The 72,089-nt window shown below is 37.9% G+C and overlaps 1 protein-coding gene and 1 long non-coding RNA gene across 3 annotated transcripts; one reads left to right on the plus strand and one right to left on the minus strand.

Annotated features, from left to right (window-relative positions):
* Positions 1-31,604: 31,604 nt before the first annotated feature.
* Positions 31,605-35,436, plus strand: sox9a (SRY-box transcription factor 9a). Its single transcript, XM_084135711.1, has 3 exons — positions 31,605-32,239; positions 32,378-32,628; positions 33,361-35,436. The coding sequence occupies exons 1-3, from the start codon at positions 31,803-31,805 to the stop codon at positions 34,059-34,061; spliced, it is 1,389 nt and encodes a 462-aa protein (XP_083991837.1). The 5' UTR covers positions 31,605-31,802; the 3' UTR covers positions 34,062-35,436.
* A 1,026-nt stretch (positions 35,437-36,462) lies between these two features.
* LOC311096732 lies at positions 36,463-55,530 on the minus strand. 2 transcript variants are annotated; one of them, XR_014609076.1, is made up of 5 exons: positions 54,617-55,530; positions 53,971-54,527; positions 48,750-48,885; positions 46,663-46,755; positions 36,463-37,731 (listed from the first exon to the last, which is right to left on the minus strand). It is a non-coding gene; the product is annotated as an uncharacterized lncRNA (long non-coding RNA). The 2 variants fall into 2 exon arrangements; XR_014609077.1 differs by having other exon boundaries at positions 54,601-55,530.
* Positions 55,531-72,089: the final 16,559 nt, after the last annotated feature.

The following is a 72,089-nucleotide window of genomic DNA, read 5'->3' on the forward strand; positions in this document are numbered from 1 at the left end:
TTATTGGCCAATATATCGGTTATCGGCTTTCAAACATAAAGAATGATCAGTTATCGTATCGGCCAAAATATTCATATCGGTGCATCCCTAATATTTACATAATATGGGAGTAAAAGGGAAAATTCACCTAAAATTTACATTTCTGTCATCATTAACTCATCCTCATGTCATTCATAAATGGTTTGATTTTTTCTTCTGTGAAATATAAAAGGTATTTTTAGAAATGTTTTTTTTTTTTTGTCCATACAGTAAAAGTCAATGGGGTCTAAAACAATTACAATAAAAAATGCTTTCGATTGGATTATACTTTTAAAATTTGTATTTATTCCTGTGATGCAACGCTGATTTTTTGTCAGAAATCATTCTAATATGCTGATTTGCTGCTCAAGAAACATTTCTATATATTTACTGTATATACTCACACATTATGCACGAGTTAATTACAGATAATTAAAGCTTTGTGGTCACTGATTAGCATGACAAACTCGTAGCTTGAGCCTGAGGAAAAGCTCTGAATGATGGGCCGAAAGTAGAGGAAACATCAACGGTTCAGACCAAATATCAAAGAAATCAATGACGTGCAACAACAAGAAGCAGTGAATGAGCCTTATCTTGCAATGGCCATGCACTGTCGAGTGGGCCTGAAGAGGCAGAATGATGGATCAGGATTCAGAGGAAAGGCCTAACAGGACAGGCCTGTCAGGGCTTTGATTGATCAGAGAGTTGAGTCTTTGTCCGCCCTCAGCACTTCCTACAGTCAAAGCCTGGACATTCTGCTCTAATAACCACTGAGAGAGCCGTCAGGACCCTTGATTTACAGCAGGGAGCCGTTGCATGCTCTACACCGCTGCATGCACACTCTTTAAGTCTTTCTGCATCCATGCACTGTATCCAATCACAGGTAAATGGATCGATAACGATGGTAAACATACACTCTGATCACAAAAAATGCACCTTGTCTGAAACACTTGAGCACAAAGAAGACCTTTGAGCATTGGAGAGGGCGACAAGGAAGACGTTGACCCATAACAGGCGTGCAGCCGTGCCGATGCCAGGTCTTCACCGCAAACTTGAGTTCTGCGGCTGGAGATGCAGCTTTGAAACCACACAGCCTGGCCTTGAGACTGGAAAATCAATAACCAACACTAAAGACGAGAGCGCTGAGCATTCCCATGCTTTCACTGAGCTTCCACCATTGAGGAATAATAGGCAGCCATCCCTGAAACGCACTTGGACGCTTCACCTGCTGTCCTGAGCCAAGGGAAAAAAGGATTAGAAACCAGCAAGAGCATCCAAATGAAGAAAAGGATAAAGAGATGAGGGAGATTCAGAAGAGAAACGCTCAAATGAAGGCTTTACCCAGCTGAGCTGTTCAAGGGCTATTATCAGTTTCATGTACGACTGATGATGACTTTAACACATGTCGTGGCCTGGCTTATACTGTAAATACTTAATATAATGTAATAAAATATAATATATACAAATAAGCAATATATATATATATATATTTTTTTTTTTTTTTTTTTTTTTGCTTGCATATGACCACTAAAGACTAGTGCATTTGCCAAAACGTGACATTTTATGTTCGATAAAAGAAAGGATGACGCAAGGATGAGTAAAAGATGACAGATTTTTTCATTTCCGGTGGATTATATATATATTTTTTAATAATATAACATAACATAAATGTATTTTAGTTTTAGTCATGTGTATGTATATATATATATATACACACATAACTAAAACCTCTTTTCATTCATAAACTGTTTGCTTTTTTCTTCTGTTCTGTGAAATATAAAAGGTATTTTTAGACACTGTTTTTTTTTTTTTTTTTTTTTTTTTTGTCCATACAGTAAAAGTCAATGGGATCAAAAACAATTTCAATAAAAAATGGTTTCGATTGGTTTATACTTTTTAAATTTTAATTTATTCCAGTGATGCAAAGCTGATTTTTTTCACACAGTGTCAGAAATCATTCTAATATGCTGATTTGCTGCTCAAGAAACATTTCTATATATTTACTGTATATACTCACACATTATGCATAGAGTTAATTAAAGATAATTAAAGCTTTGTGGTCACTGATTAGCATGACAAACTAGTAGCTTGAGCCTGAGGAAAAGCTCTGAATGATGGGCCGAAAGTAGAGGAAACATGGACCATCAAAGGTTGGTTGATGGTCATTTATATATATATATATATTTTTTTTTTTTTTTTGATTTATTGCATATGACCACTAACGACCACTGCATTCTTCAAAACTTTTGTGTTCCATAGAAGAAAGATTGCAACAACATGAGGGAGAGTAAATGATGAATTTTTTTGGTTGAACCATCCTAATAAAGTTTCTAGCCAACTGGCGAGTATTTATTTACTCGGATTTGGCGCTTGACGATTGTTAATTTTGGACCGTGGTTCTGGATAATGCTCAGACTGAGAAGGTGGAAAATTTGTTTCCTCTTACCTGTAGCATTCAATATCAATCATTATTTGATTTATTTCTTTGGGTTAATGTCACATTTTGCACAGCATGCCTCTGCAAGCCTTCGAATACTGCATATGCTGTATTCACATTAATAAAACGAATGCTTAACGTTTCTATAACATAATGATTTGTGTTAAGTTCGCCAGCATGAGGTGAGCAACATACTTCACAGACACAGCAGCGCACTGACGCCAAGCCTATCCAAGTTTTCCTCACAATCTCCACACTGTTTTGGACATTAACAAAAATAAACTTCGCAGCAACCCAATATTCATCCAACACGAGCTCTGGCTAACTTCGTGGCCGTGGTTTGCCCACTTTGGCCTGTTATTAAACAGCTGGAGAAGACTAGAGTCTTTCACTTCTCACCTACCTCTATTACCTTAACCCCTCGAAAAAAGGACAATTACACATCATTTAAGACTTAAGCAATTAGAGGCCATTTCTGGAAATAACCCCGTTGGACTTTAAGTTGTCTTCTCCCACACTGAGCTGAGGCGCGGGGACTGGTGGTTCCTGGTGCTGGTGTCAGTCCAGATTAGTGTGTGAGCTCAGGGCAGAGCACACTAGTGTGTTTCTGTGCAGTCCAAGTGCAGGGTTAATCAGGGTCAGGGCATGTGTTCTGCAGATCGCCCGAGAGGAGATTAGGGTAAAAGAGAAACGAGCGGCGCTCCAATTACGCCTGGATAAACATCGGCACTGCTGCCACATGCGCGCACACGTTCTGGAGGAAGAAAAAAAAGAATGGAAAAAAAAAGAAAGCAGGGTTTCCCAAATGGGGGATCGTGAGTTGATGAAAAGCTAATATCTAACAAAATCGAATATACACTCTTACAGTTTTTCTCGATTGCTTAATCACTATAACCAGGCTTTTGAACTAAAATTTCAAAACCATAACGCCATTTATCAAAAAGCACACCCATTTCACTAAACTATAAACACTATTCCCTGTTTTGACACATGAGTCAGATTTGTTGAACTGTCACTGCAAAACTCTACACACAAATCCCTTCATTTCTCATTGCCTAGACCATGTTGTCATTTAGAAAGCACTAGCATTCAAAATTGTTCACTCAAGTCAGCACAGCTTCAGCTCAGTTAGCACACAATTACCCAAGTGGAAACACTAAGAGTCAAAATTTAACACACATCAATCAGAACCTTCAATAGATATATAAAAGGGCCCAAATCAGTTTATTGCGTTTTGGAACAATGGATCCAGAAAGACATGAAGGAAGAGGGATAAGAATGAGGAGGAAGGGCAAGGACAAGAAGACAAGCAGTCTCAGATGAAATTCAAGCCACTCTAGTTGCCCATGTCTTTATCAATGGTGTGACTATGAGGGAGGCTGGGCTACGAGTAAGGCCAAATTTGAGTCGCTTTACCGTCGCCTCGAGAACCTTCAGGAAGGAGTGGTGGCAAACAGAATTCTATCACTGAATAAGAGACAAATATTTCCAATAGTCTTTGATGAGGTTTATTTTCTTGCAAGAAAAGGCCAGTAGTCGTACAGTCACACAGAGTGGCTGCAGTGTGTGACAGTGAGGGGAGGGTATCCTTTCTTCTTTATAGTCTTGACTCCCAGAATGTTATCTTTCTAGGCCAATGATGGTATTTCAACCATATGTGGAACATTCTTAGACTTGTTCATCATATTGTATCCTTGAGTGGAGGCCCTCCTGTCACGACCAACACTCTTTACCATTCCAATACAATTCGAATTCCATATTAGAATATGGTTTGTGTGTGCTCTTTTACTGTCATATGTTGGTCACACACATCTTACTGTAAGTAAATATAAAAAAAAAATAGAGGTGAGAGTAAAAAAAAAAGAGTAAAAAAAAAGAGAGTAAAACAGGAAAAAAAATATATATATTTTTGTGTGTGTGTGTGTTTTCTGTGTATGAATAAAAATTTGCCAATGTATCCACTGGTTGTGTCTTTTGTGTTCATCATGTGAAAAGGTTTGTGATGGGGGGAACCACAAGCAACATAACATTTTGGAAATGTTGTTTTGAATTTATTGCACCAGTGTGTTAGACTATGTTGTAGTGTGTGTGATTTTGAGGGCTTGTGTGTCCTGTCTGAGGGCAAAGTTTGTTTTTTCATCAAGAGTGAATGGTTTTGAGTCTAGAGCTTCATTTTGACCTGCAAATAGGATGTTTGGGGAATTGGGTGAGACGTTATGGATTTGTGTTTATAGTTTTGAGAATACGAGGCATAGTTTCAAGAAATGTGTTTAAGCAATCGAGAAAAACTGTAAAAATCAATATCGGAATATATATGGTTTCATGGAGAACATTTTAAGACATTGAAATAAACAAATAAGGGTTCTATGAACTTTTGCTAAAGATCTGTCAAGGTTCTCTTAAAGTTTTGAGCAAATGGTCTTCCAATAATGATAACTCTTTCCCTGCCAGTGTTTTTTTTTTTTTTTAAGTTGCCAGCCAGCACCAGCTTCTTCTTTTTTCTTTTTTTTTCTTTTCTTTTTTTAAATCATTTTCACAAAACTTTCATGGCACCCAGAATAGTTTGTTGTATAAATATCTGAACATGCAATATATCAAAAGAAAAACAGACCCTCTGCTTTTAAACAACAACAACTGCAAAACAGTTTATTCTAGCTTCATATCCTTTTTTATCAACACTTGACTTGTTTCATAAACAAGCAACATTTTAAAGAAAAAGCTGAGAAAATCGTGTTTTTGTCAAAGGCTTCATATTAAGAATGATGATCAAAACAGAGTAGATTGAGTCCATCAACACCATTCATGGGTCTACATTTCATTGTTAGGCAGTTTTGATGTATTTGCTATTCAATGATTTATGATCATGTTATTACATGTGCGTAAGCAATGCTTCAGTCACTTGTTTCTGTTTCTTCTTCATCTGTGTTTTGATCAGGAGATTCGGTACCATTTCAGAAGATGCGTAATAGCGCCCCCTACCGTATAACAGTGAAAACACATATCGCGAGAAATTCCGTCAATGCTGGGGAAAGTTAATAGAACATTCGTTATTTGTTTTTTAATATACATCATTCATGGAAGTTTTTTTTTTTTTTTTTTTGTGACATTTTAGTTGGATGTTCATCTAACTTTTTTTAATTAATTTTTTTAAATGTTTCTAATTTCAAAATGTTCAGAGAACATTAAAAAGTAACATTCCAAAAGTTCTTCCAAAGTCTGGACAGAGAATATTCAGAATTAAAGTTTTCATAACTTATTATGATCATTAGCAAAATATTCTTAAATCATATTTTTTTGTTAGCTGAGGTTAATCGAAATTAAACTTAAATTGAGATATTTAAGATATTTAGATATTGAGATATTTACAATTATCAAATGAATAGTTGTGATATTAGAGCATATATAGTCTGCTGTGCTGTGTTTCAGAGTGAAGAGCGGCACTGTGTTCATTTACACGCATCCAGCTTATGATACTGCGTTTTTCTAACAACCTTCACCTCTGCAAACGCATTCAGGAATGCCATGTACGCTAGATTCACTATTTATATTCACATTTGCATAACTGTGGGCAGAACTTTAGAGCATTTTATCAATATTCCGACAAAAAAGCATGATGAATTGACAATTGTTAAGGGTTTGAACATTTGAAAAGGAAAATTTTAAGACCTATGTGTGTGTATATATGTAATTTTAAGATAAAAACACTAAAATTAAAACACTTACTAAAGGAAGATTAGATATTGTGGGCCCTATTTTAATGATCTAAGCATATGGTCTAAAGCGCATGGTGCAAGTTCACTTAGTGCGTGTCGGAATCCACTTTTGCTAGTTTAACGACGGGAAAAATGGTCGGCGCTCCCGGCGCATGGTCTAAAAGGCTTGTCCCTATTCTCTTAATGAGTAATGGGTGTGTTTTGGGATTTACGTGCGTTAAACCAATCAGAGCCTCATCTCCCATTCCCTTTTTAGTTGCGCTCGCGCCATGGCGCCATTCGCTATTCACATGACGGAATTTGATAGTGGAAAGACCGAAGCCGTGTACGCGAGGATAAAGCTGTGTGTGCGTGTGCGTGTGTGTGTGTGTGTGTGTGTGTGTGTGTGTGAGATAAAAGTGTGCAAGCAGATCATCTACGGGACAAGCCGGATTCCACCATATCTTTATGTACACAATAATAATCTTTTACATTGTAATCCTATAATTTTAAATATTTGGCATGTTTGTGTGCTGCTGTGCGTCCCTGTGTGTGTAATAAGCAGAGTGTACGCGTGTTGTGGACCCGCCTATAGGCGCACATTACTAACACACTCTTTAAATAACAAAAAAAACATTGCGCCATTGACTTTAGTCCAGGTTTCAGTTGGTCAATGGCTCAGTCTATTTCTGTTCCTCACAATAGCAACGCGCCAAAAATGCGCCAGAACACACTCGTCCCTGTATGTTTACTTGCATGTCATGTGACTGTTAACTGACATCAGACAACCGTGAGCATGTGAAATTGACATTCCATTATTTAAACACTAAGGGGGAATTTCAAGTACTGTAAATATTTGTGTGTTTTTTTAAGGGAGAAAATAAGTTTGGGAATCCCTGACCTAAACAGTCAGAAAAGAACCATATTCTGGTCACTGAGTGCTGGACATGAAGTTGGCCTACCGTATCAGGAGGATTTGTGCGATCTTTATTGTTTTGCAGAGTCATGACTGTAAAAGCTGGAGATTACGGTTTGAACAGTCGGTTTGGATATGAGAGAAACATTTACTTTACAGCATGAGTAATACATTATGAATCATTTTAGGGATTAACCGAGGAAATCCTAAAGATTTGTGACAAAGCTCACATCTCAGCTTTAGAGCAATGATAGAGTTTTCATGCAGTGACATGAACCAGAGAGCACCACGTTTATGGGCCGCAAATCTTCAGTGAGGTCACTGTAAAACCAACACAGAATGACAACGAGGTGCTCAGTCTTCAACAAAAACGACACGTCTTCAAAGCGGGTCGCCCACGCTACCTGAAACGCCACACTCTCCTCCGCTTCTGCACGTCAGCGGGAGAAAAGAACCAGATGAGCCCACCGTCCCACAGCCCTGTGTGTTTCTGAAGGTTTGCATGAGCGCTGGAGGGCAATCACTGCAGGCGCCCACTGTCACCGAACACTACAGGGGCAATCCGTCACTGGACCACACCACAACGCAACACACACCTGGATTATACTGAGCATTATGTCGGGTGAAAAAAAGAAGTATACAATTTAGCATCATTTTAAAAAGAGTATCCTACTTATTTTTGAAATAATATACTTTAAATAATATACTGAATGCAATGGTTTTGGACACTTAATTGCATTTTATTTACAATTAAATTAAAGTATATTATTAAGAGTGCTTTTTTTGACCCACTTAAAGGGGTGGTTGATCAAGATTTCACATTTCTAACTTTAGTTAGTGTGTAATGTTGCTGTTTGAGCATAAACAACATCTGCAAAGTTACAACACTCAAAGTTCAAAGCAAAGGGAGATATTTGCTTTTAAAGAAATTGCTTTTTAAGGACTACAACAAACGGCTGGTAGAGACTACACCACATTCCTCCCGGGTTAGTGACATCACCAACCCTAGAATTTACATAAACCCCGCCCCCGGAACACGATTTATAGATTATCATGACAGAATATGCTAATCAATGACTAGAAGATAACTACACATCAGCTTCATAAATTCATCAATAACCATTCAGAAATGTCCCGTTGCTTCTACATTCTAAATTTTCAGTGCATGTGTGTGTGAGTGCAAGCTCTTGAAGCTCCGCCCCCTGTGCCGGGAGCAGCAGCTCATTTGCATTTAAAGGGTCCTACACAAAAATGGTGCGTTTTTGCTCACCCTCAAAAAGTGACAACTTTAACATGCTATATAAAAATATCTGTGGGGTATTTTGAGCTAAAACTTCACATACACACTCTGGGGACATCAGAGACTTATTTTACATCTTGTGAAAAGGGCATTATACCACCCCTTTAAGTAGGATCTTTATACATGCTAACATACACTCGGAGTGGGGTTTTGATTCTATTGAGCATTTCTTTACTCTATTTCTTGTGGGGAAAAAAAGTACACTTTAGCATACTTCTAAAAATGATTACAGAAATAAGTGCAAAATGAATGTAATGTTTTCAAACACTTACATGTTATTTACAATTAAATGAAAATATATTATAGTTTAAATTTGACCCACCTAAGTAATAATCTTTATATGAAATTTCATAATTACTTTATTGTCTTTGATGGATAAAGTGTACTGTTAAATGTACTGACAAGCATTTATGCTTTAATCAATGTCATTTCTAATTAAACTTTTATGTCATGTATTTAAATATATTTGTAATTACACATTCGTAATGATGACGTTGCAATTTAGTACATTTAAAAGATATATTAGCTCTAGTTAAAATTATAATCAAGTACTTTACATGTGCTTTAGTATGTTAGTCAACAAATCAAAAGTGTGCTTCTTTAAAGCTTGATAAAAGTTTATTAAAATATAATGATTTAAAGTAAAACTTTAATTTGATGTTTCATAGTGTACTTTTAAAAGTGTGTTAAAAAATATGTAACATGTCCCTGTTACATGTTACTATAGTAATAACTATAAATCATGCATATTTACATGGAACTAACCCTCAAACAAACATAATCTTAAGCCTAAACCTTTATAAGTGCATGTAGTTAATTAATGTTACTCAGTACTTAAATGTATAATTACACTGTAACAAGGACACTTTTTTTCAATAACATCTGCATAAACAACTTTAAAATAAGTATACTTTTAAGTTTTGAAGAACACGACAAGTGCCTATTCAATGCACATTTCTCTTTACACAAGGGTACTTTCATACATGTTTAAGCATCAGCACTTTTCCTTGGATGCTAAGATGTAAATGAAGTGTTTACGCAACAAAAGGTTTTTTAAAAAGTACAGATGGCTACAGGATCTAAATCACATGAATCAACACATGCATTAGGCATGTATTAGTCCGTCACCGATCATAACCAGACTAAATATAGCCTGTGAATCATATTAACCTCTCTCACCTCGCATCCCTGAGAGATTTACCACCAAACCAGTGATTACAGTTTACAACACGGTACCTCACTGTAGTAAAGGGGATTGTGGCGTGAGGTGTTGGGCATTACTTTGTGGCTGAGGACAGTATGTGGTTTTACCACAGGAAGTGAGTTGGTGTGGAAGTATTCGAGAGATGACACAGAGATTCATGTTTAGCTCGGCTGCATGAAGGCATGTCATTAAAAACCAAACACAACAGTATAGGTCATTCTGTGACACAGGAACGGCCTTTTCTAGTTCAATAAGGTGGATCTTAAAGCAGCTTTCTGCGAGGTTTTAAACATTCAATGAAATAAGTAATTTGTGCAATAAATTGCATTGTTGACCTAAATATTAAGGAAAAGTTTTATGAGTTCTGTTCCTGAAAGAATAACAATGTCATTTATTTTCATTTAAAAAGTGTTACTTTACCTACAGAAAAAGAAAAAAAAAGATTGAAACAGGGTTGCTGCACAACCTGGGTAAAAAAATAATAATAATAATTAAAAAAAATAAAAATAATAAATAACATTTAATTAAAAAAATATTTAAAAAAATAATAAAAAAATAATAAATGAAAATAAATAAATAGATACATTTAAAAAGCATTACTGGATTTATGTTTTGTATATATGAGCATTGCAAAAGTTGGCATACGGGATTTTTAACACTGACGGACACTAATATCACTCGTTTTGTATATTGACCTAATTAGTAAAAGGTAACATTGGCACATTTTATAGAACGTATGGATATTGTTACATTCTCTTTATTTTACTTAACTGTATTACTGTAAAAGTGAAAAACGCATACTCTTGCTCATTTTAATTATTTATGTGACAACATTTGGAAAGCCGCAAAGTAATTCAACTCTGGTTCTAGTTTGCAACTTTTGCATTACTTTTGAATATGTTAGGCTGCACATTAAAGTTTGATGACTCAGGAGCACATATGGCTGCGAGACTGTTTGTTTATTCCACCATATGATCAGGAAAACGACAGCAGATGTGAGCGCAGAGCAGCAGGTTGTTTGGTGGAGCCCTTCGACTGCAGTGGGAGACACATCTTTTATTCAGAGACGATGTTCGATACGCCATTGACAAACTCAAACAGGTGAGAATGCTTCTAGAAGCGCTTGAGAAAGTTGGCTTTCCTGGAAGCAAGCGGTGTGTGAAGAGAGAAGAGATCCGTGTGTGTGTGTGTGTGTGTGTGTTAGCTCGGCTTAGAGGCATTGTTATATGTACGCCGTCCAGTAACACATGCCAAGAGTTTGGCTCCTAAATCCAAGCCCAAATCCTTCTGGGCTTCCCCTCCTCTTTCTGTACTCCTCTACCCTCCTCCATCATCGGTAGGCGTGTCGACATCACCGTTAACCCCACATCAGTGGCCTGTGGTTGGGTAATGATAGAGTGGGTTGGCTTCTCGAGCCAGACAGCTGCAGTGGAACCGTCCTGGTTTCTATTACACCAGCTGCTCTTCACCAGCCAAGCAGAACCGGGTCTGCCTGTTCCCTCCGCAACACACAAAACATATTTAACAAATGTTGTGAAAGCATCCTAATGAAGAAGAATCATGTTTGAATTTTATTATTATTTATTTATTCACAGACTGGAGGTTAATATGGAAATACGCCCCTGGCGTGAATAAGGAACAATTAGGAAGTGTTCCAGGATGTGTGTTAGTTTTGGAAAAGCGGGATAGGTAGCCGTGCCCGAAGCTAAACGCTATGAGCGATATATTCTCAATTTTACACTTGCGTATTATCCGAATTATATTAATATGTTAGGTAAGTTTGGCGAACGGAGAGATGGGGTAGTTTGGCGAGAGGAGGGTGCAACAAACTTTTCAGGCCAAAATAGGGACTGTAATACACTGAACAATGTGGAAACAATTACCTCTTGGCAAGGGTGAATTTGGCTAAGCTCTGCAAAACCAACCTACCAGACGGTGTGTGTGTGTGTGTGTGTGTGTGTGTGTGTGTGTGTCACTGCAAAGAATATGCAAAAGGTTGGCACATGAGAAAAGTATCTTTAAATAATAATATATATTTTTTAAAAATCCATTCTGATTGTCTGTAATTAAGCATTTAAATAGATAAATTAAAAAATGTAACTTATAAAAAATATCTGTTCTTTAGCATGAAAGTACACACCTTTATTTCTTGCAATTTTGCCAACTTTTCTTTCAATTGTGACTTTTATGGAGGCTTGTTTCCGCCACTGAATAATAAAAAAATGTAATTGCAACTTTTTTTCTCTCAATTCTGACTTTTTTTCTTAAAATTGCAAGACATAAACTCGCAATTCTGAGAAATTCCACTTTATAACGCAAAATTACGAGTTTATATCTTTATAACTCACAACTGTGAGTTTATATAATGCAATTGCGAGAAAAAAAGTCTGTTGCGGAAACAAGCTTTCATACGACTTTATCTCACAATGTGACTTTACATCTAGAAATTTTGACTTTTTCTCATAATTGCAACTTTATTTCTTGTAATTGTGACTTTAGTTATTGCAGTTGTGACTTTCTCATTATTGTACCTTTATTTATCATAAATCTGACTTTATCATAATGGCCTCTTTTTTCCTCACAATTCCGACTTTATTTCTCATAATTTCCACTTTATCATCACTGTGGCATCTCACCATGTGACTTTATATCTCGTAATTGTGATTTTGTTTTCTTATAATTAAAACTTTACATCTTACAAATACAACTGTATTTCTACCAGAGATAGGCTATTCAAAAGTCTTTCATCACGAGTCCAAGTCGAGTCAGCTATAATAATAATAGTCCGCTATGTGAGTTAATAGGGGCTTTCACACCGAAGGAACCTTTTCATAGTTCCTAGAACTATTGGAGGAAGTTCCCGGATGTCAGCGTGTTCGCACCGCAGGAACTATGAACTATTTTAGTTCTAGGAACTCCTTTTGGAGGAACTAATTTAGCTCGTACTTCAGAGTCGGGTCTAAACCAGCGCTATAGGAACTATCCGTGACGTCAGTGTTCGCTGATTGGCTGAACGCACGCGAAACACCAGCACCCGCCATTTTAAAAAAAGCTGTGTAAACACACAGATTATAGCCTATATATTTACTCCAGAAACTAACTCTACGAACATGGAAAACAGTGATAGATGAGCCTCTTAAGCTTTACGCTGAGGAGAAAATCCAACGCAACTTTGACAACACAGACATATAATCAAATTCTATGACAAGAGTCCGATCTACCATGACACGTAAGGAAATATGTGACGCAGATATTATAAAACCATACAAATAAAACACTAATTCTTTTTTTAGGAAATCAGTTTTTAAGGATAAAAGACTTCAGTTGTTTTTAAAATATCCTTTTTGCTGAGTCGAGTCAAGCCTGAAGTCTATTAAAATGCGACTCGAGTCTGAGTCACTAACGCGACTGCCCATCTCGTGCAACTTTGTCTGATAATACCGAATTTATCACAATTGCGACTTTGCAATTACCAATTGTGACTTTAAATCTCACAATGTGGTGTTATTGTAATTGTGACTTTTTTTCCCCTCCCAAAAGTGATTTTAAATGTACATGTGTGTTATATGTGTGTGTGTGCCTCTTTTCTCAGCATGTCAACAGACACAGTTTTCAGTCTCATGTTGTTTTTCAGCATTCAATTGAGAAACAATCCATGAAACTGTCAAATTTTATATATTTTTCTTTCTTCTTCTTCTTTTTTTTTTTTATTCCCACAGATAATTGATACTGTGGATTTTCGTGTTTTGGCACACAAACAGTTCTCGTGAAATCTCCGATTGTATGTGCGTCCCACTTCACTAACGAAATATCACAGAGTTTATCAAGCACGGTTTTACCGTATCAACTGAACAATTCCGGCTGAAATCCATCTTCTCTTGATTCTACCATTACTGCGCGCCTGTGTGAAAGTCTCTGCCGTTCATCTACCAGGTCAGCCGGATAAAGTTTATCTGCCAGGTTTACCTGTCTGACCCATTCTCATGAAAACGTCACAAACTTGGCGACCGCAAGTTGTGGAATTTCAGTTTTATGATGTTATTGTCTCAGGATGAAGCTGATTGGCTTTAACATGGTAAGCATATACTCTTTTGGACATCTCTCTCTCTCTCTCTCTCTCTCTCTCTCTCTCTCTCTCTCTCTCTCTCTCTCTCTCCATACACACACTCATCCATATGGATGTGATTTTGCTAATCCTGCAGACTCAGAGAGCTGACAGCTGTGTGATGGGGGAATGATGGGATAGGTTTTGCTCCAGGACTGTGAATCTGGAAGACATGAACATATGTAAAGTACAGAGAACACGTGACCCTGGAGCTCACAGGTCATGCCACTGAGGTAATTGCGAGGTTTCTAGTCTCGGTTTGGTTTCATTTGTTTCGGCATCTTTTGCTCCAGTAATTAAGAGTGTGAAAAGTTGAGTTAAAAAGATGCAACAGAAGTGCTAAGAAAATAATCTGAGCCTTGGCAACTTGGCATCTCCTAAATGCACTGGAGTGCCAGAACACTCATCTGACACATCTGATCGTCTGTTCCAATCCATATGTCGTGAACCAAATGAGCACCAGCCTTCCTCTGCGAGAAGTTAAACATCAGAATACATGTGCGAAAGTTCCAAAAATAAACCACAAATTACAGCTGCCCCGGGGAAACTTATTTAAACCTCATAAAAATAAAGTTCACTAATGCATAAAGGTTGCATAAGTATCCCTTTCAGCATTTAGTTTTCTTTCTTTTTCTTTTAGCTTTAAAAAAAAAAACAATGTGGCAACTTTACGAGAGGTTGGAAAGCCATGTACTGTGTACCTGCAGTCTGCAGCAAAGCATGCTGGGAGATTATTTTTGGCTGGTGTCGGATGGAAGATGTCACAAAGATAAAATATTTACAAACAATCTCTCTTAGCGAGAGAGATTTAAACACATGTGCATGTTGCATATTTACAGCAGCAAAAACTACAAATTATTACTTTATATAATGTTAAATAGGACAGTTAATGTACATCAAAAAATATTTAATTCTTGTATTTTTAAATATGCATTACTGTTCAAATGATAGGGGTCAGTAAAAAACCCTAATCAAAAAAAAGTTGCAAAAGATTTATATTTCAAATAAATGCTGTTCTTTTTAACTTTCTATTATTATTAGATCACGTGACACTGAAGACTGGAGTAGTGATGCTGAAAATTCAGCTTTGATCACAGGAATAAATTGCATTTTAAAATATATTCAAGATGAAAACAGTTATTTTACATTGTAATAATATTTCACAATATTACTGTATTATTGATCAAATAAATGCAGCCTTGGTGAGCAGAAGAGACTTAGTTACATAAAAGTCAGTTACATTAAAAAAGTAGATTGGTTTAGTGTAATATTGAAAAGTTAGACTGATTAACCCTAGAGGGTTATTCTAGGTCATTCATAAGACACTGTCTTAACATAATATATAGTCTTATTAATTTAATTTAATTTATTATTTATTCACTTTTGTATATTACATTATGTAATTTGTCTCTTCAGGGTGTAGTAGACAATAAGTGTCCAAACATGGAATAAATAACTTGGCGTAATGTTGTATTTCAGCACTTCGTGACACACTTGCATCATTTTTAAATCCTCCAATTTCACACTCACTTAAATGCCACAAGCGTCCACAGCTCCGAATGACGCATTAGATGTTTACCGCCTGTGAATGCAGGTACCAGAACTGCAAGAATTAGACTCGCTGTATACAGACTTATTTTAACCAATATGTTTTAACACATGCATAAACAAAGTAAGTGTTTCAGGAACTGAAACATTCTGAAATCATGAAAAGCACAGCAAGGACGTTTTTCTCTATGCTTGTGCCAAAGTTTCATCCAGAAATTGCATATATGGTGCACTGCCTTAGTCCAAAAAGAGCAATGGAGATTGGCTGTAAATGCCAGTGTGTAGGTGGTCCTACAGTAGGCACAGCTTTAAAAAGTAGCAGAGCTTCTATATACTTTCACGGTCACTCCACCCACATGTTTACAAACATTCTGCAAAAGCCTCGGGTGTGTTCATGGTTTCTGCAACTGGTTCCTTCAAAGCCACAGCCAGCAGAAATCCATCATTGTAGCTGGTTTACTCACATTCAGTCCTGTAAAGAGTTCAGACAAGTGTGTTTCCACATAGGAGCAAAAACAGTCATTTGGCTTTAAAGGTGGTTATAGGCAACATGACTATGATCTATCTATCTATCTGTCTATCCATCCATCCATCCAACTCTATTACATCATTATTAGAGCATTTCAATATTTATCAAAAAGTGTAAAACATCACTCAGAAGCTGCTTCAATGGGAGTCTGCAGATACTTGTACTGGTGATTATAATGGTGCAAAGATCAGTTTTAATTCAGACAACAGACTCTTGGACATTTTTCCTCGTCTTCTTTTGAAATTTGGATGCACATAAATGTCATCATTTGAAAATAAATGGCTTAGTATTCAATTTCTGTATTTAGTATGCAGCTCTGTGCTTGATCAATTATTTCCATTAAGTAATCTCACTGTTTATTCGTAGTCCAACAAGCAGCTTTTATAAGCAACATTGCAGATAGATAAGTAAATAAAACTCATAAAGCAGACATTTTGCAGCTGATAAGTCCCATGCACCAGCTCACATGACCCTTACCCATGAAGAGCTTGTTACCGCCATTCTTAGAGAGAAATACATCGGACAAAATGGGCGACAGAACATTCGTAAGTGACTCAGCAATGATGAAAGCTGCGATTTATCAGTTTTTCCTTCAGGAAACCAGAGCCGTCTTAGAAAAGCTGTCAAAATACTGGGTTCTGGTTACAGAGTTCTTCCAGGACACCTCCAACTTCTCACTTTATGAGTCAGAACCACAGCCATGTGCTCTTATGTTGGAGATCGTGCCCGCAGACCCTGAGAGGACATTTTCAAAGTATTTTCTTGCCCACCAATTTGAAAAACGGCATCCATGCAATGAAGTGAATCAGCAATGAGAATCACAACATTACAAATTGATTTGAAGAAACAACAACAACAAAAGTATTTGAAAATCGAACAAAAGTACAAGACTGTGAACTTAACAGCTTTAGAAAGGGAAAGAACTACAATCACATGAGGCAGTGTGAACCTAATAATCAAATTAGGATGGATGGATGGATGGATGGATGGATGGATGGATAGAACGAGGGATGGATGATGGATGGATGGATAGAACGATGGATGGATGGATGAATGGATGGATGGATGGATGGATGGATGGATGGATGGATGGATGATAGATGGAACGATGGAAGGATGGCCGATAGATAGAATGATGGATGGATGGATGATGGATGGATGATAGATGGAACGATGGATGGATGGATGGATGGATGGATGGATGATAGATGGAACGATGGAAGGATGGCCGATAGATAGAATGATGGATGGATGGATGATGGATGGATGATAGATGGAACGATGGATGGATGGATGGCCGATAGATAGAACGATGGATGGATGGATGGATGGATGGATGGATGGATGGATGGATGGATGGATGATGATAGATGGAACGATGGATGGATGGTCGATAGATAGAACAATGGATGGATGGATGGATGGTCAATAGATAGATGAATGGATGGTCGATAGATAGATGGATGGATGGATGGATGGATGGATGGATGGTCGATAGATAGAACGATGGATGGATGGATTTTTTAAAGAAATATTATGTATTTTGAGAAGTAGGGAGGCAGACTCGATTTCATAATTTGTGGTGCTTCATGGGAGTGGGCGGAGCTGAAGAGCTCCTCTGATGCATTTTGTCTTCTGCGCCTCTCTGATTGGTGGAATTTACTGTACAGCATCATGGGTAATGTAGTTTTCACCCCAAATTCCACTGTTAAACACAAATATATATATATATATATATATATATATATATATATATATATATATATATATATATTTTTTTTTTTTTTTTTTTTTTTAATAAATAGGTTGAAATAATGTGAACGGATGCAATCAACACAAGCACACACCATCGATCCAGACCCTCGTAGCTCATAGGTCTGTCTTTGGTAAGTTATCCTTAAACATCAATTTCCTTTGTAGGAAAAAAAGTTCAGCTATTCCAGCCAAACATGGAAGCTGTGTGTAGCATTGGATCAGTGGCATTAGGGTGCAATGTGGAGATGGTTAACATGGTTGATCACAGTTCTGGAAATGAAAAAGTCTGAACTGGCAACCGCACCCACTCCCTGCTCTGGTAATGGGTCGGTATGATTCACTGTGGGAGGAGTGGAGGCCAACCTGGCACAGTATAAATACATGTGAATCAGAGGGGTTGCCTTAATTTCAGCCTAATCATCGCCGTCTTAATCATCATGTAACAACAACATGTTGTGGAACGACTGAGACTGTGAAAGAGTGCGTCTCACCATCCATACTTGTGTTTCCCCGCTAATTAAACAGTTCTTCCCAAAGGAAATCTGACTAAAGTAATGAGGCCTCTTTTTCTCCGTTTAAGGTTTCCCCAGTCTGTGAAAGACACCTAATTTTGACAATTACAACTACCCTGAAAAAAATAAAGACAGCAAAAACCGAAGTGCAAAAATGTGAATGAAATTGAGCTTATTCAGTAATTTAAACCAGACATCCGTGCATTCGGCGTTTCGGCCCCCAGACCCAGAAAAGCAAGCTTTCTGCAGGATATAGGGGAATAACGGCCAGTATTAACCTTTCTACCACTGAATATTAATCAGCATTTAATAAAAGGAAAACAACCCACTTGCCACTCCAAATATTATCAGTGCGACATTACCTTTATTTTCATTTTGCGAGACGTTTTGCAAAAAAATTCAAGATAAACACTTACGCCTCAGCATTCAATAGTCCGAAAAGCAGGGGGAGTTAGGCTAGGAAAATAAAATCATGAAATAAAACAAACATGGCACTTGCCGAGGAGAGCGTATTGGACGCGGCGCTTTCCTCTGGCTCAGTCTGCTTTCAGAGCGATGCATTGTAGCTTTTGGATTGACGAGGGCAACCACGTTTCCATGTTCATGAGCTGGCGCTAGCCAGGAAGACTCCCATTAGAAACGAGTGCGTGTGGTTTCTCCTGAACACGCCTGGGACAGAAACACAAATTCCCTCATTTCTCACTGCAGATGAAAATGTCACTGTAAAATGGGAGCAATATGGTCAGTCATAAACCTACCAAAGAAACAACGTTTTATGGAAGACAGAACAAACACACTTTAATTGAGCTCTTAATGTTAAAATAAAATAAAAATAAAAAAAACACAAGATTAAATTATGCAGCTCAAAGTTTCCTCCTTGAAATAATCATAATAAATGTTAGACATAATAAAAACATTATATATTAAAAATGTGCATATCCTACACATAATGGGGTCTAAAAGTCTGAGATTTTTTTCTGATTTATTGCTAATTATATTATCATCAGCATAGTTTTGGTAACACTTAATTGTACAGTGTTACACATGCTACATGTAGTTACTGTAGTAACAACTATAAATTATGCATATTTGCATGCAACTAATCCTAAACCAAACCCCAATCCTAACCCTAACCCTTAAACCTTTTCTTACACAGTACTTAAATGTATAATTACACTGTAACACGGACACCTTAAAATAAAGTGTAGCCTAACAAGTTTTTTTGTCTTGCATTTTTAAAAATCCTAAAATCCCAGTTTTCCAGACTCTTGCATCCCACTGCACACAGATAATTATATGCAAACATTTATAAGCTTAAATAAAACATGAGGTAGTAAAACTTCCAGTCGAACTCTATACCTGGATCCTGCGTGGCGTGCGAGTGTGAAATATGCTAGGACTGGGAAAGAGACTGTTTTGAAAGAGCGATAGCATCGGTTGGCACTCAGTGAGAAGCCCACAGAAGCCCTCCATCTGAACACAAAGACGAGGCCAACACACCTCAAACAGAGAAGGAGGGACGAACACGAGTGAGATACACACAGAGACGGGAGAGGAACATGCTAACACGCTACATCCTCCACTGGCACTGATTTCCCATCAGCTGTAGTAATAAATACTATTCAAGTTCAAGTTTAGATCAACATATTTGAGATGTTCTTGTGCTGAAATCCTCATTTGCATCATTGAGCATCAAGACATAATACAGTCCCTAAAGAAAGCTAGTATTGCTAATGCTAATATCCGTTAGCATTATCATTTATCTCAGCTTCAAATCTTAAGTGCTTTTGAGAAACTTACAGATTATATTACAGATTATACACACTTTCAAAACGTGCACCCACATAAAACATGTAATAATGTCAAATAAAATTATACTTTAATGTATGTTTTAAATCATTATGTTTTAAATAATCTTTTGTCATGCTTTAATGAAGTGCACTTATGTTGATGTGTTGACTAAGATAAAGCACATGTAAAGTACTTGAATATAATTTTAACAGTAGTGTGTTATTCGACATTACAGTACATCTACAGTAAATATACTTTAAATATACTAAATTCCACCTTCACCATTGCAAATGTGTAATTATAAATATACTTAAATGGCATACAGGTTTCAATAGAAACAACATCAAAGTGTTGTAAACTTTAAACATTTCAACAGATTTATGAAATTACATAAAAAATATGTACTTGTCAAAAACACTAACAGTAATTGCTTTTTCATGTAAATATAAACTAATACATTTTCATTCAATTGCAATTAACATGCAATTAAATGTAAATTCTCTCTCTCTCTCTCTCTCTCTCTCTCTCTCTCTCTCTCTCTCTCTTTATATATATATTATAAACTGTAATCAAAAACAGTCATAATCATGAGAATATACGGATACTTTTCGGAATCACTCTGGACAGTTTAAGTTTACAGGAACCTCAACAAAACATGTCCTCTGTGTGTTTATTTGCTTGTTTGTGCTTCAGCGAGTGGTGAGTGTTTGCTGAGTGTGACCGTCAAAGGTCTACGGCGTTTCACCGTCTTTCCCGTCACTAGACTCGCAGTGCTAGTCAACACATGCTAACCCTGCAGTCCTGTGTGAGGACGCCTTGTTCAGTTCAGTATTGTGGAAAGGAAAGGAAATCTAAGTCCGCTAAACCCCATATTAGGTCGGCAGACGTCAGTGACCCTCTGCTAATATTTACCATGAACATTAACTGAGTGTACAGTCAGAAAGGGGTTTATTAAAAAGTGTTAATTCCAAGCAAACATCAATTATTAGGAATAAAGGAGTCCGTGTCGAGGGCTTTGATGTGAGCTGGTTGTGATATACACTTCTGGGCAATGAGACATGGAGCTGGGGGATTCTGGGAAGGTCAGCGAGTTATTTTACATTTATGTTAGAGAGCAGGCCGATCAGGCGAAAGCGGGCGATGTTTTGGGTTGGAAACAGCATCAGTTCTGTTCGGGAATAGAGTGACATTCATCTGTGTTTATTTGCCCTGTCAGGTGATACCGGAGCACTTGCTAAAAGGTTTTGTTTTTAAAAGCTCAGACTCTGGATTTTTTTATTAGAAATTCAAACTTAGTTGCATGACAAGTCTAATATGCGGTACAATGCAGCGCCAAGGGCCGGGGATTAGGGCGGAGAGACATTATACACACGCACACACACACACACACACACACAAATGCTACGCATGCACATATGCATGCACGCATCAGGGCTCTTCCAAACAGACAAAAACATCGGTCCTGAATAAGAATGAGCAATCCTGCATAAACAGACATGATGCAAACAATGGCCTTCAGTCAGCCGTCACAGCCACTAATAGAGCAGACCAAACATTTCAGCTCTCATGAGCACAAGATAGGGTGGAAGCTCGTTTCTGCCATGGAATAAAACCATTTAAAAGATTATTGCGACTTTTTATCTCACAATTGCGAGTTTATCTCACAATTCTGACTTTGCATCTCTCAATTCTGACTTTATATCACGCAATTCTGACTTTATATCTCGCAATTCTGACTTTGCATCTCTCAATTCTGACTTTATATCACGCAATTCTGACTTTATATCTCACAATTCTGACTTTGCATCTCGCAATTCTGACTTTGCATCTCGCAATTCTGACTTTATAACTTGCAATTCTGACTTTGCATCTCGCAATTCTGACTTTGCATCTCGCAATTCTGACTTTATATCACACAATTCTGACTTGATATCTCACAATTCTGACTTTGCATCTCGCAATTCTGACTTTATAACTTGCAATTCTGACTTTGCATCTCGCAATTCTGACTTTGCATCTCGCAATTCTGACTTTATATCACACAATTCTAACTTTGCATATCGCAATTCTGACTTTGCATCTCGCAATTCTGACTTTGCATCTCGCAATTCTGACTTTATATCTCGCAATTCTGACTTTATATCTCTCAATTCTGACTTTGCATCTCTCAATTCTGACTTTGCATCTCTCAATTCTGACTTTGCATCTCTCAATTCTGACTTTATATCACGCAATTCTGACTTTATATCTCACAATTCTGACTTTGCATCTCGCAATTCTGACTTTGCATCTCACAATTCTGACTTTATATCACGCAATTCTGACTTTATATCTCACAATTCTGACTTTGCATCTCACAATTCTGACTTTGCATCTCGCAATTCTGACTTTGCATCTCGCAATTCTGACTTTATATCACAATTCTGACTTTGCATCTCTCAATTCTGACTTTATATCACGCAATTCTGACTTTATATCTCACAATTCTGACTTTGCATCTTGCAATTCTGACTTTGCATCTCTCAATTCTGACTTTGCATCTCTCAATTCTGACTTTATATCTCGCAATTCTGACTTTATATCTCGCAATTCTGACTTTGCATCTCTCAATTCTGACTTTATATCACGCAATTCTGACTTTATATCTCACAATTCTGACTTTGCATCTCGCAATTCTGACTTTGCATCTCGCAATTCTGACTTTATATCACGCAATTCTGACTTTATATCACGCAATTCTGACTTTATATCACGCAATTCTGACTTTATATCTCGCAATTCTGACTTTGCATCTCGCAATTCTGACTTTATATCACGCAATTCTGACTTTATATCTCTCAATTCTGACTTTATATCACGCAATTCTGACTTTATATCTCTCAATTCTGACTTTATATCACACAATTCTGACTTTGCATCTCGCAATTCTGACTTTGCATCTCGCAATTCTGACTTTGCATCTCTCAATTCTGACTTTATATCACGCAATTCTGACTTTATATCACACAATTCTAACTTTGCATCTCGCAATTCTGACTTTGCATCTCTCAATTCTGACTTTATATCACGCAATTCTGACTTTATATATCACAATTCTGACTTTGCATCTCGCAATTCTGACTTTGCATCTCGCAATTCTGACTTTATAACTCACAGTTCTGACTTTTTTCTCGCAATTGTGAGTCTATATCACACAATTCTGAAAATATAAAGAGTCAGAATTGCAAGATAAAAAGTCGCAATTACCTTTTTTGTGGCGGAAACAAGCTTTCATAAGATTTCAAACAAATTACGCTTGTACTGTCAATATGTATAGAAATAATTTTATATGTGCTTTTTTTGTGTCTTAAATTGCAAATATGAAAAATGAATAAAATGTTTTTTGATTAAAAAACAAACATACAAAGTCTATTTCGCAAACATTATTATGCTCAAAAATATAAACCAAAGAAGAAAAAAAAAGAAAAAAAAAGATTTTGTTTTTAAATTCAGGCTATTTGACATTACTTTTACAAGATAAATTACATGTTTTCAAGGTAGTTAATATATTTATGTTCTTGGAAATTCATGCTTTAAATGTCTTTGGTCATTTTAGATCAAAACAAACTTCCGGTCTGGTTTAAAAAAAAAAAAGATATATACTGTAAATACTGTATATATCAACATGCTTGAAGGCAACATTACACTGTTTTCCATTTCACTTTTATATATTTCACTTTCTCCATATCAACTCCTGATGTTGTGGAATTCTGTGAACCACAGCTCCAACAAATGCGCCGTTTCCAAAGTATCATAAACTTGTTAGAAGGAAGCCCTGAGAAAGTGCATGAGTGGGGAAAGTGAGAGGGAGGAATAGAGATATCCGGGTATTCAGAGCTCTAATCTGAAACACATAAAGATAGTGTTACACCCCACAGTATTTCACAGTAGCATTGTTGTTTTTTCCGATTCTCACTTCAAACCTCTCCTGCGTTTTTTTTTTCTCTCCCTCTCCCTTCAATTTGAGTCACACTCGTGCATCCTGATGGAAGAGATTTCAGGAAATAAAGCTGGACAATTTCCTCCGAGTGTAATCTTAGAATCCACCGGCAGCGAGGAGAGTCCACAGGGTTGCTGCAATCTTGTGAAACACTCGTGTAGATACTGATATTATTATGCATGCATGTCTACGTGTGCATTTGTGGCGTCTAAAGAGGCACTTTCGGTTTCTAGAAGGTTCCTGTCTTGCTGTGCCAGTTCAATCTCCCAGGCCTGAACCGGACACGTGTGCATGTGTGTGTAAGTGAATGCGACACTGCTTCATCCTACATTACCACTGACCTCTTCTTACGTTCCTCTTTAAACGCTTTAAACTTTGCGCTCCTTCCACCCAAAAACATCTTCAATAACACAGACGAGGACGTAACCTTAGCGTACAGGCGTCTCTGTTTCCTTATAATTACTACGTTAAATAAGAAAGGTGAAAGAAATACGCTCTTATTTTGTAAGCTCCTCTGAGGTCCAGTTGTGGTGGAGTTTGAACATTACTGATTTGAAGACGGTTAGTTATGGCCTGAGAAGGAGATTTTTAGCCAGTGTGTGTTTATCTATGCAGGCATCATTTTTCAAGCACATTTCTTGCCGTTTGTGCGTATAGTTACCTGTGTGTCTGAGGTGGAAAGAGCTGGGGGCAGGAATCACAGCGAGTTGGGCAGAGCTATTGGATCTCATCACTCCTTCATTACGCTGGCATGCCCAGGAAAAAAGAATAGGCCCTTTCATTTAGCATGGCCTGCAGGGAAGAGAGGGAGGGTCAACGAGAGAGAGAGAGAGAGAGAGAGAGAGAGAGATCAGACTGAAAGGAGCTGGGCACATGGCTGGCTGTCCATACAGAAATACACATTCTGATTCTTGTGATTCCCAATGCAAAAAAATAAAGAAAGAAAAGGCAGATGGAATCTTGAAAATAGAATTTACACTATAATTCAAAACGTCATGGAATTGCATACATTTCGGATGAATATATCAAAAGTTCAATTAATCAAATCGCAATATGGAAGTGTTTGTGAATATTAAACTCGTAAAAGACTACTATTGAAATATAAAGTCTGGCTCAGTGTGAACGAGTCTCCTGCACACACACACTCAAGCACGACAATAACACTAATATTAATAATAATTATTATGAAATTCATTTAAACATAATTTCAGGAATAATCACACAATCTAGAAATGTTTTCATTTATACACTAAACCTCTGTTGTGCGGCACTTTATTTAATGCAATTACATTTTAAAAGATTGATTCAATTTAGTTGATGAAATATTAATTTGATTACCTGCATTTTAATGATACATTTGTATTCATAACCATAAATCACAGAATCCAGAAAACATTAAAACAGACAACACAGATAAATAAAACAGATTTCAAAGGCTCCCTTTTATTGTTAACGTTGTAATTATAATATAAATCTGTAAACGTTTAATAAAAATAAATCCATTAGACCTATTGTTTTAATCAAATTTAAATTAAGCCATTAAAAACAGAATAGAGAAAAAACTAAAATGAAAAAAAAGGAATTTGAGGAAAAAAATAAAATGGAATTTGGAAAAACAGTGGATTTCATACGACTTTATTCTGATTCACAAGCTTTTGATTTTGATTCTAATGATTTCATTCTCACTCAGATAATGCTATAAATGATGCAAGAACAGCATGAATTCACCCATGGGGTGTTTGCAGATGAAATGTGCTGCAAGAATCATTTGCATAAAGGAAAACAATGCAATTAATGCCAAAATCAATATTTTTATTTACTTTTTACATGTATAAATTTTAAAACACATTTAACAAATGAACATAACATACAGTTAAGTACAAACATAAATCCCTTCCCCTCCACAATAGCCCTGGCAGTCGGTTAAAAAAAATACACCCTTAAACATACAGCGCTTTATATCATACACTCCTATTAAGCATTATGTATATATACTATAACTTCACACATCTATATCCTTTTCAATATCTCATTCTTTAACAAATTCCAAAACATCTCACAAATTTCATAAAATTCAGAAGACTTCCCCTTTATTACATACGTAAGCTTCCTATAAGGGCCAAACTTGATATCAAACTTGTGCAAATTCTCATTTTAAATGTTTTCCACTTAATTCTGCATTTCTCCCACCAAAATATGCACATAAAATCAATTTAGTCTGAGCCTGATCATTAAAACGCACGCAGTCTGTACCTCAGATACAGTAAACATCACTGGGACCGGACATGGTTAAGAATTAACCTGTTTAACCCATGATCAGCTATATTTAGTCTGCGGTTTGGTGAGCATGTCTGAATGAATGTCAGCGAGAGCAGCGATGACATCAGACATCAGAAGCGGATGAACCGGTCAGATCAGGTCAACAGGAGGAGCGGATTCAGTCTGGCAATCAGAAACATGCAGAAGATACAGTATACTGTAGGTATGACACTTCTCAAGACATGTATACCCATAGAAATTGTAAAGTGACATGAATTTAAGTCTGAATTTAAAAACACACGTAACACTTTACAATAAGGTCTCAGATATTAACGTTTGTTATAGTTAACAAGCTATGTATTTTTACAGCATTTATTAATAAAAATACAATTGTTCACTGTCTTTTCATGTAGTGCATTGACTAATGTTAACAGACACATTAAAAATTTATTAGTGAATGTATAATATGAACCAAGATTAAGTATAAATATATTGGCATCATTATTGATGATACATTATCTTTTAGCTCTAACGTAACTCAATTAAAGATTTTTTTTTTTTTTTTTTTTTTTTTTTTAAATAAAGCTTGGGTTTTATGTTAGAAACAAGTTTTTTTTTTCATTTAATGTAAGAAAGGAATTAGTTCCAGCCCCCTTTATACCTGTACTTGATGTAGTTTATCAGTTTAATATTTATTTCAGATTGTAAACCTTCAACTCATCATTGTACTTTGTATAACAGAGTAGATTGGCCTTCTCTGTTCATTAGAAGGAAAATGCATATTTAACTACTTATTGAACTGGGAAAAAAGGGGCTTTTATGTATGCAGACAGGAATTTACTCCAATCAAAACTGAAATTACAAACTCTGGTGTCTATGGAACATTTAAAATCTATTATCAATGATGTGCGGTTGTTTTTAAGTATTTTACTTTTTATTGTTATTCTGTTTTGTTAACCTGTGATTGCAACTGATAGATTTGTAATCTCAGAGAGATTATCCTGGTTAAATAAAGGTAAAATAAATAAAATAAATGCTGTAGATGTACTGTTCATTGTTAGTTCAGTTTTTTTTTACTGTAGTTAACAAATGAAACCTTATTGTAAAGTGTTACCAATGCATGCATGCCATTGCATTATAAAAATATACATTATATGTTGGCATTAATGAAATTTCCTCAGTGCTGTTTTTTATTAATCACTTTTGCAATGCCTTTTAATCAACTTGTGTCACAGTGATTTTAGTGATGCAAACAAAAGTGTCAAAATACTGAACGTGATGTATTATAACAATATCAATATATTACGCCAACAGTTCAATAATGCAAAGGTTCCTGTCAGTCCTCCAGATGTCTGAATTGAAATCCGTCTATATTTGCCCGCTCCTCTGTCTGTGAGGCACAATTCAATTAAAAATGTGCTGTGCTATGACTGGAGCGGGATCCAGACCGACTAGCGTTTCGCTGCATCAGAGGATTGTGGAGCTGTGAAAATGGTGGGCACGGCTAGCGTCTGCGTTTCCACTGGCTCGGCCCTCCTGCTGACAAACACATTTCTGAAGCCTCAACCCCCGAGAAGCCCAAAAGAGTCCTTAAAGGTGCGGATCTGTCATTAGCACATTTAGCTTGGCGCAAAGGCACATTGTTATTTTTAAGAGCCAGCTGTATCTTTGGAGCGTGTGTGGATTCCCGTGGCTTTGCTCCGGTTTGGGCCCGGTGTGTGTCCGCTTCCCCTGCCTTCACATGTTTAATCAGCGCATGAAAGTGATCTCATTATTTACTTACAGTAATATGTTGTGGTTGCTGTGGAATCCGGCTCATTTTAAATGCATGGATATACTGCAGTAGGAGGGAAACGTTCACAAACATCTGGATCAGACTAAACCCATTCCGACTTTACTTACGGCAGGGTGACGCATGTTAACAAACAGTCTCTGATCCGCTGAAACTAGTTAGTCTGTCGTAAATCACAGATAACGACGGAGTGCCTGGAAGAACCTCTGACCTCGACACAACCCTCACACACAGATCACACACACATTTCTGTGTCAGAGTAAAACCAAAGAAAAAGGTGCAGCTGCAACTTTTGTTTATTTTGCGTTATATATCTCACAATGTGACTATGTATCACAACTACAACTATTTCTTGCCATGTGACTTTACTGGATATCCCACAATTGTGACTTTCAATTTCTCTCAATTTGACGACTTATCTCTTTTTTTTTTTTTTTTTAATTGCAAGTATTTCATGTAATGAGAAATTATATCCCAGAATACCTTATATTTGATGTCTATTGTGTCTATTTCTTTCAATTAATATATCATAGTGCTTTATAAGACTATTTCTCGCAATGTGACTTTGCACCATATCTCACAATTTGTACTATTTCTTGAATTTTTTTATTGTACAAAGTGTATTTATATCTCACAATTACAATTTTATTTCTGTCAACAATGACAATGTTACAGAGGCCCTGAAAGGACATGGTAAAGAAGAAAAAAATATGAAAATTTATTTGGCAATGCTTTTGTGTTCTGTCGCAAATGTTTGCGTTCCCCTGAGAAACTTTGAAACTTTTCACTTTTTCACAAAGAACACAAAAGGTTTTGCAAACGAAACGTCGTTTTGCAAACGAATGCAAAGTTACTCGGTGGAACGTAAAGCATTTGCGAGAGAACACAAAAGCATTGACTTATTATTTTTCCTTAAATGTGATATTTTTGAAGAACATTCTGGCTGTACTTTTCAACATAATGCACTTGAATGAGGACTAGGACAGTCAAGCTACAAAATGACAATAAAGTGTTATTAAACTGGTCCAAATGCTCTTCTTCCAAGTTTGATACTGGAAATTTTGGTTTGTTTCTCCAACACAATCTCATAGCAAATCATAACTATTTTACATTTTGGCAAATTGCCAGCCAATTCGTATGAATCCATGTATGATCTGCTTACGTCCCAGTGACGGTTAGTTTAGGGTTGGACTTTAATGAGGAGGCCTATTGTTTGCTAAAAATCGTACATTTTTATAGGATTTTAGAGAATTTGACAGAAGAAGTGAAAGACAGAAGAGAATGGATTCAAAATGCTGCTCCAAACTCATGTCTTTATTTCTTCCATGCAACACAAAATGTCTCATTTATTTCTCGCATTGTGACTTTATATAAGTTTTCCATGTAGGCTCCAATGCACAGCCATGTTTGCCCGAGGCTTTCAGAAGTTTCTTCTAGTCTTTTGGTCTATTGCAGTGGGGTCAAGATGGCAGCGACTGGAAGGTCTTTTTGGATTTCTACATTCTTGAAGAAATACTAGATAAAGTCACGTTTACCAAACTAGTGCGTGACTCCACATACAGCATAAGGAAGTTTAATTAGCTTTGCAACGTTTTTGTGCCAAAAACAAAACTTCTGAGTAGCACGGAGAGAACGAGAATGCTCCTTAAACACCTCCGAGACAAAGTAAGAAATGGCAAACATGATTTGCCAGTTTACCTACAATGTTTGCACAAAGTCTTCACACCATCACTCCAGGAAAAGATGAGAAGTTTCCCAAGGCCTTTTGTAGGATCCTTAGCCCTGTTCATGGTCATTGCTTTAATGTTACAGAGGCGTTACAATGTAATACAGGCTGACTGATACAACAGTTGAAACATATAACACCAACAAAATAAGACAAAACAGATCAAATTAACATATAGGGGCAAGTTCATAAAACATGCACAGCTTTTGCCATCTGTTGCTAAAACATTTCAGTTTTTGACAGGATGTGGTGTAGGTGTATCTCATGAGAAATCACGGTCTCAACGCTATTTGTGACTCAGATGTGAGTTCTGCTTAACAGGTTGTAGAAGTTAATCACAATGCAAGTTGCACTCCAATAACGTTTTATTACTTGAACACCTTTAGTGAAACTTGTAAAGGAGAAGTTAGCGTTATTGTGCAAACGTGGTAGCACTTATCTAATTGGCTGTAACGTTATCGTAACAGGAGTTTAATGCGATTCAAGCTCACAAGCAGTATGCAAAGTTGAAAAGCTGTCATTCACTCCGGCATTGGCTCATGTGCGCATTACAATAAATAAACCGAGCCTCTCCTTCCTATTAGGAGAAGAGGGAACGTGCTATTGACGAAGGTCCTAAAAGTTCTGTTATGTTTATGCTTGAAGTGAATAATTTAAATAAGCACATCCAGTGAAAATAAACGCTGTGTGTCGGAGCGAGGAGGAATCAAAACGCTCACAGTTCGCTTTCTGAGCCTTAATTAAACTGCGGGGCAGATAGGATTTCTGACTGGTTGTGCATCGCAAGAGCTTGACATAATGCAAACAAACAGCTTTAACATCCACAGGTCTGCCTTTTTTCCCTTTGAAAAAAAGGGAATTTGCGTCAATTGCTTTTAAAACCCGTTATTGTTATATTTTATATATACCTAAAGTTTGCACAAAAACGGATGCTGAACCTCTTTAAGAAGTTGCCTTCAACCAATAGGGAGAGTAAATCCATAAGTTTTAACCAATTAGAAATGAGTTTCCAGGGTGAAATCACCACCATATATGTATAAATAATTGATAAGAAAATAAAAAAATACAGTATAAAGCACATTTACTTCATTTGTCAAAATGTGTTTCATGAATTTCTATATTTATTTATTGTTTTAAGATGAAATGAGCTCTAAAGTAAATTTGATTATCAAAATAAATTCATGCATAAAATGCAAATGAATTACACTAACGTCAGATATAGTTTGCAAAGCATTATGTACTTGACAGTAATAAGGGATAGTCTGTAGATTTCAATAGTATTTTATTTTGTAGGTTTCTTATAAAAGTGTGAAACGTTGTTCTTAAAAAAAAAATAATAAAATAAAAGACGTCTAAACAAAATGTGTTACAAAGCTCCTCGGTCTCCCCTGTATAAATGCTGTGTGACAGTAAATACTGTATTTAATCAATAATTCACTGCCAGTATTTGCATTATTACACAGAGTCTGAACAGCACTAATGGACTGTGGTGAACCGAGCACAGAACTCTGTCTCCCCCTATCGGTCAGTTTCAGAGAGTCACTGCACGACTTGATGAATAGTTGCAACAATATTTGCAACTTCTCTAAACCCGTTGAAAAGAAGGAATTAGAGCGAGTGGAAAGCTTTATCTTTGCTGAGTCACTGACTGAGTAACACACTTCCTTGTGCCAAGCTTTCCTAAATCAGTCACTAAATAAAGGAATAAAAGCCAGTGGTTTGAATATTAAGCTCGTAGGATTGTTTGCATTCGATTGAAATCTTTCGTGGTATATGTACTAGTTTTTAGGGCTCAGTGAATAAAACGTTTCAGGAGCGTTGGCACGCGCGCTTCCACAATTATAGCCTACAGCAGTTTTCAACATGCACTTATTATGAAAACAGCACTTTTTGAAACTAACTTAAAGCAGATTTCTCAAATGAAAATGCTAAATTGTGAGTGATAATTATTGAGACTGAGAGAGGGGTGGGCAAGAGGAGGCATCGTTTTCCTTTTCGTCACAGCGCGTGCTGTTTAAAAGCCCGTGCGCGCTCAGCTGACAAACCAAAGTTCGTCCCTCTCTTGGAAATACTACACGGGAGCGCACAGGGAGCGCTTTGCTTTTGCAGAAACACTCTAGTGCTTGCCACCTGAAAGCGAGCACACATTGGATTTGCAGGAATTCAAAGTTGGAAAGTATTTTTTGGAGGCGAAACTTGCAACCCGAATTCTCTGAGATCGTCCATCTACAGTGTTCGCATGAATCTACTAGACCCCTACCTGAAAATGACAGATGAGCAAGAGAAGTGTTTGTCTGACGCCCCCAGTCCGAGCATGTCCGAGGACTCCGCGGGCTCCCCGTGCCCGTCCGCCTCGGGGTCCGACACGGAGAACACGCGCCCCGCGGAGAACAGCCTCATGGCTCCGGACGGGACGCTCGGAGACTTCAAGAAGGACGAAGACGACAAGTTCCCGGTGTGCATCCGAGAGGCGGTGTCTCAGGTGCTGAAGGGCTACGACTGGACGCTCGTGCCCATGCCGGTGAGAGTGAACGGCTCGAGCAAAAACAAGCCGCACGTGAAGAGACCGATGAACGCGTTTATGGTGTGGGCGCAGGCGGCGCGCAGGAAGCTCGCGGATCAGTACCCGCACCTCCACAACGCAGAGCTCAGCAAAACTCTGGGAAAACTCTGGAGGTAAATAAATCAACCATGCATTGCTCGTTTAAAATAAAATGCAATTGGGTAGGCTACTCGCTTAACGGCATTATATTTGCATGCAACATTATTTTTTGTGGATGTATCGGTGTGTTCATATTGTTCTGCTCTGGGTAGATTACTGAACGAGGGTGAAAAGCGTCCCTTCGTGGAAGAGGCTGAGCGCCTCAGGGTTCAGCACAAGAAAGATCACCCCGACTACAAGTACCAGCCTCGGCGGAGGAAGTCTGTGAAGAACGGGCAGAGCGAGTCCGAGGACGGCAGCGAGCAGACGCACATCTCGCCCAACGCGATCTTTAAAGCGCTCCAGCAAGCAGACTCGCCCGCGTCCAGCATGGGAGAAGTGCACTCGCCCAGCGAACACTCAGGTGGGCATATTCAACTTTACGTGATCAAATCGATTCCTGGCGGAGTGTTTTTTTTATTTATTTTTATGTGTGCTGTTGCGTCATCTGTAGTGCTGGGTAGTAACTTGTAATCTATATTACGTAATCTGATTCCAATAATGGAATACTTGTAAGTAGATTTTAAAATACTCATAATCAGACTAGTTACTTTTTATTGATTACGTGATTACATATTATTCACCAAATGTTCAAAAAGTCAAATTCATTGATTCTCCCTGTTAACAAAAAAAAGGTTGCTCCCTTAAATTTACAATCAACTTCATTTCAACTTAAATTACATTAAACTGACTTAAAAATGAGTTAAACGTGAAAAAAAGTTGAAAATTGCTTAACTTATTTAGATGAGTTAAAGCAATGTAAAAACATAACTTGTTGATATTTTACAGTGTAATGTAAATTACTATGCCTTTGTAAGACTTTGTCTTTCATATTCACACCCTTTTGTATTAATGTAATGCTGGGATTCCCAAAATGTGTAATGGAATGAGTTTTCATTCTTGTATTTTTATATCAATGTGGTATGAGATTATCTTACACCGAAAGTAGTTTGATTACGTTACCTGAAACGTGTAACTTAATCCAGCATTTTTGCATGCAGTTTGTATTCAGTAAGTAATCTTGCCCAGCCCTGGTCATCTGTGCAGTGCTTAACCTTCTTCTCTCCCCTCCTCCTCCTCCTCCGTTTCCAAACAGGCCAGTCCCAAGGGCCGCCCACTCCTCCCACCACCCCGAAAACTGACGCTCAGCCAGGCAAAGCGGATCTGAAGCGGGAAACCCGTCCGCTTCAGGAGAGCACGGGACGTCCGCTGAACATCGACTTCCGCGACGTGGACATCGGCGAGCTCAGCAGCGACGTCATCGAAACGTTCGACGTCAACGAGTTCGACCAGTACCTGCCGCCGAACGGGCACGGCTACGCGGGCGGCTACGGGACCTGGATGGGGAAGAACGCCAGCGCTCAAAGCGGCACGCTCCTCACCCCGCTCGGCGCCGGAGAGCCGGACCAGCCGAGAACGACACACATCAAGACCGAACAGCTCAGTCCCAGCCACTACAACGAACAGCAACAGGGTTCGCCACAACACGTCAGCTACGGCTCCTTCAACGTCCAGCATCTACAACACTACAGCACTTCATTCCCGTCAATCACCCGCGCGCAGTACGACTACTCCGACCACCAGGGCGGCGCCACCTCCTACTACACCCACGCCGGCGGGCAGAGCTCCGGCTTGTACTCCACCTTCAGCTACATGAGCTCCAGCCAGAGGCCCATGTACACACCCATCGCTGACTCTACAGGGGTTCCCAACATCCCCCAGTCCAACCACAGTCCTCCTCAGCACTGGGACCAGCAGCAGCAGCAGCCGGTCTACACACAGCTGTCGAGACCCTGAGGACGAGCAGAGACTCATTCCGCATCATTCCACTCTCTTTAGACACACACTTGAATTTTACACACACACACACACACACACACACATACACGTAATGAAATGTAGGAAAGAAAGCTGGACTTTGACAAAAACGGCTCCCAACGTGCCTTTTTTAATCGCCTGAAATCGTGATTAGAATATATATATTTTTAGCCTTGATTGCAAGAAAAGAAACATTTTTGAGAAATGATTCCTCTGTGAGGACTTATTGATTATTGATACTTTAATATGTACTGTGTATGTTTTCTTAACATGTCCTTTTTGTATTTCCGCCGATCCGGCCTTTTTTGTGTTTCTTGTAGAAAAGTCTCTATTTTTACTAAACCACTCTTGGTAGTACGGCTTTGGTTTCCTCCCATCTTGTTTTTTTTTTTTTTTTTTTCTCTTCTTCTTCCCACTAATAACAACACCCTTTATTGTCCTCATGCAGTGCATTTTATATTTTATAGTTTGAGTTCGTACCCTTTATTTATGTTCCTGTAAAATACCGTCCCCATCCAGCCGTTTTTTAAAGTTGTTCCCAGCTCACGTCTCGATCCCCCAACATCAGTGCCTGTCAAACGCTGGAAGCGAATTAGCGGGAATATCGACGTGGCAGCGGCAGCTGAGAATTTACTGAGTGTGTAACAGCATGTGTCGCAGCTCCAGGAAGTGACCTTTGACCTCTGCTTGTCATTAGCTGCCAGGGTCATCTTACAGCCCCCCCCCCTCCCTTCGGATCCCATCTTAACCCTTTTAATTTATTTATTAGTATTAATTTTATTTCAAAGAAATTATTTGCATTTTATTCTTTAATACTTTATACAAAAAAATGATGTTATTTTGCGCCTCTGAATATGGTGACATATAATCCAACGGGCCATTTAGACAGAGGGCTGGTACTTAATATGGTACGATTCTGTATTCATCATGTTTATTTATCGTATGTAGATTTTTCTATTTTAAATGTTTATTTGTCCTTATTTCTAACCAGTTGTGTAATGCACAAAATACTGTTGCAGTTTCTAAAACAAGGCTGATTAAACTGGAAGAGTAGTCTTTCGTTCGGAAAGTTTTACGACGCTCTAATTTGTTTTTAAGTAGTTCATTAGTTAGTTCATTAGTTAGTTAGTTAGTTGGCATCTCTGTTTGCTTCTCGATTTTTCCCTTTCCACTTTTGTGCTTTGCTCGACGTCAGCGATCTCAGTTCTGATGTTGATATCTTTTCTTTTTTTTTTTTACACGAGACTGAACAAGTTGTTTTTGTCTTTAAAAAGTTTAACATTTTACTGCCTTTGAAGAAGCTCATCTTTTGTATTATATTTGCAATAAAAGTGAGAATAAAACATAAAATAGACACCTGTGACTGTTTATTGTGCCCGATTTCAACAGTGAAAAGCATGAATGTGTATGGTTTCAGTTTATCCGGAATGCCAAACTTTAGTCTTGTTACGTAAGCATCGAGTCCCTCGTACAGATGAAGCAGCAGGAGGCCGTACAGTCAGCACATTATAACACCAGTTTGTTGGCGTAAAAAGGAAAGAAAAACAGCTTTTAGTTTTCCTGTGTGCTTCCCTATGTTTGTTCCTCTAAACAGTCGGCAAAGGGAAATATTGACAAGTCTGTCATGCCAAAGACATAATGTTCTACTGAATTATTGTGATTTTCAGCACTTTTCTTTGTGATTGAGTCATCTGTACCAGTTTACAAAACCAGAAACAACAAACATCTGCTGGTTTTAAACACTGTGTAGAATCATCACACTCATGTACAGATGGTAAAGTAACAGGGATTGGGATTCTGAACATACTTTCATGGCTAGGGTCTTTTCATTATACAGCTTTATACATTATACCAAATATGGGACAGTATTAATAAACATCTCATTCGTATGTGAAGGAGAGACGACAGAAGCGGCAGCCCACTACAGTGGAGGGTCGGAGGTCCATCGGTCGCAGCTGTTTCAATACGGCACAGTTATTTATGTTGCCGTATGCACAGAAATTATTATGCCTACAAAACTAACATTTACCCAGGAAATGAGATGGGACATTTCTGTTCAAAATATACACAAAGTATCTACTTAAATCTCCCTAGATTGGGACCTATCTATCTATCTATCTATCTATCTATCTATCTATCTATCTATCTATCTATCTATCTATCTATCTATCTATCTATCTATCTATCTATCTATCCATCTATCTATCCATCCATCCATCCATCCATCCATCCATCCATCCATCCATCCATCCATCCATCCATCCATCCATCCATCCATCCATCCATCCATCCAACCAACCAACCAACCAACCAACCAACCAACCAACAGTTCAAAAGTTTGGGAAAATTAACACTTTTATTTAAATTAATCAAGTGTTACTTTGTTACAAATATGTCTTTTCAAATATATGCCGTATAATTTAACCCTATAAACCTTTTTGTTGTAAAACTCAAAGAATCCTGAAAAAAATAATAATAATGTACCACGGTTTCCACAAAAATATGAATCAGCACAGCTGTTTTTAACATGGAAAATAATCAGAAATGTTTCTTGAGAAATCATCATATTAGAATGATTTCTGAAGGATCATGTGACACTGAAGACTGGAGTAATGATGCTGAAAATTCAGCTTTGATCACAGGAATAAATTACAGTTTAACATATATTGCAACATAAAACAGTTATTTTAAATTATAATAATATTTCACACTATTACGTTATTTTTGATCAAATAAATGCAGCCTTGGTGAGCAGAGGGACTTCAAAATCATTTATTTTTTTAAACATACTGACTCCAAACTTTTAAATGGTTGTGTCTGTGCATTCTGTGTAATTTCAACACAGTTTGTAATTGCCATTCAAAATTCATATTTTCTTCACAGCTCGGCACGCTGGTAAAGACTGGATTCTTCACATTAATGTGCAGAAAAGTCAGCGCTCACCTCAGAGACCCAGACTGGGGCAGAGGAAATGGTGGAATGACTGAAAGCAAGTGACAGAGAGTCAAATACAGATAAAGAATGTGAGAGGGATTGAAGGAAAAGAGCTATGACTTCAGCGAGCTCTGCGTCTGCAGAAGCCATTAGGATGGTCACTCTCATAACGCTGAAACAGATGAGATGTCTCGCGAGCTGCGGATTCTGCCGTCGACTGGGAAAGAACTATGCAGCTCCAGTGATGAAAACCAGTTGTGATCGCCATCATTGTCACCTCTTGATGCTCCGAACGAGCCATTCCTGTATCCTAAATGTGCTAATGTCCCCTTCATTTCAATCAAAATGTCTTATTATTGATTACCGCAATAAAGTTGAGACTGAGGAATTTAACATAATAAATGTAGCCGTCCGTGAGTTTTTTATTGTGCAATAAAAGCAGCAATATATTTTACTGACGTTCTGGAAGAAAACGTCAACTTCAAGAGTTCTTAATGAAACATCAAAACACAAGTTTGAGGTGTACTTGAGGTTTGTCCAGACCGGATTGTCCCGAAGCAGCGCACACCCTCACGAACCCTCAGGACAGCTGAGCGGAAACAGAGACAGCGATGGAGCGGCCCATTCTGTGGGCAGTTTTCCCAGGAGAAGCCCATTAATATTCCGGAGAGACGGCGTGCAGGGAATCTCTCTCCTCCGAGCCCAATGGGTGGTCCTTTCAAATGCAAAATAAGAACACAAAATAAGGATGAAAAAGAGGAATCTGGCAACTTCCCACTTCACTCTAACAAAGAAACCATGAAAAAAAATTCAAGCATAAAATAAATGCACGCAGACACGACCAAAGCAGGTGGACTTTACGAAAATACAGAATTTGATTAACTTAATAAGATGATGTTTGATTCACTGCATCATTGCAAAAACACCCACTGAATTACAATGTAGGGAGAGTCAGGGGAACTGGAACACTTTATCGTTCTGGTCAATCTGTTCTGAAAATATTCAGCCTCAAGATTTGAAAATGTGCCTGAACAGTCTTCAATGTCAGGAGTCATAATCAATGTCATTTCAAGGAGTCAGATACTTAAAAACTACGTATGCAACTTGTGAAGAAGGGACAACTGTTTCAAATTATGTATTGCAGTGATAAATAATACTTCTAAATAATAAAGCGACAAATAAATAAAAAATGAAAAAACTAAAAATGATGAAAAATGACATGTTTTACTCAAACTTGATCTTAAAAATAAGGTTTACACACATTTGTTACAGTATCTTATAATGTTAGGCAATACAAAAATACTGTCACGCTTTAGTTTAGGGTCCAGTTCTCACTATTTACTAACTATTAACTACGAATTTTGCCTCAAACAATTACTGCTTATTAATAGTTAGTAAGATAGTTGTTAAGTTTAGGTATTGGGTGATTAAGGGATGTAGAATATGGTCATGAAGAATAAGGCATTAATATGTGCTTTATAAGTACTAACAGCCAATATTCTAGTTATATACATGATAATAAGCGACTAGTGAGAATTGGACCAAGTGTTACCAAAAATACAATTGTTCATTGTTAGTTCATTAAATAAGAGGAATAATGCATTAGTAAATGTTGAATTTAAGATTAATAAATACTTTACTAATGTTAACTACTGTAACCTTACTGTAATGTGTTACCAAAATATCTGTGTTTGATTACTGTCCGTATTTCGGGAGGAGGTTGAGGATTGAATTGTACTTGCATTAACCCTGTTATGAGTGATTCATTTAGCGTTGCAGTCATCCCTGCTCTCCCATAAACAAGCAACTATTCTATTGACGAGAAAAGTAATTATTTTGTGGCCTCATTTTTCGTTACCATAAAAAGCCAGTCTACTGGGTTGCATCTGCATTGAACTCATTAAAAACATCAGGAGCAAGAATTTGCCTATTCAAATTTCATCCCCTGGGGCGAACTTGTTTGCTTATGCTGCGCTAAACAGAATACAGTACGAAGCTTGGTTAAAATGCATGATCTCTCTCCGTCTCTGCTGTATAACTGTATCTGGACTTTTCCACCTCGACTCCGGCAACATGCAGTCCTGCTATACCCCTGTGTGTCCCGAAGGATCTCACCCCTGCGCCTCCACATAGCATCATTGTCCCCCAGGAGCTCCACAAAAGGGACCATTTGACCTCCGAACACACCCCCATTTCCTCTCTTTTGAAAGTGTCCTGGCCCACAGAAAGTCTCATTGCGACTCAAAGGAAACTGTACATCAATAAAAGATGGCCAGCCAAACCTCATAGAAAAAAAGCGAAGAAAAGCACTTGCATTTCACCCCAGCTGAAATTGACGGAGTGGGCCACTTGCTGCCTAGCAACAGACGCCTACAGCACAGGAAGCCACGAGTTCACAGTTCAGTTTGGTGTGGCCGGACTCTGTTGGACCTCTGGGGTTCAATAGATACCCGAGGATATTATTGCAACAACTTTTAATGACACTTTGAAATATGTCATGCATTAAAGCCACAATATGTACGATTCGTGCATTAAAATATCCATAAATCACACGAACAGTGTTATATATTTTGTTGACGTGTGTACTTGCATTATCCCAGATGTTTCCAGCAATGTTTTAAATCGAGAGAAATCAGCTATTTTAACCAGTGTAACAGCCCGTGTCATTAACAACGTCAGTTTTAAAACCAAAGACTCAGTGTACACTGAGTTTCGGTTCATTTTTGTGTTTGTTTTCATTATTTTACAAAAGCCCAACGTTATTGTGAGTTTACAAAAATAAAAGTAGACCCTTTTCCGTTTGACACATCTGCATGACCAAAAATGACGGAGTATTTCAAGTTAAATGCAAGTATGTCATGCAGTAAGAGCACTCTCCACACAAACACTTGAACATGCGCCTAATAATAGCGCACATTTATCCAGTTTAACATCAGAGCGAGCGGATTTGTAATGTTGCTGCTACTTACATGTTTCAAGTGATAAGCCATATTTGAGGTCGCGGAACGATAGACGAATGTTTGGATTAGACCGTTAATGATCTGTCCATTACAGCCTGAGTGCTTGCGCCATTTTTTGGATATTATTCTGCAACTAAACGACTAATAAAATGTTGGTCGACCAATCCTCTTCTAGTCGACTAACGTGAGTCGACTATTAGGGGGCAGCTCTAATTGTATTGCATGTGCAATTGTAGTGCATTACAAATCTCAAACATTATGTACTTGTGGATAATATAATACCAATAAAATAAAAAGCCACTTAAGTGTATTTAGAGTACACTTTCATGACTATGTTTTTGAACACACTCTGCAGAAGTAGCAGTGCTTCGCCTTCTGAGAATATAGTTCCCAGTGTGTGTACGGTTAGAAGATGGCCGTGTCTCATGTGACCTTGTTATTTGCACATGCTGTGACTATACACATCACATCATGTAAATAGGAAAATGTTGGCGTTATTTTGTCACTTATTGGGAGCAGTATGCTAGCTGGAGCCGTTTACCTCCAGTCTTTGTGCTAAGCTAGGCTAGCGGTGGGTGCGTCAGACAGAGTTACGGCACACACGGAGATGAGAAGGGTGTGTAAGGACTGATCTAACTCTACGGTGAATAAGATAAAGTCCCCCCAAAAAAGTTGTTTGTCATAATGTCAAATTAAAACTTTTGGTTACACTTTATTTTAGGGTGATGTAGTTACATTGTACTTAAGTACTGAGTATTATTCATTAACATGCACTTACTATAGAGTTAGGGTTTGGTTTAGGCTTAATTACTTGTAAATGATGCACAATTTACTGTTATTATTATAGGTCATGTAGTAAAGTGTAACTATGTCACCTTAAAATAAAGTGCTACCAACGTTTTGGTATTACAACCCTCTCAGATTGATATTTATTTAGGTTTCAGTTTTAAGTAAATGTTATATATCGTATTTAAACGAGAATCTGCTGATTCCGGTGACCAAGTTTGGCATTTAACACACATTAGCCTGATGCAAAACCCCAATGGTTTCTTGTAACCAATCGTGACGTGGCAAATGTGTATATATTCAAATGAGATTCGACAGCTACAATGGATATTTTATGTTCCATGGAAAAAGTAACAGCACCTTTAGAACTGAATTTTCATTTCTGAGTGAATTAATCCTTTAAACTGTGGCAAAAGCGGGTTTTTAATGGTGTTGTACACTGCATTCACTTCCCCTCCCCTCCCATTCCCCAAAGCACCTTATCAAAGGCTCATTATGCAAAGGAATCCTGAAAAGGAAGTGGTTTCAAGGTTAGAGGACACTTCTTTTTATCTATCTGCCATTTAACTGCTGCAGTCCACAGGAATAATGCAAATGAATGAAATGTGTTATCTCAAAATGAAACCAAATAGTCGAAGGCAAAACCATGTCATGTGTTATTACTTCACCTGATGTCGGCCAGCTTTTCCAGTGCATTAACACACACACAAACTACCCTTCATACTAGCCAATGATATTTCGATGGGTTCAAATGATTCAAGAGTAACCCAGCTGTGAGGCTTGGTGGAAAAACCACATGGTCTGCGCAGAGCAGATGATATGTGGAGGAAGACATCACACATGTGACACGGACAACATCTCATATCTCAACACAAATAAAGCCCAGCCATCCACCATATCTTCCCGTTCCACTCCTCCAGAGGAGCGAGCATCTTTCCCCGGCTACACACGTATCCCGTTACGGTAGAACGCCTATGATCAGTTCACTAAGTATGATTACATTTAAACGCAGGCTCTCCCAGCGTCGGCTCATGTGGTAGAAATAACATCTTTAACCAGGGTAAATACACACCGCACACAGTCCGCACCTCCTCTGTAACCCAGCCCGATTCAGAGGCTGGAAGGAGTTTACATTGAGAGGCCAGTTTCAAACAACTGATCTGTGAGTCTGGGTTCAGGTTTAGGGTTCAGCGACTTCGCTGGAAGTTCGGATAGAAAAAAGCGTTTTCTGCACACGTCTGCAGTTTCAGAAAATATGCCGTGTCTAAATGTAGCGATGATGACCTGAGCTGTCCGGAGAGATAAAGGAGCGAGAGAGCTTTAGCAGGCTCATGGAAAGGTGTGGACGCTGAATATGGGAGGAAAGTTGTTTGGACTAGGGGCTTTTACCATGACGAGTGTGGGATTTTTATGGTCTTATGGGGCAGAAGCAAAGCTTCCATCTGATACACACGCCTGGATTACTGAAAATGTGTGGCAGCACCCATAGCTAAAATAAAGAACTTCCACACAGAAATGATTCATAATCATTTATTATATTTTTAAACTTGGTCTAATATTTAGTGATATTATCTAATATTTAGTTCATAAGTCACATGCATACAGTTCACTCATGTAAAGGATGCTATAGCAAATCTTGAATGCGCGATTGTTTGCAAAATGCAAACTATATTATCAACCAGCAATATATTAAAAGTTGGGTATATATATCCAACTCTATCCGCATACAGTATAATCATGTAATACTACATATAGCGACAACATTATATATATATATATATATATATATATACATACATATATATACATATACACGTTTTCGCTAAATTTGTTTAGGCTTGGCACTTATAATAAACTTTGTTTATAATGAATTCCACTATAATTCATGATTGTTTTCTATTTTTTTAGATTTTTTAGATCTATGAGATGTTTTATATCTTTCATTCCTGCTTTGCTCTGAATACCAATACATTTACTGAACTAAAATGCATGTTTGTCAATGTTTTGTTTTATTCACCAGTATTTTGCATTATTTCTGAATGTAATAATAAGAATGTGACTGAAGCAACAATGTATTTTTTCTTTTTTCCTCTCAACAACATAATTTTGACCCGGTGCGACCTCGGAGCGAAAATACGGTACATACTCTTCGTCTAAGACGTATTTTGTTTTGTGTTTGTACTGTGGATTGTGCCATAGACACTCCCTCCGCTTCCTCCTCGGAGAAAACGCCTCCTGACGGAACAACATGAGCAAAGATGTCTGACAGAAACAAATGTTGCTTCTGAAGAACTTCACAGTTGTGGAGTCACACAACCAGGAAGACATCTGACAATCAGGAAGAAACACACACACACACACGCACACGCACAGGAAAACACGTGTATGCAAACATAAATCATCCGCATGAGGTTATCTCACCCTGACCTCCATATGCAGAAAACCAGTTGCTTGCACAGCTGGTGAGCCCACTGACTCACTGCAGCCCCGACAGATGCAAACGTTACCCATAATCCCCTATCATCAGAGCAAACGCTCTTTGTAGTCGCCCCAGTCTTGATGTCTTGCACAAAACACTGCAAAATATAATGTGAGCTGTTTTCTTCTGACAGACAGAGACATACGGACACAGACCTCATAGAAGTGTGACCTACTTAGTAAATACGCTACAAAAATTATTGTCCTTATCAATATTTTTGCCTTGTTTTCTAATACAAATATATAATCATTCTTAAATCAAGATTCATTTAGTTGGGAAGCAAAATCCCTTAAGATACAAAGTGTTGTTTAACTGAGTTTATGCTTAAAACAAGACAACATATCTGCCAATGGGGCAACGAAAAATTTAAACTTTAGTTTAAAACTACAAGTTTATTTTTCTTACCACATTGGCTGATAATTTGTCTTGTTTTAAGCATAAACTCACTTAATTTTAATTAAAAACAAAATCAGGAAACAACACTTTATATCTTAAGGGATTTTGCTTCCCAAGTAAATGTATCTTGATTTAAGAACGTTAGATGTTTGTACTGGAAAACAAGACAAAATAGTATGTGCATTCACACATTTTACACTGCAAAAAAAAAAAAAAATCAAAAAACATAGTATTTTTGTCTTGTTTTCCAGTACAAACATCTAACATTCTTAAATCAAGATACATTTACTTGGGAAGCAAAATCACTTAAGATATAAAGTCTCGTTTCCTGAATTATTTTTATTTTTTATCAAAATTAAGTGAGTTTATGCTTAAAACAAGACAAAAATACTATTTTTTTGCAGTGTAAACTGTGTGAATGGACAAACACACACTCACACAACTCTCCAACCCCACAAGTTGCTGGGCTTTATGTCTTGACGGTGCATATATCACTAGAGATTAGCAGAGGCATGCATTGCATAGCCAACAGATGCAGCAATTCGTCACTTTTTATCTCTTCCTAACACACACACACACACACACACACACACACACACACACAATTCCGAACACTTTCACCACCTGATGCACTGCATGAACTCTATGTGCTTGAGGAAGAGTGTGTGTTTGTGCATGCGTGTGTGTATATGTTGAAGGGGGTGGAGCAATAATAACTTATTTTTTTTCTTTTTTTTGATTTCATAAACCACAACTTGGTAGCCTCACAGAGATCAAGAGACCACCACGACTCACACTATTGCCCCCCCGGATGATGAGCTGACACTGATTATAGCCTGTAACATCTCTGAGACTTACAGTTAACCAGACGGTGGGTTTCACACACATGCACTTCACCTGAGGATCTTTGGCCACTCTTTCACAAAAGATGAAGCAACACTCCCCATTAACCCTATACAAGCCTACTGTATCATATTTGAAAGGCCTCCAAATGATCAACATGATCAAAACTTTGCTGATAAACCTGTTGCACACAATCTACTACAAGTCATTATGACGTCTGATTGATAGTTTAGACTTTTTTAGCCAGTAAAAGTCATTTTAGTATAATTGTTAAAACGTCCACCTTCAGCTTGTGGTTGCTGTGAAATATTTACTGATTTTAATAAAGTAAACATAAGAATAAGTTATATTGTTAGTATTAGTAATAGTAATAGTAATAGTAATAGTAAATAGTAATTTTTTTGAAAAATCATGTTCAAATATGAGTATCAAATATTATCCATCTCTTAATCATCATTGTATTATATTGCATTTATATGTTTTAAAACTACAGAGCTTTGATCTTAAAACTAAGCATTTAAATATCATCTTACTAAGGCATTTTATTGGTAGATATAGAGTGACGACTGATATTTATATGCATTTTATGCAAGTACTGCTATTCTGTTATAAAGATCTCATTGATTTACATTACAAGCTATCAGAATGTCATCTTACTTTTTGGCCATATAAATATCAGCATCTGCACCAAATTGCATATTTCTCAGTTTGGGCCTCTGAATAAAATTTTTCTTCCCCAATTTTTTCCTCCTCAAGTATAAGCTGCATATTCTCACTACTACATGAGCCAAAAAAAAAAAGATGTACACTCTAAAAAATGCTGGGTTGTTTTAACCCAATTTTGGGTCAAATGTTAACAAACTCAGCCGTTTGGTTAAATTTTTAAATTGCATTTTTATTCCAACGTTTGGGTTTGTCCATATTTGACCCAAAATTGGGTTAAAACAACCCAGAAAGAACACAGAGTGATACAAAACATAAAAAAAAACATGCAAAATATATATAAATAACTGTAAAAGAAACATGGAGAAAAGCATATACGCATCACATTCGGTTATAAAGAAGAACTTTCTCTGAGTGTCTTCAGTGCGGCCCTAAAAACATGGGCTTAAAATATCACACAACAGCTGAACAAAGAAAGACAAGACACCAGGTGAGCACATCATCCAGGCCTGTTTTTGACATTTAGCACTGGGTTTCTGTGGTCCACTGACAATGAGAAGGACAGCAGGAAAGAAAGCTATGGATAAGTCAGTATCTTCACACACATCTTCACTACAATCTAAAAAATAACGTTTTGGCTCAACAAAACAATTAATGCAATCATGCATCAGTCTTTTTGAGGTATGGCAACTTCTAATGAAATTATATTCAATCAACAAACTACACTGAGTTAGAGCAACCCATTAAGATTATACTTTATTTTGATGGTCCACCTTAGACATTCTGCTAACTAACTAACTTTACAACTACTGTACATGTCAGCTAACTCTCATTAGAGTGTTAGTAGACTGTTAGGTTGGGGTTAGGTGTTAAGGTTCGGGTTAGTAGAATAAGTTGACATACTTGCAAAGTCGTGTATACTCTAATGACTGCTAGTTGACATGTAGTTGCAAAGTTACTTATAGTCAGTAGAATGTCTAAAGTGGACCATTGAAAAAGTGTTACCATAACTAATTTAGCAACTAAATTTAAATAAGTTGATTACTCAAAAATAATAGTAATTCCAACTAATATGTGTGGATAACATAAATGAGTGGTGGCATTGGAACCAATTAATCTTGTTTAGGCTACTTCAGTTAGCATAGAGCATGTTGATTGTATCTTATTAAGGATGTAAACTCAATGAACAAGATATTACTTATCACTGGCAATAGCACAGTCATTGCTCATACGGTAGTGTAAACCTTTATTTAGCCACCCACATCCTAACCAATCAAAATCTGGAGCACATGTTAAATCTGTCCTGAAACGTGTATTCATTATCAAAACTGTTGCTGCGCTCTATTGGTTTGCATCAATCTGCATGAACTTTCTCCAATTTCCATCCCGCTTTTCACCCTCGTTCTCACCCAGACCAACGGACTCCCATTTCTGACCTCAGTCTTGCTTTCTTATGTTTGTAATTTCACCTCTTTACAAGCGCAACAAGACCAAAACAACATTTGGTCTCCAGATTTACCTCCCTCACGATTTTCTCATCCAAGCCTCTCCAACCCGTGGCTAGCCGACGTCAGAGCGCCTCCTTGATTATCTCGTCCACGCTTGAACACCACTGGAAAAAAGAGCAACCGAGGAACGGTTGAGAAATTGGAGAGAAGACGATTACTCAACCGACAAGTAGTTGCGCATGGAAAGGGATATCCTTTCACAGGTCAGTGCTTTAAAGCTGGCAAAATCTGCTATGTTATTAAATCTCATTTAGGAACAGACACCACAATCAGAAAGCATCTGATAGTAATAAAGAAGCAGTGGAAAAAAGTTCAGCGTGTTTGAGACTGAGATAATAAGAACATCTTGTGCTTCATGAAGAGAAAATTGACCCGCTCCGTGCAGAAAAAGCATTCTAATCAACGACTGTAACTTGATCATTTTGATCGCTACAATAATAATTGAAGTACTCATTCTCTGATTGACTCCATAGAGTCGTTCATTTTAAAGGTCATTAGCTTTGTCATATTTTGCTCCTGTGTGAAATGTGCTGAAGTTGTGTTTATTTTGGAATAATTCGCACACTCTCGTTACGCAGTCCTGTTTTTAATCCCAGCGGTCTATCAAATAATATTTTCATTTTTAATGCGGAAAGGAAGGTGTTTCGAGGACAACCAGAATGATTAATACGCAAAACAGGAGCAAATTACCTATCACACTCTATGGTTGATGTCACACACTTGCAACTATAGGAAAAACACATGAGTGATTTTAATGTTGCCAATGAAATTACTGCCGAAATGTTTCTTTTTTTCTTTTTTTTAAGGATAAAGACAAGACAAATAGTCAATTGTGATGATAATTAAACAATAATCAAAACTTAATATTACAACTCGCATTTACACATTCGCATGATGCTTGTTGAATAAAATTAGATGCAATTTTTAAAGTAAAATAAAGAATATCATATTTGAAATATTGACTAAAACTAAAAGACAAGTTATGAAGACATATGCTCAAAATAAGTTAAGCAATTTTCAACTTTTAAGTTATACAAGATTCAACTTATTTTAATTTATGTCAGTTTAATGTAATTTAAGTTGAAATTACTTAAGGCGAGACACTACAGGTGAATAGGGTAAAAAATTTAACTAGCAGATATCACCATGAAACTTTCCCAGTTGATTACCTACATTAAGATGAGAAAAAAATGTATCACAAGTTTTTTGTAATTTAGGTAAATTAGGTAATATCTAATTAAATATGCGCTAATTTGCATTTAAAAAAAACAAAATCTGAGTATTGGATAAAGCCAGGTTAAAAATTATTTTTTCATTGTGTTCACATATTAGATGGGGAAAAAATTACAGAGGGATTTATGGATATCTACTTTTGTTATCCTGTAAATCAGAATATACTGTCAATAGCCTTAAAAAAATGATTTTCGCCAATTTTTTGGAATAAAATGTTATATAAATCAGGCTAGAAATAATATTTTTACAAATCCCTCTGTAAATGTCTTCATAATATAACTAGGTACAAGACTGGAAAGTTTGGTGTGTATATCGGTGCTACTGAAGTGGAGATTTCGAACTTGGAGTATGAGAGAAAAGTCATTTTGAGAAAACGGGCTTTAAAGATTTATATCAGCCAATGAGATTGCGCATTCAGCCCTTTTACTTTCACGATTGGTTGCTGATAAAAAGGAAATGACCATATTTGGATCTGACAGCATTGTACAGGAGAGAGAGAGCTTTCCAGCGGTGCATGTGATGACATGGAGCAGACAGCGATCGCGGAGCAGCATGTTGATTAAGAACGCCAACTTTTGTTGAATTTATGAGAAATCTACAGACGCAAACAGACAAAGTGTAGTAAAATAAAGACCTAAATGTGTATTTCAGACTTTTTTTCACCACAAGTCTGAAAGAAGACATGTTATTGAAGACAAATATCCAAAAATCTCAAAATTGACCAGTAAAAAAACCCAGATGTTTTTGCCTGCCGTGTCTCGTCTTAAACATCCAAGTTGATTGTACTTAAAAATTTAAGGCAGCAACTTTTTTTTTTACAGTATACAAATAATAATGCACTGTTAACTATAGCGGTCTATGATACCTGTAGAAAGATATCCATTAGCATTCCCATTCATCTCAATGGCAGTTGCTCGGCTGGTGCAGAAACCTCCAGATGTGAAATCTGCCATCTTCACTCATATTTTCAGCCAATCGCCTGATTGTCATGTGACCAATCCCTATGGAGCAGCAGAAAACGAATGTCATCATTGATTAGCCGCTGACATCACAATAATGTGTAAATTCCAAACTAATTTCACTAGTACCTATCCTGAGCTCTGGCATCATAGCAAGCAGTAAGGGAAAATATGATTACTGTAAGAGCCCCCGAAAAAGATTAGACCACTGGTAAACCAACTAATAAAACATTAGTAATGTATACTGTATATTGTGTGGGAAAAACCTCTGAATGGCATCAAAGGAGAAAGTTTTTTTAGTAACACATGGTGTAGTTCTGACATCTTCCAGCAGGGTAGATGCCTAGATGGGGTAGATGATTTATTTTTTTCTTCTGCTGAACACAAAAGAAGATATTTTGAAGAATGTCGGTAACCAAACGGTTGATGGACCCCATTGACTTCCATACTATGGAAGGTCCACGAACTGCCATATTCTTCAAAACATCTTCTTGTGTTCAGCAGAAGAATTCGTTCAGGTTTGGAACAACTTGAGTAAATGATGACTGATTTTTTTTTTTTTTTTTGGGTGAACTATCCCTTTAAGTACACAAACCCATCACACAGGCGTGCACATACCCAAACACATGCATATGCATGTGAATCCGTAGCACCCCCAAAGGAGTCTTTCCCTCAGGACGCCTGATGATGTAATTCTCATTAGTCATAATGATTGACAGGTAAGAGGGAGTTTGAGATGAGTGACAATCACTCGTTTACTCAGGTTCAGTTTCGCCTCACGTGTACATGCCCCCCTTCCCAAACCTTCAAACAGGACATCGCCCATCTGGGTAGGGGGTGGATGCCAGTCCCAATTCATCCATCAGTCATTGAAGAGGAGAGTTAGGGGGTCCTTTCAGTCCAGTGAGAGAGGGTGAGAAAAAGGTCATCTGCTTCTGACTTACAAAATGAGACATGATCCAAAAGCCTTACATGTGGCTGACCGAAGACTGGGGAAGGATGAATACAACACCAAGCATGAAATATCTTCCTAAATATTTTGAGAAGAACGTAAAGGGATATTCTGTTGCATCTGGTTCACCGATAAACCATTACTTTGCGGAAAGTGTTTTTGATATTTGAAGAAATAATGCAATCCAGAAGTTTCTACGGCCCCATGTTGTCTGTACAGAATTGTCATGCATACAATTTCCATTGTACACCAACAGAAAAGATGAAGCATGTTCCAAAATTGACAAAATGTCCCCACAAAGATGGCAATATCCGAAATCTTTGTCCTTGTGGGAACATTTTTGGTCCCCATGAAGAAAACAGATTATAAATCATACTAAGTGAATGTAATTTTGAAAATGTAAAAATGCAGAAAGTTTGCTGTGATGGGTAGGTCTAGGTTTAGGGGACAGAATATACAGTTTGTACATAAAAATCATTATGTCTATGTTCCCATACAACATGAACGTGTGTGTGTGTGCGTGTGTGTTTGTGTGCGTACCTACTTAACTATATTTTGGGGACAAATATTTACCCTGACATGACCAAAACCTGAAAATATCTCCCAAAACCTCCCTTTAGGGATGTCCTCATTTGTAAATCTGGTATAAAAATAAAGTAGTTAAAGGTTTTTAAAAATGTAAAAATTTAGAAAGTTTTGTGTGATGGGTAGGGTTAGTGTAAGGGGAGAGAAAATATAGTTTGTACAGTATAAAAACCATTACGTCTATGGAATGTCCCCATTTAGATAAGTAAACGTGTGTGTGGGGGGGGGGACTAGTTATCCATCTACATTGCAGATGAACTAACTGGTATGAACATGACGGACATAGTGAAGGCCTGGCAAACAGACTACTGTGAGACTCAGCAAGACTCTTTCTCTCACTCATGCACATATGCACATACATCTGTTCCACATTAACACATTAAATGCCTCAAAGGTGTTTGAAAACACTGTGGTGATCAATTTCATCTTGAAATAATCTGTGGTTTCGATTGTGCCAAATTCTAATTTATAGTGTGTACGCATCAGAGAGATTTACTTCAGAAAAGATACCAGAGAGTCTCTTAGCATCTACAGGTTGGAAAGTCTCATCGCATTGAATCACACCACCATTACAGATGCATCTTGAATGTAAACTCATACAGTGTGTGAATGTCCTTACAGATTGCTTCACACATCATAGTTTGACAGGTAGTGTTCCCTGAAGAGTCTGTGACACCATTTGTCAAATGTCAGATTCTAGCATGAGTTATGAAGGCCACCTAAAGCTATGTGACATTCAGTGCTTATGGCCCTTTATGGTTGCTATGGTAAGTAGGAAGAACAAAGCAACTAGACGACAGCAATCTGTCATAGGGGTTAACGTAAAGGACCAGAAAGAGGATCCGAAGATTTCACACCCATCATCAGTAATAAGAAACAATGTGTTGTGAGTGGTCATTAATCAAAATCACATCTAACTGCTCTCTGTCAATTCATCAGTCCAGCCGTCCATTCCGCATCCATCAATCTCGCTTTCGGTCTCCAAAACTTCTCCTCCCTTATGTGTTGCACTGTCCACAAATAGTTATTGAATTTGACAGAATATTAGGCACAATGTTGTATCACCTCCCACTGTTCTCACATTCATCATTGTCAGCTCAGCTGAACGCACACGCTTGTCAATGATGTGATAGTGGAACTCCTACACACTAAGAAAATAAAACATTTGGATGAAATGAGTGACAATTTCACATGTCAAGAGAAATTACAAGACAGACCTCCATGCGCTAACAGAGCTTTTTTTTTTCCTATATGTGTGTGTGTGTGTGTGTTTGTGAAATGGTGTTTCACGTGATGAATGAGGAGTTGATCCATCAGGGCCCCAGACAGTCCAGACAGGCCCACATGCTGAGACCCACATTCCCACTGACCACCCTCAGAGAGGCGGGCCACGGTATTGACAGGAAATGACCTCAGTAGCAACCCTCTCAATTATGGTCATATCCATTATAATTGGCTTTTATAGCATGGCATCATCATTCCAAACAAAACAAGAGATGCACTTTAGTCAGACCAGACTTGTTGTCAAAACAGATGGTCTAAGACAAATATCCTTTTTGATAGACTAATAAAGACAATGCTTACTGTCAATACAAAACAAGAGCATGCATGTTTTCTGATATGTTAACAGAATGCAGTTTATCACATGATAAAGTTTTGAAAATGGATAAAACATCACAGCACATGGTGTTTCAATGGCGTTTTCTTCTCTCTGAGCCTAAAACACACAGATAATCTATTGGAATAATCAGTGAGATGGTCAGAAAACAATTGAAAAACCATTAGAGAGGAAATGAGGTCAATACCCTGTTTTTTCTTTCATAATGATGATGGCAATATGATTATGGTATGTGGTTGTTTTGTAGCTTAATAGTGAGGCCGGATGACAGTATATTCTGTTCAGTCAAGCATGATCACTCCCATCTGCTAGTATGTGATTACTGTTTTAGACTTTAACATTATCTCATTTTCAAAACCGAATCTCTCACACACCTGTATATGTGCCTTTTTTGAATATTGTACTGTAACTTTAGGAACTTTGGGGTTTGATTTCTGCATAGTCCTCTCCCTGCCATTGTCTCTTCATATTACTGTTCTCCTGTCACTTTCTTAATAAACTTTTGAGCAGTGTCTTTGTTCATAAGTGGGCCGCCTCCAGCACTCCTGCAGGGAACTACCGGGAGCGAACACTGATCGTTTCCTCCATTCTCCAATAATTCCATTCCCATCTAATTGAGTCGGGTTCAGAAACCATCACAGGCCATGTAGGATATGTTTACCCCCAACTCCATCACTTCTTCAAAAATGAGACGTCATGCCAGCCAACAGCCAACTGATTACTTCCATATGCGCTTCTTGTCAGGTTGGACCCAGACGTGCCCCTTTCCTTCTGACTTGCGCACACTGATACTTCCACACACACATGCACACATACACACTCCTCATCCCCCTTTCACCACACGCGGATGGAAATAAGAGGACTCTGGGAGCTCCCTCTGCACTTCATTCTCTCCTACTACAGATGAAGGCTGTTTAGGAGAGCCCAAACAGTTGAGGGCTGCCTTGTGGCTGAGGTCATTATCGTGGATGTTTTGCTTCCATTATTGAGATTATCAAGTATGTACAGTGGATATTAACCAAAAGAAACTTAATCTGCCACCTCAGCCCTAAGTCTTAATCCAGGACGGTCTTCTAGGCATTTTCTTCCCACGACAAAACACCAATATTCTCTGTGCAAACAAACGGAGAGGCCTTAGCCTGCTTCTGCTCAAGCTCCCCTTGACGGCAAATAATCACCACCATACACCTCACCCTTAATCAAAACACCCCTACAGACTTACAATGGTAGATCCCTGCTTGCTTAGAGGACACCCCATTACTCTCCAGGCTTTGAGAAAAAGGTTAACAGTGAGGGGAGCAGGACTGAGGATTATCAAAGCAGACTGAGAGAATTCCATGTGTTGGTTTTAGAGAAGGACCTGTATTGAGAAACCACGGCACACCCTTCTGATAATTCCAGCGTTTTTTACATTCAGATGAAATAGAGATTGAGGACATGGAAACAAAGATGCATATCCTCCAGGCCACCACATCCACCTGTAATTATGAACGTTTGTATGAAGAAAATCCTCCACCCAACAGTTCATTCTTTTCTCAAGCATATCTGCACAGCAGCACCTCTTTTGGCCTCTTGACTTCACTCTTATGCAGCAGACATAAATTTTAAGGTTTATCACTGTCAGATTATGATTATGAGGAAATCTTGGGAAGCAGCCACCACCACAGCCTTTCATCTAACCATTTGACCATGTTGTGCCTGAGTTATATTCTGACTGAAAATAGCAGGGAAAAGACCCTTTTTATTTTGAGCTCTTGCGTCAGCAGTCGCAAAGTACCCTGGCATGATTTGTGAAGCTTTGTCTGGAAACAACCAAAGACGTTGCTGGCTCGCAGACGGCAGAGATTAACTTTAGAGTCTAAAATTATGCTGGAGCACACCCAATGCTACCTTATCAAACTAAAGTTTGAAACTGAGTATATAAACTGTATAAAGTCATAAAGTCAACTGTGCTCCAATAAAAATAACTGACCTGGATTATGCCCTCCTAATGAATCATCTCAGCTTTGGTGGAACCTCATATCATGTGGAGACTTCATACGATGGAGATCGTTCAAATTGGCTCAGAGTATCATAGGTGAAAGCCAGTCACTTGTTACGGTCCTTAATACCAGACCTTCACCACAGTTCAGTGGTCTGGCAATCGCCTCCATATTGAGGAATCAACTCATCTGGACTTACTCTGCATACAGTGATACAACATCTTTGAATCCAGTGGGGGATAAGGTTTCACAGAGCTCATTTGCAAGAGAGGTTCCACTGCCAAGAGAGAAAGTAGTTGAGTCGGATGCTGAAGCCAACAATGATTTTAATAGGAAACATCCGTATATGCCAGCCGTTCACCAACATTACACTAATTGCCCTGTTTTGAAATCATTGTCTTGAGCAATACTGCGATTAGGAACGTAGAGAAAGAGAGTGCGGAAGCTTGTGCAGAATCACAAATGTGAATTCTTAGTTGGGGAGAGATGCTGTGTCTCCGAAGCATGCAGGATGATGTGGGAGAGAAATACACTGACTGGAGGGGTGCTGAAAGAAGCAGAGGGTAACAAAGTTAGGGAGAGTTGATGAAATCTTGAAGATAAAGAAAGGCCAAACTTACGTTTGGGTCAGTGTACCTAAGTGGCTTTGGACGTTCTGTGCAACCCAGTCTGCACTCGCTCAGCCAGGATCCAAGTCCTCTAAATCAGTCGGCGGTTTGGGATCTCACATCATTACCATTTTGAACAGCCTATAAAAGAATTTGAAATGGATGTCTTGAGAATAATAAAGAGCAAAGGGAAACAAATGCCATCAAGGAAAAAAAGCTGTGAAAGAGTCCAACATATAAAAGCCCTTTTACATGAAGATGTGAAAAAGATGTGAAGACTAGGTTGGAAAGAGACTTGCGAGGTTAAGTAGTCAACCAAAGACAAGGTTTAGACCCCAAAAACCATCTCAGATGATGTCATTCTCCAGTGTCCTCTCACCTTGTGAAGTTTCATGGTCCAGAAATGTCCTATTGACGTTCTGTAATTCTGAAGCCGGATCTGGGGCTCTGTTATCCATGACTCCAACCAGAGTCCTCACTTCTCCCCAGGTGTGTGGCAGAAGAACTGAGGGTTTTGGGCTCGTCATATGGTTCTTATCCTTCTATTTGCCATTAGCATTGGACTGCAGCCCTGACACTTACTCTCTGATCTGCAGTTGATCCGGCTCCAAAGGCCATAGGGGCTTAAGAGCAGAATATGGGTTCTGCCTGGTAATAAGTTTGATGGTGTGGGGGGTCCACTATAACAGTTCTTCCTTACCTGCAAGCTCCTCATAATAAAGGTGCAAATGAGGAAAAGTTGCAGATCACCATGCAAATATCCATGTCATATGGAAGAATGCACTGTTTTCCTTTGATAACCTGATTTCTCTGAAACAACATCTTTCCAGATGATAACCTTTTTGCACAGGAAAAAAGCAAAACATTTAGAACCACTGAGAACCTCTTGAACTTATTCAGTTCAATTAATCGATCAGGGGTGCGTTTCCCATACAGCGAACATAACCCACTGATTAACTACCATTATACGATGCATGTGTTGAAGAAATCAACTAGCTAGTCACGCAGGTTGTGGAGTAATAACTTATTTTAATGAATCTGTTTGAGATTGAATTAATGCTACATATTTTGCTACATGGCATCATTCGCACTCTTCAAAAACAGTGCTTTAAATCTCTTGACAAATTAAAAGACGTAAATGACGTTTGTATATATATATTAAATAAAAGATATAGATTGTACCGAATGTCAGCTTGCTTATTTTACTCGCGATAAGGATTTATTAAGTCCACGTGTTGTGAAAACAAGAAACTATGCTTCTAACCACAGGTTGAGAGCTCTCGTTCCAACTACACAAGTTTGAGATACTGTTTGCGAATGTTCGTTGAAACTATGGCTTTTGGAAACAGACTCGTTGAAAAATGCTGATGATGACGGAACTTGCGACCATAGTTGGCTCACGATGCTTTCGGGAAACGGATCCCTGATCACTTCTGTGAATCAGTTGAAATGAACAATTTGTTTACAAAATCGGACATTAGTAAAATGCATAATTACAAGTGCACAAAGAGGACTGAGCAACACTAGGTGAAAAAAAAAGAAAATGTGAATTACCTCAAATGTCTGAATATCAGAATGGTAGAGAGTTCTTGGAGTGTTCAGGGTTAAAGGGCAGTTCCCACAGGGCTGGGGCTGATAAAGCCATCTGACAGCATCTTGGATGAGGGAAGTACATCTGCTTCACATTTCCACCATGTCAGAACCCATACTATCTTTGCTTTGGCTTGTTTGCAACTCATTGGCTCAATCATATTTCTATTGTTGTAATGACATTTAATGGCATGTAACTACATCTGTACTAATGCTTTGACTTTATACTAGTGTCATCAGTTCTTCTATTGAAACCACCATTCATTTGAAGCTAATAAAGCAGCATGAATACGATACACTTGAGGTTTACCATCTAAAATACAGATAATTATGCTAAGGTTTGAACACCCAGCATGCCTTTCAGGATGATTCATCATTCACTTGCAACTCTATTGTGAGAATAATTTTTTGGCTCCCTTCTTGTGCTGAATGTTTTATATCTTAAAAGGTACTTAACAGTAGTGAATGTATTGACAAACTGACCAGTAGTGACACTGTGTTTTGCTATTTTCTCAGGTCTTCTATGTGCCAGGCTGTTCTGTACGTAATTGCTAAAATAGAATTGACTGCCCCTTGCTGCTGTTGTGCGTCAGACTGCCTCTGCAACCTCAATGGTTTTGGACGCTGTTGGCTGAGCCCATATGGAGCCACTTCACACAAGTTTCAGCCTAAGCCAGATCTATGCTCAGAAGACACAGCACCGCCCCAGCCACAGACATGTAACTGAGTTGGCGTCCTAGTAATGGTCTGCTGGCTACCGTCACACCGTTGCCAAGAAGTCATCGTAAAGCACTACAACTCAGACCATGATTAGGATCCTTTATTAATTATTTCCAAACTCTTGGGAGATTTCCTGTTGTGGTGATAGCAATTGGAGTAACAGAGAAGTTGGGACAGGCTTTTTGAAACATTAACTATTGCAGTTTTTCAGTTCAGTCAAATTTGTGAATGTGCAAAGTCACATCTTAAAAATAGAACATGATGTCATTGCACTTTACCAAACAACTCTAAGGCACTCCCTAATGTGTAATTTATTTCTGTGATGTTGTTTGCCTTAAGAGGAAATGATTCTGTGAAAATTATTAACAGACATTTTTGCGTGAACACATTAATTTGCAACAAATTTGTATGCACACTTTGATAAGCACAAGTATGAAACCTAGTATTCCACTCCACTGCATAGTAAACAAATTCCTACTTCCTGGACACCTGAGCTTCTGAAATGTGCAGCATGCCCCTTTCAAAGGGATGGCAAAAATGAAAATTTTGTCATCATTTACTCACCCTCATGTTGTTCCAAACCTGTATGAGTTTCTTTCTTCTTCTTCTGTTGAACACAAAACAAGATATTTTAAAGAATGTTGGCAATCAAACAGTTGACGGTAACCATTGACTTCCATAGTAGGGAAAAAAATACTATGGAAGTCAGTGGCTACCGTCAACTGTCTGGTTACCAACATTCTTTAAAATATCTTCTTCTGTGTTCAACAGAAGAAAGAAACTCATCCATGTTTGGAACAACATGAGGGTGAGTACATTTCATTTGTGGGTGGGCTATCCCTTTAAGTCCTGCCTGTACAAATAATCAATATTTGTCAATAACTTTTTCCGTCCTCTATGTTTACGGCTCTAGTATGTAGCAGTGCGGTGTATGGCAGGCCTCTTGGCTGAATCCAATGTCTTGGCCACTGTCTCTGTTTTTATAGGCTGATTAAGTCATGCTTTTGTTTCCAGGGTCACCAAGACATTTCCCATAATCCCAACACGAGGCTTAGCTAACGAGGTAACGACGGAAACACTCTGACGCGTACGCTTAGCGTGCGTCCAGACTGAGCATAGGTCCGTTGTGCAAGAATCAGGCAAATCCAGCTCTCTCGGGATGTGTTCTCGCCACTTTGGTCTCTGCAGTGTGCTTAAGGAGGCTTGCGTGTCCACTCAAGTGGAGAACATCGTAAAACATGGCTAAAGTGGTGTAAGAACAGTGGAAACCATCAGAGTCCCTTACCAATAGCTAAGCACCAATGTAAAGCAACCTAATGTACTCCACCCTAAAAACGGGTTCCATATTTTAGCAAAACATCTAATTTCATGGGTGGGTGGGAAGGGGGTGTGTGAGTGTGTGCGCGAGTGTGCGCATATGGCAGTTTAGATGCATTAGCTGTCATATTTTCCTCTCTTGGAGAAAACAACTCTATTTGTGCGACGAGGCAGGAGCAAAGTGTACCTTTTCTTCAGGAGTCTTTGTGGTGTGACGCTCCACAAACCACACAGTTGTCATCACTTCCTGGCACTTCACCTAGAGCTCTTCCAAGCCCACTTTCCCAACACGCCTTGTCCAATGCTTGCCACTGCCCTTGATTGAATGCAAAAACCATTATGGCCAGGGTTTGGCAGAAAGACTTTAGAATAGGGAGTCTTGGGAAATGGCAAATCAAATCAGCCTGGCAGCAACTACTCTGCCACTTCCCATACAGTAAGCATTCGCCCCCTCACCCAACACATACCCAGTCAAAACAGTGAACTCAAAGCTTGGCATAGGTGCCCGTGGGTACGGGACTCCCTTAGAAGTGTCAAGCTCGTCCACTGGGCTCAAGCAGCAGAACTGAAACCCAGAGTATGGCCAGGGCCCGGCCCACTCTTTCCATTGCCACCACTCAGCGCAGAGGATGTTAAAAACAAGTTGATCGCTGGAGAAAACAAACTGCACAGAGACGCATTGTTCACGGACCCGCTCTGTCATGAAGGAAAGGTCTGGGAAATAGGAGCTGTCTCCATTGAGGTTCCACTGTTAGCGCACATGATGCAAGCAGGCCAGATTCCACAGCATTGATAACATCGTTGATTAAGAGCACTAGGAGGACCTGAGGAAAAACAAGCAGTTCTTATACTAACTAGGCAGCTTTCCTATTATTTGTTCAAGCTGATGATGCACTTTCGGCAACAGAACACTTCATTTAACACATCTCTCGTTCAAACCATGCTGGTTCCACAAATTTGAGATAACTTGAATTTATGTCGGCTCAGTGTTTAAAAAAAAAATCTGATGATACTGTACATAAAAACCATTTCCGGTTGTTTTTTATAAATCAAATAACACAAGTGGTGTCATTGCTTAGTGTGAACATGTATATACAAAATACTTGAAAACACTGTAGGGGTTCAAATTTGGGGGAATTTGTTTTTTGCAAGTACCTAATAAATACTCATTCCCATTTGCTCTACTTTTTATGCCTATAGTCAACCTACAATGGAATACACTGATTAAAGCTGAACAATCCCTAAATTTGCTGCCAGCTATAATTTGCAGGCCAAAGACAAATTACTATAGTTTGCTGGGAACAAGCAGATCTGCTCACATGACTGCTGCGTTAGTTCTACTTCAAATTAGCTCTTTAATATAATATGTTCAGCACATCATACATCTGATTTTTATAAATGCAATTGGGATTGGGAATCATCTCTCGAATGTATTTTCCTCTCATGTACTAAACACGGTAGTCTATCAGGACGATAGATACACTAAGAAATGGAACTATGTTACACACCCAAACATTCATATTCAACCGCATAATTCATATAATATACATTACATATAACGTAAGGCAAATTTGTGGTGAGCTGTATCACATGTAACTCAGACACTGGTGGCTTCATTCGCCATAATAAGCTTCTCTTATACATTTTTTTCCCCTCTTACTCTATTATTACCAAATTATGCCAATTATTCCCCTCCCAAAAATGACAACCATTGTGACCACTACTGCGCAAATCCCAAGCAAATTATTTATACCACTTGTTTGATTTGGTTTGATCTCCAGTTTTGACATTTCACAAAACCATTGGTTTGCATATGGATTTTCTCAGAGGTCTTGTGGAAATCCCCCCTTCTGTCTGTCAGACTGTGTGTATAAATGATTGAGTAGTCAATGGGAAATTCAAAAGTAGATATATGTACGTGTGGGTGGATGGCAGTGCAGACGGATACACTCTCTCACACCTGCATGTACTGGAAACAAAAAGCCTGACATCACAAGGCTGCAACGGAGAATAAGAAACATCCGTGTTTCGAGGCTACCTTATCTCATTACGGACAAAACCACTGAACACTCCTACATCTGCAGCTTACCTGGGCAGTTTGAAAGAAAATATGCAGCTAAATTTATTTATTTATTTATTTATTTATTTATTTATTTATTTATATATATACATTTATTTAGGCATTATTATTTTTTAAATAAATAAATAAATATACAAATACATATGTAAAATGAAATGAAATGAAATGATGAAATGAAATTAGAATTAAATGACGAAATGAAATAATAAAATAATAAAAACAAAATAAAACTAAAAACTAGTAAAAGTAAAAAAAATATTAAAATAAAATAAAAAATAATTTAAAAAATAAATACAATTATAAAATAAAATAAAAAATAAAAAATATAAAACAAAATAAAATATTGAGAGATTAAGCAAATGTGAATTACGCGAGTCTGTGTGTCTCTCAAAAGTGTTCGGCAGCAGCGCATCTACTGTAAGTTTATCTGCTTCAAGAACAGCGCGATTATTATTAATGGAAGGAGACGTATGTGTGTTATCCAATCATTAAAGGAACACTCCACCCATTTGCATTAAGCTTTGCAATGTTAGAAACCCAGTCATACTATTGAATGGTCGTGCAACATTTTCTCATTTTCCCGAGACGAGAGAAATCTGTATTTACCTCTTTACACTTCCTCCTACAATGACGCAAAAATCGTCATTTTGCGTCATTGTAGGAGGAAGTGTAAGAGGGGGGGATTTCTGTTGAGACTACAAGCACTAGTTCCCACCCTTTCAAACCCGCCCATAGGGGGTTGGACCTAATGCGCTAACAGACCTATCACAGATCAGTGCCAGTGCGTTTGATTTCACCGGCAGAAACCTGCATGTCCGGCCGTCGAGATCGTCCAAAATGTCCGGGATTCGGCTTTGCTTTCTATGGTCGCCATTCATTGTTTACATGCACACCTTTTGTTTCATTTTAACTGAATTCATTCCGATTGGTGAATCTGAATGTAGTGTTTACATGAACGCTAAACAAGTGATCGGTTGATGTGCGTTTTACCATTGCTAAGAAAATACCCGCTCCTCAATGAGAGATTCAACGTCTCACAGGCGCCGCTCATCAGTAATCACGCCACCGGCTTTTGCGTTCTACAGTCGCCATTCATCATGTTTACTGTGGCGAGCAGGACAAGGCTAGGGCCGCGGGAGAAAGACGCGAGGCCGGTGGCGTGATCGGTTGATGTGCGTTTTACCATTGCTAAGAAAATACCCGCTCCTCCGTGAGAGATACGAGACCAGTGCCTCACAGGTGTCGCTCATCAGTAATGACGCCACCGGCCGCGCGTCATTCTCCCACGGCCCTAGTCTCGTCCTGCTCTCCACAGTAAACATGATGAATGGCGACTGTAGAACGCAAAAGCCGAATCCCGGACATTTTGTGCGATATGTGATCTCAAAAACCCGGGCAGACTCACGGAGACTACTAGTAACTTAGCTTAGCTTTATTGTTTACAACTGCTCTCTAACCGGAAGGCGTGGCTTGGGAGTGGCCTCGTAGAGCAGCGAAGCAAGTGCATTCTGGGAGTTGTTGTCTTTCATCCACATGAGCCAACAATACATTTTCTGGCTTTTCTCAGTCTAGAAAGCTCCAAATTCAAAAATAATTTCACATTTCTTCTACATAAATGACCCAATTTAAATACACATTCATCTTTCCAGAGGTGGAGTGTCCCTTTAATGGTAAGGAAAGACCCTTATACTGTGAGCGGGACATATGAGGAGTTTCTGGGTGTTTCTCCCTCATTTCTGCTTCGAGGTCTTGATTGTGGCATTTCTTTGAGGTTTAGAATCCATTATTCCTGTAATTCTTCTGTCTATTATGAATTTAATAAAGAACTCTGTCTCGTATTCTGTCCAAACACACCGCGTCATCTACGTCAGCTGACCTGTAAATGCGCAAAAACTGTTTCCATTGCAGTTTTGCGAAATATTTATTTTTCGAATTGCTTGAAAAACCACCTCATGCGAGCGTAAAAACTTTTTTGCGATAAATGGGAAAATTGACGCGTTTCCATTGGGGGCGTATTTTCAATTCGCAATTTCAATTTGCGCAATTTGAAGGGTAATGGAAACACGGCTATTATTTAAGTTTGCATCTCATGTACATTTGAAACAGTGGGGGATTATATGCTGTGGTTGTGATTGGCCAGAATAGGGCCTGAGCAGTCCATCCCTTCTGCCAAACCACACTTAGAGCAAGCAGCACAGAATGAGTAAGTGCGATGTGACGCAACAGCTAAAGACGTCAGTCTGCATGGGTACATAGTAGACGACAACTAAACAAAATCACAGAACTCATCACACAGACAACCAAACTCAAAATGGATTGCTATGAATGCAGAGACTTGACACCTAGAATTAACATGCGTTTTCAGTAATCAGATCACACTTGACCACATTCAAGTGAAAGTGTAAATGCTAATGTGTTTCATGATCTACATGCAGTACAACTAAGTGATAACAGACCTTGCACTACAAGTAATCATTTTCCGCTACGGTTACTATGATGGGCTGTAAATTTCCCAACGTCGCTCGATTTACTGAACATGAATATTCCATGGATTATGCGACTGGAACACACCTAGAACCTCTCGTTTCTCTCCTTAAATCCTCACTGGCGTCTCTTTCTTAGTCTGTATTCGCAGGGGAGCTTTAAAATGTCTATCTCCCTCCTTCACTTCTAATCTGCATTAGCATCCTTTACCGTGGAAAATGCAATTGGCCGGATACCTTCTTTTTTTAAAAATTGTCAAAATGACAGAAAACGTGTTTTAAAACTTGATAAATGACGGAAATGTTCGGTTAACACGACCTCTGAAGTAATACGTAAGTGCTGTTTTCCATTTTGCGTGTTCGAAGCGCATGTCAAGGCCAGATGTAAAGGAGGCCGCTGAGACAAGTATGGGTTTGGAGTTTTTGACTACTAACAGAATTAACTGAGGCTTTTATTGTTGTACTTATACACACACGGTGTTGCCAAGAGGTTCTTTCAGTGCTGTCAATAAACAAACTCAATTGTAACTGATTATGAACTTAAGCACTCCACTTCTTCATACTGTCTTTTTTCCCCTCTCTCTGTTGCTTTTCTCTTGGACGAAGACGAGGGACAGAAGGCAGATGGAAAAGTGCCCCTTTTTAAAGTGTATTCTCAAACTGCACTCCAAATTGGTTTTCTTGGACAGTGCTTCCCAGTGCATGTGTGAACATTAAACATCAGTGGCAGGCCGGCTCTGATCCACTGGCACTGCTTGTCACTCCCAGCGCTGGCAGGCCTGAGCGTCCCAATCAAGACGCGGTTCTTTTGGACCGCTCTCCCATGTGCGGTTAACCCAACGTTCCCTGGGCAATGCGCTTCTCGTCGGACACGCTGCCAATCTCCCATGCCATTGCATAAGCTTTCCAATGCTCTGACGCAGACATGAACGCTAAATATGCACTTCTTCTCTGGCTTCCTCCGCCATACATCCCTGCTCTGTCATTCATGCGCTCTCAACCACAGGCGTGAGTAAGTTTGGCTGAAGACTTATAAGAGAAACGTACAGAAAATAATTACCAAAATTCTGATTCTGATTCTTGACACCTACGGTTAAACTAACTAGCCAAAACAATAACCTCCTTTCAAGACAGCCATGACATATAAATCAACAAACAATTTGGAAAAACCACCCCGATCTCACGGCAATTCGTACGTATTTTACGAGGTGACTAAATTCGTATGAATTCACATGACCTCACTCGTATGGATTTGTATGATTTTTGCTAAATCGTACATATTTTACGAGTTGCCCGATTCGTTTGAATTTGTACGAATGACCTACCCCTGACCCCGCCCCTAAACCTACACATCACTGGGGTTTAGACAAATCGTACGAATTTGTACGAGTGAGGTCATACGAACTCGTATGAATTCGTACAAATTGGTCGTGAGATAGCGTTGGAAAAATCCTGTCATTATTTCCTTGGTGTGCCTCCAAATACATTTTTCTCTCCAGCTTGCATGGATCGCACATAAACTTAAAAATTATTTTAATTTTCAAATGATTTATTATATCTATTTGTGTTCTATTGAAGAAAGCAAGTCATATGGGTTCAGAATCACATGGTAAATGGTGAACTTGTATTTTTGAGTGACTGTCCCTTTAAGAAGCAGCCAAAGCTACAGATTTTTAAAAGAAGATGCTAATCAGTCCCAAAGAGAGAAGGACAGGGAAAGAGGGAGGATAAGGAGAACGGATAAAGCCATACGAGCCCACAGTGCAGTCGGGGTTAAAAGAGTTAGAAAAACAGCATGGCCCGGACTCTGTGTGAACCGACTCTAGGTGAGTGTCCTTATTAAAGGCTGGTGAGCGTCTGTAGAGAGATCCTGGCAGCTCTCCAACACAACAACACGTATTCTGATGCTCCTCAGAAAAAGAAAAAAAAAGAAGAAGTGAGAATGCAATTACAGCAGGAATTTTTCAATTTTTCGCTGTCTGGGATTCAGGATTCTGCTGTGGAGTATGATATTAACAACAGTGCTTGTTTGAGAGTTCAGTACTGCCATAACACTCAGAAAAATCTCAATAGTTTCCGTCTCACTATTTTAATGTAAATTTTCAGATATATCATTAAAATATTCTGAATGGAAATAAATACATTTTAAAAATGTGCATAAACACGTATGTGCTCAATTGAGGTGGATTATTATTTTTTAAAATCCAATAAGTAATGCATAAACTATGATGGAAGCACATTTATCGAATAAATCCCTCGATGTGCAACAAAAAAAAGTTGTGACAACGGTGAACTGGTTTGGAGCATGATGGGACGGCATGATGTCATTGCACGGCATCTTTGGACATTCTGAAATGCCTGTCAACAAAATGATTTGGTCAAATTATCGTCCACAGCCGCGTCACGTGATTGCGTTCTCAAACACCATGAATCTGCCTTTGATTGCAAACTCTGAGGCACAATCATTTATGATATACTCAAAAGAGCTGCAGTGGCTTCCCCAACTGAGGGAACGTGAACCGATCATCTCTTCCTCTTTACTATTAGTTATAGCACAAAATAAACATGACTGAACATCAGAAGGAATGTAGAAACATATACAGTAGGATTTACTAAAAAGTATAATTTCTCATGTAATAATGCAAGCGGTGTTTCAGCTGCAGAAATACTTCAATAAAAGAGCTTGTGAACAATAATGTCGCATTTACCTCAGAAAAGCCATTCAACGTCCATAAACTTACATCTTCATTATATTTTTACTCCCACTTAGTGATGTATGTTTGAATAAATCTCTTATGAAAACAAGTTATGACAGACACAATCTAAATGTTTATATTACAACATTGAACTAAAGTAAAGAAAAAAATATATCATTAAAGAGTTGATCCGAAACTGCCTCATGCAATTTAAATGTGTGTATACACCTCAGTTATTGAGTGCTGATTATTATATATAAAAATATATAGCAATTAATAGTTTGGACTATTAACCAACTGACAGGGTTCCCAGTTTAGTTTACAGCATTAGTTAAGATATTGTTTTCCTTGGCATTTACTGTACCTGATATACACAAATGAATCGATACCCACAATAAATAAAATGTATTAACATATTATAAACATAATAAGAAGTTAAAGGTTTTTTTATTACTGAATGGCACTCAAAATGATGCTACTACTCTGTAAAAAGTGATCAGTTGACTTAACTTAACTTAAAAAAGTAAGGAAACCCATTGCCTTGAAAAATTAAGTAATAAACTTCATGTGTAATTGAAAAAAAATAAGTTATGTAAACTTGAAAATTCCACATAACTTTTTCAACTACGCATGGTTTATTTACTCAATAATTTTATGGCAACAGGTTTCCTTGCTTTTTTTAAGTTAAGTCAACTGATCACTTTTTACAGTGTACCTTCCATATATCATAAGCGTCTTGACACATCGTACAGTAGCATCTGTTTCTGTGACAACACTAGATTCAGTAAACCACAAATATCTTTTTCCTGATCAGAAGACTCTTTGAGTCAATCTTTGTCTATTTGTCATGCATTGGCCAGGTGGAAACCAGCACACTGCTGATTCTCACAATACATAACATTTCAAAGAATTTTAAATGCACTTTACAGCGTCCATCTAACATAATTAGCGTTGGCATTTTTTTTACTTCCTGAGGGATCCAAGCAGTCGACAAGGACACTAGAGTGGGACGGGAGATAGCCGACCATTCAGTGCACTGGCTGAACCTCACATGGTGTTTTGGTTACAGCAAACGTGCCTGTCCCATGGAAACCCTCAGATGAGGAGCCATTGGGCCGAGCTCCAACCATGGCTGAACCACAGCTCCCACTTTTCACAGCAAATGAGGAGAAAACCATGCATGCAGCTGTTCCCCGGGAATGGACAGAGGGAAATGGAGGGAGACAGCACTTGTCTTGCAGTAATATAGGACAGATAAAGTTGGTTTTCCGCTCTCCTCACTCCAGGACACCTCTAAAAGTTTCCGAAAGTGCCTATATACCCTCGCTGTTGTGAAGAAACGTCATGTTATTTATCCACAGGTAAGGATAAAGCCTGCGGCACATGAGGAAACCCAAGTTTCCATTTCACGACTTGATCCTCACCTCAACCGCGGCACATGACTTGCGAGAGCTCATAAGTAAGAGCTGGCACGGTCACACTCCGCTGTGTATATTTGGGGCGCTCATCTGAAAATATACATGGTGATCTTGGCATGTCATTTCTGACCACATATTGACATATTATGGCATGACTGAGGTCAGCGCCTAATCAGATATGAAGAGGAAGGTTTCTGATTACACCTGATAGTCTGTTCCTCCAAACGAGGGAGTAATTAGCGAGCGTGTGGCTTTATCGTTCCTATCCCTGGGTGTGTTTATTTCTCTGCACAGAGGCATGACTTCTCTTCGGCTTTCAGTCTCTCCGTTCCTCTCTATCTCACCGTCTTGTTTAGGAATCGGATGAAAGCGAGGAGTTGCATTTCATCACGCTCCAAGTCAGACTAAAGCAAACAAACCGACTGCTTGAGCTTGTATAAACTACTGCCACCACTTTCTGTAGAGATCTGGGGTTGCACTAGCAAGTTCTTACTTAAATTGAAGCGTAAAGTCCACACTAGATGCTTAACTGCTAGCTAGTTTTTGTACTTAATTTGGTTGCACCATTTGATCTTAAAGGCTGGAATGCACTACACGACTTTTGCCCCGATTTGCAGTCTGGACAATTCGACGCTAGTTGCCGAAAGTCTGACCCAGTCTGCAGGTTTTGGGAAGTCGGAGTTGACCGTTTCCACAGAAAATCGCACAGTGTATGATGGGCACAGACTTGATCCATCCAATCAGAGGATATCAAATATATTTGATATTTTGAGCCGGTTGTCACGCGTCTGCCAGCAACGAGCCACACGTTTTTGTGAGAGTTTGCTGTGTTCAAAATGACTTAAAATCTGGCAAGTGTATGATGCCCAGTTTTTCTCTGTAACCATTTACAAAGTCTGCAAATATATGACCCTAACCCTAACCCAAATATATGATGCTAAGTGTTTTAAAATCTGTCACATGTGCAAAGTCACATCATATGACGTTTACCTTCACTGATTTTACCTTATTTTGCCTCATATACAGTAACTTATGGTAAAAATAAGTTTCCACTGAAATTCAATACTTAATCATGAAATAACGTAATAAGTATTTTATCATGTAAATAACATTCAGAAAGTGCACTTGAAATTATTAGAAACACTGATACAAAAAAAAAGACATTTAGTAGTCATTCATAAGTATGAGTCATTTATTCACATAATGTTCTCTAAAGATGTAAATGGGTGTAAATGTAAATATTATCATATACGGCATATTTAATTTTTGACAGGAGTAAAAACAAGTCTGTGAGGGATAAATGACAGCGCGTTTAAAGGATTGAACTGTCGTTTAACATTACAACATACCGATTGTTCACCTGACAAAACGTCTTTCCGGAAAAAAACTAAGTAGAAAAAAATCTTGTAAAGTTGTGATTTGTGAAAATTACATGATCTAGGACCTTTATTTATTGAGTGCCATTGTAAAGACTGTAAATCTAGCCTTGTTTTCATCCGTGTTAAATTCAATATGACGTCTTGATGCAATTCAACCAACCTGCTGTTTTAAAGCATGACTCCATATTTAGAATATACATAAAGTTATGTTTCAGCAAGTTTAATGGTGCAATGAGAGAATATTTAGTAGTGTGTAAGCTTGGGGTTTTGCTAGTTAACTTTAGTTCACCTCTGCTGGTGGATGCTGTAACTACACCACTCTTTATGAACAGGAATGCATTCAGGATTCAAGCACATACCTGAAACCCTCGCAATCCAGATTCGGTACAGTTTGTGCCGCTTTAACCTCAGGAAGTCATAGAAATTCCTTGGCCAACATCGAGACCGGAGTCACCTAAGCCACCTCACCCATAATAATCATGAAAACACTCGCATTAAGCAGTACCAGACCATATTCAATCCTCCGTTTCTTACACAGACGAGACAGAGTAGAGTAATATCAGAAAGAGAGATAGGATCTCTGGATCTTTGCTGTGTTTTGACTCCGCTCTAAACACTGGCTCAGGTTTGCATGCTTCTCACTGGACTTCCTCGCTGTGTTTGTTTGGTCAGCGCACACTACACACCTGCAAAATACACCGGCCCACATGCCATCTTTAAGATGCTTATCCAGCTCAGGATGGGAACAAAATATGAGGACTGTATATGAAAAAGGGCTGTGACGTGACGTGAGAAAATCGTATTGCTTCTCATAAACTTATGAGAGTTGTGCATGTGTCAGGTCGCCGAATTTTGTGGAATGATGTAAATTACACTGAAAAAATTAAGTTGGATTTACTTAGAAAAAAAATTCACTCAGAAATTGCTTGTAAATTTTTCAAAATAATTACAAATAATGCATTGAGTTAAACGTGAGAATCAGAAGTATTTATTTTAATGAAATACTATTTTATTGTAAAACACACTCATAAAATCTTTTTTGGAAACATTTTACAATAAGGTTCCATTATTTGAGTGCATTAGTTAACATGAACATTATACAGGTGAAACACGCAAAAGTTAATGTATTTCAGTAATTTAACTTAAAAGGTGGAACTAATATATTATATAGACTCATTACATGCAAAGTGAGATATTTCAAGCCTTTACTTGTTATAATTTTGATGATTATGGCTTACAGCTTATGAAAATTTCCAAAATTTCAGAGATTTTGAATTTAGGGTTTTCATAAGCTGTAAGCCATAATCATCAAAATGATAACAAATAAAGGCTTGAAATATCTCATTTTGCATGTAATGAGTCTATATAATATATTAGTTTCACCTTTTAAGTTGAATTACTGAAATAAATGAACTTTTGCACGATATTCAAATTTTTCGAGTTTCATCTGTAGTTGAATAAAAATAAATCTAAATATTTATTCTAAATTTATTCTATTATTCTTAGTTAATGCTAATTAAAAATTGTACTAATACATTACTGAAATTAATTCAATGAATTGCTATTCAATTAATATTTGTTAACATTATTTAATGGACTCAGCTTAATAAAAAAATTATTTTCCCCTTAGTTTTTCTTTTTAAAACTATTTTACAAAGAAAGAAAACAGAGCCAGGTAATAAACATTAAAATACACACTGTTTACAGACACAATTATATAGCAGAAAGACAATATTATATCAACATGAAAACACTGTGATCAATTTGTTCACTAACCTTTTGTGAGTGAAGACATCCAATATTTCAATACTGTCGACATGACAATGCAAGGCTGGTAAAGTCATTAATCCTGGTAACTTTTTGCACGATGTCCGTGAAAGGATGCCAAGAAGGAAGGTCCTGCACTGGCACATCCACTGATGATGTTCATTTACATTGATCTAAAGCAAAAAAACAACATTTAAGACATGGCAGGTCATGTAATACGGTTTATTTTATTTTATTTGTACTGGAAGAATTTGTTTAAGTGCTTTAACAAATGTATGAGATTCACATTTCGGCCTCCTGGCACTATTTTCTTCCATTGAAGTTCCTAAAATTATTTGCCACAAAAAAATCGACTGAAATGTCTGAAATGCTGTTGATGGAGCTTTTTTTTTTTTTTACCCGGAAGCCAGAACATTCCTCTAAAGCACTAATCATAGTAAGAATGCTGTAAACGGGTAAGATGGCTTCAGATTACACACTCGGCCCGGAGCTGCTGTACGAGTGACTTTAGCTTTCCCACAATCCTCCTCACACATGCTTAATCTCACACCCACTGTGCCAATCCATCATGAATTAACAACACCTACAACACTGACACACAGACTGTTGAGTCTGACGAAAGAGAGCAGCAACAATTATTCAACTCCACAACGTTCTTGTCTCATTTGTGGTTTATCATTTTTCATTAAAACTCACTGGAAACCCTAATGCTCAAAACAATTCATTGGTTTGGGTAGGGCAAACTTAAATTAAACAAATGAACTTCCATGAGTATTTAGAACTTTCTTTTTCAGATAAGTAATCTGGAACGTTTAATTGTTTTGAGTTTAATGAACTTGTTTCTTTTAGTTTAGACGAACTTAAATTTAACTGAAACTGGACTGTGATTTCCATTTCCCAGCATGCTTTGCTATGGCACTCAAAAGGGAGAGTAAATACTAAAATTAAGTGTTATATAATGTTTTGTTTTGTTTTTTTGTGCAATATTAATGTTAAGTGGGAGATTTAGTTTAGTGTTTCATGTTTTATATGCTAATTTAGAAGAGTTTCTGTGATGTGGTTTTTGTTCGGGGGTTACCATCATGGTGAATGAGCTTGGTTTGAGAACAGATGTTAAATGTTATATTGACGTACTAATTCAGCAATTGCTATGTTCAATTAAAGCAATGTGCTATCAATTGACAAGCTTGCATTTGCAGAATTAGGTATTAACAGAATTAACTAAAAATATTTAAATTAAGATTACATGATCATTTAAAGTTACATGTCTGAGTAAGCTTACATAAATATTTCAAGTTAAGAGCAATTAATATGCATGAGTACAAAATAAAAATCTGATAGTTCTGCTTAAACTTTTGAATTTCATGTCATGAAAAATTGAGGTAACTGATTTATTTATTTTTTTAGTTTTGCCAACTTATTCAGATTTACAGTGTTACATCAGTTTACATAGAGAAAAATATTTTTATTCAAGGATTCATTAAATTGATCAAAAGTGACAGTAAAGAATGTTCAAATAAATGTTGTTTTTATGCAAATTAAATCTGTCTAAACTGATAATAATCAGAAATGTGTCTTGAGCAGCAATTCATATTAGAATAATTTTGAAGGATCATGTGACACTGAAGACGAGTAAAGATGCTGAAAATTCAGCTTTGATCACAGGAATAAATTACATTTTACTATATATTCACAAAGAATACATAGTTTTGAATTGTATTAATATATATAAAAAAAAAAAAAAAAAACTTTTGAACAGTAGTATATATGAAGATAGAAAATTTCACAACATGAAACAATGAAAGCCAATCAGAATATATTTAGTTTCAAAATGTACAGTTATTACAAGCAGATTTTTAGACCAATTCGATTTCGCAGAAATAAAACCAATGGACTGACAAAACATTCTGCCATACAGTGTTAAAACTCTAATACTATAGAATTAAACAGTTAAGTGGCAAATTATTACTATGGCAAAACCTTTAATATTAAATATGGCAAAACCTTTATCATTCTCATTACATAATGCATCCATTACTCTCATCAAGTGT

This window comes from Abramis brama, assembly GCF_963993115.1.
Source record: "Abramis brama genome assembly, chromosome: 14".
Classification (NCBI taxonomy): domain Eukaryota; kingdom Metazoa; phylum Chordata; class Actinopteri; order Cypriniformes; family Leuciscidae; genus Abramis; species Abramis brama.

Bases quoted from the DNA above. Each gene is read 5' to 3' on its own strand.
- sox9a (XM_084135711.1), top strand. From the start codon at position 31,803: ATGAATCTACTAGACCCCTACCTGAAAATGACAGATGAGCAAGAGAAG. The intron at 32,240-32,377 runs GTAAATAAATCA...TGCTCTGGGTAG, and splicing joins ACTCTGGGAAAACTCTGGAG to ATTACTGAACGAGGGTGAAA. The intron at 32,629-33,360 runs GTGGGCATATTC...GTTTCCAAACAG, and splicing joins CTCGCCCAGCGAACACTCAG to GCCAGTCCCAAGGGCCGCCC.